The sequence below is a fragment of the Bos javanicus genome, chromosome 1 (genome assembly GCF_032452875.1).
Source record: "Bos javanicus breed banteng chromosome 1, ARS-OSU_banteng_1.0, whole genome shotgun sequence".
NCBI lineage: Eukaryota > Metazoa > Chordata > Mammalia > Artiodactyla > Bovidae > Bos > Bos javanicus.
In genome coordinates this window covers 117,162,920-117,235,008 of record NC_083868.1, presented here as the reverse complement: position 1 = coordinate 117,235,008, position 72,089 = coordinate 117,162,920, and the positions used below count along the sequence as shown (strand labels likewise).

At 42.8% G+C, this 72,089-nt stretch overlaps 1 protein-coding gene across 1 annotated transcript; it reads right to left on the bottom strand.

Annotated features, from left to right (window-relative positions):
- Positions 1-29,395: 29,395 nt before the first annotated feature.
- On the bottom strand, positions 29,396-71,874 carry MINDY4B (MINDY family member 4B). The gene is made up of 12 exons (XM_061418904.1): positions 71,642-71,874; positions 71,086-71,113; positions 69,257-69,424; positions 58,042-58,161; positions 57,146-57,237; positions 54,532-54,697; positions 53,411-53,476; positions 46,634-46,704; positions 44,776-44,848; positions 44,028-44,189; positions 32,191-32,371; positions 29,396-29,897 (listed from the first exon to the last, which is right to left on the bottom strand). The coding sequence occupies exons 1-12, from the start codon at positions 71,746-71,748 to the stop codon at positions 29,755-29,757; spliced, it is 1,377 nt and encodes a 458-aa protein (XP_061274888.1). The 5' UTR covers positions 71,749-71,874; the 3' UTR covers positions 29,396-29,754.
- Between the last annotated feature and the right edge of the window lie 215 nt (positions 71,875-72,089).

Here is a 72,089-nt window from a genome sequence, read left to right as displayed (position 1 = left end):
AATAAACCCATTATATTTCTTCATATCAGGGCTGGGACTCCAAGGAGAGAATGGAGAATCCTGGAAAGACATAGCAGATATCTTTTCTTGAGTGCCACTTGCAACACCCCAAGAATGAACATTTTCCCCTGAGCCCACACTTGTCTTAGTTATGTATGGTTATCTGTATAGAAAATTGAGGGCAGGAGGAGAAGGTGGCAACAGAGGATTAGATAGTTGGATGGCGTCATCAACCTGATGGACATGAGTTTGAGCAAACTCCGAGAGATGGTGATGACAGGGAAGCCTGGCGTGCTGCAGTCCATGGGGTCGCAAAGAGTCAGACAGGACTTAGGGACTGAACAACAACAGTCTTTGTGGTTGAATAGTATGGAGGCCCATTTTAAGCTGAGTTAGAGGAAAGGATTTTCAACATAGCAGTACTCAAGTAAACTGCTTGAATGGTTGTTTTTCTGGAGTGAACCACAACTCAGCCTCAAATTTGCCTGGAAAGAGGCACCTGAAGATGATATGTCAACATCTAGCACCCTGACTCATATTCTATTCCTGCAACTGTGTGCTCTATGGGAGCAGGGCGGTTAGGAGGGCCAATGACCACAGGTTCTCATCCTAGTTTATCACTACCAGATATGTGACTTTGACTGAGTTTCTGAATCTTTTATGCCAACATACCTAACCCAGAGTAGGTTTCCATTTCTTTCTTCAGTGGATCTTTCCCTGGGTCGGGAAGATCTCCTGGAGAAGGAAATGGCAACCAACTCCAGTATTCTTGCCTGGATTCCATGGATAGAGAAACCTGGAGGGCGGGTTGCAGTCCATGGGGTCGCAAAGAGTCAGACGTGACTAAGCACGAGCATGCACACACACCCCTAACCCAAATAAGCAAACACAATCTTTCTTGGTAGATTTTTGGCATTCTTCAGTATTTGCAATGGTGGGGGCCCATTACGTGAACTTTTGCAGCTCCACTATTGAGTTTCAAGGAAGAGAAGTCTCCGGCTGAGTCCTGCTACACATAGATGTCTATTAGCAAGTAGGTACAGGACATGTATCGTCCCTATTCAGTAAGTTTGGTGGAAGCTCGGCTATTGATTCCCTATAGCACCCCTTGCATAAAAGTCACCTCTGAGGCCAGTGCAGCTATATTTCAGTGGCAGGATTCTGTGAGCTGTTTTGTTGGAGTCAGGCAACCAACAAAACCCTGGAATCAGCAGGTACACTCAGGACCTTTTACAAATGCTGATCAGCCTTGGGGGTCATTGATAAGGGTTAAGTTTCTTATGTACCACTGATGCCAGTGGCTCTTGAAATTATATTTTTCATCTATGTATGTTGAACAAGCTATTAATTTGACCAATGAAAACTCATGTTTAATATCCATTAGGCTAATGAAAAAGCTTCAAGTGCTGGTGAGAGATAAAAACAGCTGAGGAGCTTATAGCAGCTCCCTCTGGAGTGGGGCCTTCTGATTAGATGCCAGCAAACCACCCATGGAGTGTATATTCCTGATTAGGGCATGACTGTCATGAGGGTGTAGGCCAAACGAACTAATATGCATATTTATAGCACATTGTTTATGTTGAAATATTTTAAAGCAAGCTACAGATGACATGAGACCTCTCACACCCTGGCTTCCTCTTCTGTAAAATGAGGGTAATGACACCTACCTCACACGGTTGTCACCAGACTAATAAACTAAGAGAAAGCTTAGTATGTGGTTTAGTCATTCAGTTGTGTCCAACTCTTGCAGCCCCATGGACTGTACCCCTCAAGGTTCCTGTGTCCATGGGATTTTCCAGGAAAGAATACTGAAGTGGGTAGCCATTTCCTTCTCCAGGGGATCTTCCTGACCCAGGGATCGAACCCCCATCTCCTGTGTTACAGACGATCTCCTGCATTGCAGGCAGATTTCTTTACCAACTGAGCCACCAGGGAAGCTCAAAGCTTAGTATATTGCCTGGTAAATACTAGCGGCTCAGAAGGTGTTAGCTGATATTGTTATTTCTTGCCTAGATACACTTAAGCAAACTTTTTTGAGAAATTATGTACCCTATTGAACACTTCAAAGTTGACATCTAAAACTTTTCATTACAGACATACGTAATAGAAAAGGATTTAATTTCTGACATGTAGCAATTATTACAATTTTAAATTAAAACTGATATATCAATCTTTTAAATATATACAATGAAATCTAAATACAATGCTTGGGTGCCGGGTATCCTGATTTTAAAAACACACAAGCAAACTTTTCTTTCCTGTGAAAACTCTTCTGTGATAAAGTAGGACATTTTATTTCTTTACTTTTTCTTCTTGAATTTGCATTTCCATTTCACTTACCCTACAAAATTTTCTTCTAATGTAATATATTGAAAGCCTCTTACTGATTGGGCTGTTGAGTTTTTTGCAACAAATGTATGTATGTAAATAAAAGTTTTATAATTCATTTTATTTCCTGTTACCTTAAGCCTCCAAATGTTAGAAATATTTAGTTTGGGTTACCATCACAGTTATTTTGTGTGTGTGTGTGAGGAGTTGATCAGAATGACATAAATGTATGATATATTTTGATAAACCTGTGCCAAAGAAAAAAATAAGCTTGTATTAGAAATAAACTTAATAAGATGATTTTTAAAAATTTATATATCTGGATGAATATTGTTTATTTCTAGAATGAGACAAGGTTTAGCATCAAATACCTTTCTATTTTTGTTTTTATTTATAATGAAGAATGAGAACATTTATTCACATATATAAAACGTTGGGAATGGAAAGACTCTTGCTCCAGCAATGACATTTAATTCTTTGAACTCTGTGTATTTTAAGGGGTATTATAGCAACCCCTGAGAATTAACTTGGAAGGTGTATTACAAAAGCAGTGACGTTGTTGTTTAGATTGGGTGGGCCTGGTAGAACTGATTTATTCGTCCCACCTGGGCAGGGCAGCACAATTAGCTGAAGTGTTTGCTGAGGGCAACTGCAAAAGAAAAGAACTAAAAACTCATGCTCAGTTGAAAAAATGTAACATGGGAATTTCTTTCTTATTTTGATACGTGTCAACTAAGTATTTTTGTTTTTCTTTCCTTATTATCCTTTTATCACATTTTATAAAATGTGTCAATAGTATTTAACTTTACATCTCAGTATGTGAGTTACAGGATAGCAAAGGGGAGTGTGAATCAGCTAGAAGAGTGAACATCACCCACAAACAAAGGACTTTGCGTCTTCTCTTGGAGAAAGGATCATTGGGGTTTTGGTTGTGTGTGGGATAGTTGTATGATGTCAGGCAAACATATGGCTTTGCTTTGGCCTTTAGAGATTGAGTTTGGTTTAAGGACACACGTGTGGGTGCAGAGTTGACGAGGCATAGATTGCACGGCTTTGAAGCATGTCAGTTTGGCCAGGCTGAAAAACATCACCTAGAATCCCCTTTTGTATATGTTTCCTCGTTAGGGTGCACTGCCCGGCGGGATCCTGGTAGTGGGCAGGGTGGTGGGGGGTGACTTGGAGGGTGAAGGTCAAGCAGCCGCCATATTGCAGCCCATGCAAGTGGTCATTATCTGCTGGTTCACCTCATTGGCAAGAGGCTGCAGCTGGGTCTGCTTTAGCTCTTCTGACTCCCAAGCAGGGAGATGGGTTCACCTCCATGGAGAACGGCCCTGGCTTCTGCAGGACACCACTATCAGAAGCAACAAGAGCTGATGTTTCAGTCTGCCTTTGTGGGTCCCAGCTTGTTCTTGGTCTCTCCAACTCTGTATCCAGCTTCCCTTCCTGATTTCCTGTCCAGCATCAGTTGGTAAGACGAACCCTTACTGTGATAGTTAATTTTCGGAGTCAGTTTAGCTCAGCTAAGTAAAGCCCAAGTAGCTGGGAAATTATGATTTCCCTGAAGTGGGGGTTGGGGGTGGGGAGTCTGTGATCTTTGGAAGAGATTAGAATTAGTGAACTGAGGAAAGCAGCCGGCCTTCCCCTCTGGGGACTGGTGTCACCCAATCCACTGAGGGCCTGAATAAAACACAAAAGTGGCAGGAGGGCGAATTCACTCTCTTTTCTCAGAGCTGAACCGTTCACCTTCCCCTGCCCTGGGAATTTGGTGCTCCTGGTTCTCAGGTTTTCGGATTTAGGTTAGGATTCATACCATTAGCCCTTGGTACTCAGGTCTTTGGACTCAGGCTAGATATCACCGCCAGACTTCCTGTTTCTCCAGTTTGTAAATGGAAGTTGTGGGTGATTTCTCAGGCTCCGGAACTGCACGAGCCAATTCTTACAATAAATCTCCTTTTATCTATAATATGTCTGCATCTATCCTATTAGTTCTGTTTCTTTGGAGACCTCGAATACATTTATAGAGACTACTTAACCAGCTCCCCAAATTGCATGGGGTCCAAGTCCTGTAACAAACCCCATTTTAGTGGTTCTGTTTCTTTGATAGAACCCTGACTGATGTTGCTGCTGCTGCTGCTAAGTCGCTTCAGTCGTGTCTGACTCTGTGCGACCCCATGGACTTCAGCGCACCAGGCTTCTCCGTCCATGGGATTCTCCAGGCAAGAACACTGGAGTGGGTTGCCATTTCCTTCTCCAATGCATGAAAGTGGAAAGTGAAAGTGAAGTCGCTCAGTCGTGTCTGACTCTTAGCAACCCCATGGACTGCAGCCTACCAGGCTCCTCCATCCATGGGGTTTTCTGGGCAACAGTACTGGAGTGGGGTGCCATTGCCTTCTCCCCTGACTGATGTAGTAGGTTATAAAAATGAATTAAAACCAATATGCCATTTTAAAAAATTTGCAATAAGGCAATGCAATTTGTGGCTCACATTGTAAGTTATTTTATTGTTGAAGCCAGTATGTAGTTGGATAAGGCAGTATTTCCCCTGAGCGTGGGAGCACAGAGAAACCCTGGTGTTCTGTCTTGGAGAATAATTATAGTGGAAGTTAGCATAAGAATCTGAAAAAACTTAATTTTTTTGACACCCTAAACAAACTTTTTCAATTTATTTTGTAAAAGAAGAAGGTAAATAACACTAAATACTAATTGGTCCAACAGCCAGTCATTTTATTTTTTTAAATAAGAGATTTATAATAGTAAACATTTTATAAAATGAAATAAATGAAATTTTACTCTAAAATAAATGTTTCATGATATGTAATAAAATATGTTTTAAGTAGACTGTTAACAATACACACTGAATCTCAGAAAATGTTACCTATATGTTCATTCCATTGTATCTTGAAAGTGAATGTCACTCAGTCGTGTCCGACTCTTTTCGACCCCATGGACTAGTTCATGGAATTCTCCAGGCCAGAATACTGGAGTGGGTAGCCTTTCCCTTCTCCAGGGGATCTTCCCAATCCAGGGATTGAACCCAGGCCTCCCTCATTGCAGGCAGATTCTTTACCAGCTGAGCCACCAGCAAATCTGAAAAATATTCTTATTACATTTAAAAGACTCAGCATCACTAATCTTTACTGTTTTGGCTGCTCAAAGTTGCTTTTCTTTCCAGCTAATGACAAGTTTTAGGCATGAGTATTGAGAACAGCAGGAAATACTTGCTTGTGTTTAAATAAATGAAAAGAAATTATTTTTTAGTACTAAGGGTTTCTGATGCTCTCTTTGCTGTCATGAAAATCTCCCTTGGATGATTCATCCTTTGAAAATGGGTTGAAAAATATGGACAAGCGATATAAACTAACAGTTCACAGAAGAATCGCAAATTGCTTCCATTCATAAGGAAAAATGTTTAGGTATAAGAGAAATGCAAAGTGCACCAAGAGAAACAGAACTCATGGAGATGTGAGGAGCAGAGACCTGGGAGTGTTGGGTGAATAGGTGATGGAGACTGATGGATGAGATTCTGAGTCGGAGATTCAGGGAAGAGGAAGGAACACTGACCCTCAAGTGACAGCAATATGTAAAGAGAACACCTCCTCTAGGTGTTAGCTATGTGGGGGAGAAAGCAGCTACATTTTGAGATGGCGGAAGATAAAACTCAGGACAGAAAAATAAAAATGAAAACCAAACTGCCAAGATGCAAAATTGACCAAAAAATTTTAAGAGTTTGACAATTCTGTTGATAAAACCATGGGAACAGAAATTCTTTTATATTGCTGGGGGGAATGTAAAATGGTACAACCCCTATGAAGGGAATTTGACAAAATCTGGCAATATTACATATACACTTACACTATCCCAGAAAACCATTTCAAAGATTGACTGGCAAAAATACAAAATGATAAACGTACAAAGACTCATCTCATTGTAGCACCAGACTCTGAGTGCAAATGGGAAGAATGAAAAAGCCAACAAATAAAGGGAAAGTTGAATAACTATGGTAGACACACAATGGAATACTAGATAGCGATAAAAAGGAAGGGAGTTCTATAGGACAAACAGCTCATTTCTTTCAATAAGTGTCAGGAATAAAAAAAGGAGAAATGGAAGCTGTTACAGGTTAAAATAGATTGGATGTGGTCTAATGTGATGAATTTTGTTTGAATCCTAATTTCAACAAATCAACTGGAAAAAAGTCATTTTTAAGATAATTAGGAAAATTTCAAACATGGCATAGGTATTAAAGGATCATTTTTGTTAGATGTGATGATGACATTGTGGTTATACTTAGGGAGAGGTATCAAAAGATGTATCTGCTGAGACATGTACAGAAATAGCTATCAGTAATGTGATCTGTATAGTGTTTGCTTTAAAATATTCCTTCCCCACTATTAATAAAATGTTTGTGTGTGTGTGTGTCTGTGTGTGTGTGTGTAGGGAAATACATGAAACAAGGGTGGAAAGATGCTGATTATTGTTGAAGCTGGATGATGGGTACTTGGCTTATCACACTATTCTATTTTTGTACATGTTTAGAAATTTCCATAGTAAGTTAACTATTTTCAAATTCAAGAAAAGAGAGTGTTGCTGCTGCTGCTGCTAAGTCACTTCAGTCCTGTCCGACTCTGTGCAACCCCATAGACGGCAGCCCACCAGGCTCCCCTGTCCCTGGGATTCTCCAGACAAGAACACTGGAGTGGGTTGCCATCTCCTTCTCCAATGCATGAAAGTGAAAAGTGAAAGTGAAGTCGCTCAGTCTTGTCCGACCCTTCGAAACCCTATGGACCGCAGCCCGTCCGGCTCCTCTGTCCATGGGATTTTCCAGGCAAGAGTACTGGAGTGGGTTGCCATTGTATGTATGTATCACATCTTCTTTATCCATTTCTCTGTCAAGGACATTTAGGTTGCTTCGATGTCTTGGCTATTGTAAACAGAATACACTCTTTTTATATCTTCAAAGATTTTTATACTCTGGGGAACAACACAACCATAAAATTTGGAGTAGATGATGGCTTAGTGTGGGAGAAAGGCTATTTTGATGCAGCCCTTCTAGGTGGGTGGGTTTTAGCAGAGTACATAAGCAAGCACAAGGTCTAGAAATCAGGTGCCTTAAAATAATCCCTGCACTATTTTCTCTGCGGAAGTCTTTGTTTATCCACAAAGGTCCACGCACTCATGTGAAGACTGCTCATCTCAGTTTGGCGTGGGTCCTCAGCATCCCCTGACATTCTGCTTCTCTGGCAGGTCTTGGCATAGGGTGGCAGTTTGTGCCCCGTCCAAAGGTGCCAGAGCGCTAGAGTAGGGAGGAAGTCCAGCTCCATACTTGCCAAGCCTGCAGTCTGGCAAGGAAGGGCCTTCATGTAACTCATCCTCTGGGGAGTTTTCTGTGTCTTGCACAGAGGTGACATCTGTGCTAATGGAGACCCAGACCCTGGGGGTTCATCCTTGACCTTATTCCAGTTCCATCACCTTCTCAGTATCAGATCTTTAGATTTCTGCTGGTAGGAATTCTGAATTATCTGTACTTTGAAGTTTCAGTGGCTTTGTGTTGACTGTAGAAGTAGGGATCTTTCTTGTATCATCCACTCAGTAGTGTTCAGAGGACAGCAAATCTTGGGAGTCTCAGGCAAACACAGACTCTAAAGTTATCTTCATCTTATCCTCCCTTTTCTCCTTTAAACTCTTATGCCCTCATTGCAAACTCAGATGCTTTCAGCATCTTGAAAATTATACAGAGATCCTTTTAACAATTTGGATATACAATGCTTGCTACAGAAATATCTTTAGAATAACATTTTCCTGATTATGAGAATTATACATGTTCATCATAAAAAAATTGGAGATTTTGTGAATAAGACAAAAAACTGTACCATGCAGAATGAGTATTAACATTTTGGTATTTTCTAAGTATCTACTCTTCACATGTAGATATCTATGTAAGTCTATTTGACGATGTTAACAGTATTAACAGTTTTACATCTCGCTTTTGTTATTGTCTTTAAACAATTTTTTAAATTTCATTTATTTTTTTAGCTGTGCCCACTCTTAGTTGCGGCATGCAGGACCTATTTCCCTGACCAGGGATTGAACCCAGACCCTCTGCATTGGGAGCATAGAGTCTTAACCACTGGACCACCAGGGAAGTCCCTAAACAATTAAAAAAATAATAATTAAAGGATGTACTAGAAAAGGCACTGTGCGAGGCTGTAGGGTATACAATGCATATGTGTGTGTATGAACTTATATATGCACGACTATGTTATTCAGATTGTTTCCAAAAGTAAAGAGGTAATAGATATTATCTCTGGTCTCCTAGACTTTCCAATCTAGTAGAAGAAATAATACATATACATAATCAGCTTCAATACAGTGGCAGCATATAATAAATCATGAATTCCTCAGAGATAACTTGGGGATGGGATTAATCTACATATTCATATTCTGGGCATTTTTCTGTTCTAGTGGCTGACACTGAGGAACTCTAACAATAATCCTAGCTTCTCCTCCCCTGTGAATGAACAGTTTTTGCTTTTCAAATGTAGAAATCATGGAAAAGTTTGGTGAACACATGACAAAGGGATGCTGAAATCAACAGAATTCATCTCCTTTTCATCGTTCCCCACCTCTGAAAGGTGATTCTGCCAAGGCTCTGTATTGTCAGAGGCAGTTAAAGTCCTGGGCGGCTCCGTCACCTGTCTCTGGAATGTTCTGAGGGTGAGGAGTGGATGCGACATTCAAAGAGTGAGAAGAGACTTTGCTTCTCCCTCCTTGGTGTGCCATGGGAAAACACTAATTTAGAATAATTAAGAGTAAGTAATGGAGAAGCCATAATGGGACGCTAGCCATGCATGGGACACAACAGGAGATTGCCCCTGCTAATGAGGAGGAAAGACCCAGTCTCAGGCAATTCAGAGACTGAGCAGTGAATTCTCACCTAAAAAGTGAGACTCACAGCTAGGAGGGGACTGGGAGAACAGATGTGAGCCTATCATGGGTGAATGTATCCTTTTCAGGGCCCAAGAGTGCCTAGCCTGTCTCCTGGTGTGTTTCATGTAATTTTCTTCTTTTGTGCCTCATCCCCATTGTTTATAAAAGATATGACCCAGAGACAAGGGGTCACGTATGCCTTTGTAGTGGAGGCTCTGCAGACCTAACTGGCTACCCTTCCAGAAAATGGAGGTGATATTCTAGTGCTTTTTATGGTCTTTCTGGGGAAGTTTATAAGATGTTGGTAAATTTGCTTACACTCACTACTCATGGGAAAATCCCATTAAATCTTGGTTCAGGGTTATTTTATTTGGGAAAGAGAGCCTTCCCCTCACCTTCCAACAAAGACTTGCATATGTTATTCCCCCTTAGTGCAGATATGCAGATATTTTATAAGAAACTGTGCAGACCTTATTTGGCATTATTTATGTAAGGAAAGGGCTTCCCTGGTGGCTCAGATGGTAAAGAATCTGCCTGCAGTGCAGGAGACCTGGGTTCAATCCCTGGGTCAGGAAGAGCCCCCAGAGAAGAGAATGGCAACCCACTCCAATATTCTTGCCTGGGGGATTCCATGAACAGAGGAGCCTGATGAACTACAGTCCATGGGGTTACAAAGAATTGGACACGACTGAGTGACTGACACACATTTCAGGAAAAGAACCACAATTTTGTTGGCATTCACCATTTCTCAATATTAATTTTTTTTTGGCTGCACCACACAGCATGTGGGATCTTAGTTCCCAGACCAGGGATCTAACTCACACCCGCTGCGTTGGAAGCACAGTCTTAACCACTGGACAGCCAAGGAAGTCAGCATTCACAATTTTTGCAGGGAGGAAAGTCATCCCATGGCAGGGGCTGGGCCATGCAGTATCAGGTGGAGAAATTTCAGAGAAAGCCCCCACCGGAGCACCCTGCAACCAGAGCCCTGTTGAGAGCTCAGATACACTTGGGTTTTCTAAAGATATGAACAACTGGGCCAAACCCTGAGTATTTTTCAGATATGCTTGCATGGAAAAATCAGACTAAGAAAGCAAGTCAGATTCTATCTTGAGAAGAGCTTTAGTGATTCACCCCCACCTATTAGGGAGCCCCCTATAATGACTTAAACCGGTTCAGGTGGAAAATTATATTCTTGGTCATCTGACCGTGGAGATTTTTCTTAGCAAGACAGGAAGTGGACTCAGGCTGTTAGTAATGTGGCAAAAGCACTGAAAGTTTTCCTTTCAGACAGAGACAAGGCAGTGAGGCTCTCTGCCTGAAGGTGTGGTGAATTGTCATTACCAGATTGGTCCTTTGTTTGTATTACTTGGTCCACTCACTTTCACCATCTACAATTCACACACACACAAATCTGCCCCAAGGTGCATTGTGTAGAGTAATGCTTTTCTTTGTGCAAAGTAGATGTTCATTGAGAAAGGAGGCCTGGCCCCTTGTGATCCCTGTGTCACTCTGCGGTCAGATTGAGCTCTTGGAAGACAGAAATCTTTCTGACCCTGTTAACTTCCTGCTTAAAATCCCTTAGGCTTCTGGAAGATACCCAAACTCTTTGATGATCTGGTCACAGACTATCCCTCTAGCCTCTACTCTGATGACTCCTCACTCCGCGGTTTGGGTGCCAGTCATACCTAACTATTTTTTTCTAAGGTAACATTCACTGAGCTTCTTCTGTACTACAGAGTCTAACAGGATTTTTACATGGGTTTTCTCATTAGTCCTGATGACAACTCTAGGAGGCAGACACACAGAGATTACAGTGACCTGAGATCCCGGAGCTCATAAGTGCTAAACCAGGGTTGGAACTCAAACTGACCACTGAACCCACATCCATCACTGCTGGGCTCCACCACCTTCTCACCTGAAGGCACCATGCTGTCTGTTGCGTCACTCTCTTTGTTGATGCTGTTCCGTTTGTTCTTCATTCCTCATAGCTGCCTTTCCTTGTTTGGAAATCATATGGCCATCACCTCCTTCAGGAAGTCCTCTCACACACACTCTCCTAGCACCTGTGCTTAATTGTCATGTACTTGTCACATGTGTGTGTGTGCCTGTGTATGATATTTTTTATAGTCTCCCTTGTCACTAGGCTAACAGCTTATTTTAGGTAAGAACATCTTTTATCTCCATAGCCCCACTCAGAGTTCCCAGAACTTAGAAAGTCCTAAGTATATAGTAAGACAGTTCTGCTTTTTGTTTTAGGCAATGAATGCATGATGTATACCTTTTTCTCACCTAACAGTCTGGATATAAGGATCCAGGGCTGAGCAGCAGCACCAGAGTGAAGGGCCCCAGTCTCTGTGTATCTTTTTGATCCACTCTCCTGCTCTCATCCACGTGGCCTACATGGACAGTCTCCACCATGTTCACCTGCATTCAAACCAGTGGGGAGGGAGAAGGGGGTAAAGGGAGCCCTCACTCTTTCCTTTTAAGGGCCCAAATTGGTATTTGCACTACTGACCTGGGCTCACATACCATTGACCGGAACTGAATGATGCGGCTGTAACTTGCTGCAGGGGAGCCTGGGAAATATATTCTGAGAGGTCATCTGCCTAGATGAAAACTATTAGCATGGGCCTTCCCTGGTGGGCCAGTGGCTGAGACCCCATGTTCCCAATGCAGGGGGCCCGGTTTTGATCCCATATACTGCAGCTAAAGGTCCCACATGCCACACTTGAGACCTGGCAGAGCCAAATAAGTAAATATTTGGAAAAAAAACTATTAGTATAACTATACTACTATGCTGCTGCTGCTGCTAAGTTGCTTCAGTCGTGTCCGACTCTGTGCGACCCCATGGACTGCAGTCTACCAGGCTTCTCTGTCCATGGGATTCTTCAGGCAAGAACACTGGAGTGGGTTGCCATTTCCTTCTCCAATGCATGAAAGTAGAAAGTGAAAGTGAAGTCGCTCAGTTGTGTCTGACTCTTAGCGACCCCATGGACTGCAGCCTACCAGGCTCCTCCATCCATGGGATTTTCCAGGCAACGGTACTGGAGTGGGGTGCCATTGCCTTCTCGCATACTACTATAGAGAGAGGGAAATGAATATTTGAAGATAATTATCATTTCTGCCACAGTGAACAAGAATTTTAAAATCACTGGAGAGTCTATTATTATGAACATGTTAAGTTAAAACAACACTTGGAGTATCAAACTTTTAGTTTACTGAATATACAGACTCTTATTGTTTGTTGTACAGTTACTAAGTCGTGTCCAACTCTTTGTGACCCTGTGGACTGCAGCACGCCAGGCTTCCCTGTTCATCACTATCTCCCAGAGTTTGCTCAAACTTATGTCCATTGAATCAGTGATGCCATCCAACCATCTCATCCTTTGTTGCCCCCTTCTCCTTCTGCCCTCAATCTTTCCCAGCATCAGGGTCTTTTTCAATGAGTCGACTTTTTGCATCAGGTGGCTAAAGTATTGGAGCTTGAATTTCAGCATCAGTCCTTCCAATGAGTATTCAGAACTGATTTCCTTTAGGATTGATTGGTTTGATCTCCTTGCAGTCCAAAGGATTCTCAGAGTCTTCTCCAACACCACAGTTCAAAAGCATCAATTCTTTGGTGCTCAGCCTTCTTTATTGTCCAACTCTCACATCACTGCATGACTGCTAGAAAAACCATATCTTTGACAATATGGACTTTAAGACCTTCAGTGATTCTCTGGTTGGAAGTGTTGGTCAGTGTATGTATGAATCAATTCAGTGGAACCATGGAGGAGTGGCCTGTTGGGGAAGGTTTCCTGGAGGAGGAGCATCTGACCTGATATTTGAAACACTTGTAGGAGTTAGCCAGGTGGTGAGCAAACCATGTCTGCAGGTCCAGCTGCTGCCATGGTGACCAGCTATGTCACCCTTCCCCTCCCACCCACAGCTTCATGCTTGCTCCTCAGACCTCTTGCCTCCCTGCTGACAAGGAGGCATGGGAAGTTATGAAGCCCCCACACATACACAACCAGAAATGCAGGGCAGATAATGCTCCCCACCAGAGTAGACCTTCAACCTGAGATGAGGGCTGCTGGACACATTTTTGTCCCTTTCTCGCCCAGGTGAACTGTCCTGAGGTGCACTGTAAATGGCTTCTCAGGAGCGGCAGGAGGGCAAGCATCTGGTGTCTCCCCATGTGTCGCACCCCTGTGCATCCCTCCTCCTTCCCGCCACCCCAGCCCGTGTCCCTCACTCCTGTTCCATGGAGTTGCCACTCCTAGATAAAGGGGACATTCAGAAGCCTTTGCCTGCCAGACTCTGCTTTCTGGAGAATACCTGGTTTCCTCTAATCCCATTTGCCATTCCATCCACAGCATAAATCCACTCTCTTCTGTGCTATCTCTGTGAAAGGCGCACAATAGCCATCCACATGAGTACCCCCCCACTGCTGCCACCTGTCTCCTTTCCCCAAAGGAGACTGCAACTTCTGCAAAGACTTAGAAGCATGGGACATTTTCAGAACGCCATTCAACCACACATTTCAATTTAGATCTCATTGATCCCATGTTAGCATGGAGAGAGAGAAAGTTATTAAAGTCTGCAGTTGAGTGGTTCCTGCCCTGGCCTCTGTCTCTCACAGAAGAGCTGTCGGCATGGCGATGGGGCGGGGAGCCAGCAGGCAGGGAGGTGGAGGGATCATCATGGCTTTCAGCAATAGGAGACATTTCTCTGGAGTCAAGTTAATGTGAGGATGAAAGTCCCTCCTCCTGACCCCATACCCACAAAAAATCTCCCGCAGAGACTCAGAAAAGTGCAAGAGTCTCATCTAGACTGTGGAGTTTCTATTTTTTTTTTTTTGCCACACCCCAGGGCTTGTGGGATCTTAGTTCCTGCACCAGGGTTCGAACCCATGCTCCCCCTGCAACGGAAAGATGGAGTCTTAACCACTAAACTGCCAGAGAAATCCCCCTACTTTTTAAAACAGTTTTTTAAATTTTTGTTTTTTTAATTGAAGCATTGTTGACTTACAGTGTTGTTAGAATTTCGGGTGTACAGCAAAGTGATTTGGTTATATATATATATATTCTTTTTCAGATTATTTTCCTTAGAGTCCCTACCTCTGTCCTGGCCTCTATTTCCTCCTAATACCCAGAGGAAATGTTATTAAGGTTAACTTGTTGACCAATCTTGATTTTGCCTTTTATTCGTTTAATTGTGAGAACTTGACATTAAAGAAATTGAAGTAGAAGATCAATGATCAGCCATGGTCCCACCCTCTGAATGCAGTGTCAGGGAGCATATAGGGTGGGTGACGTTCATGGTGTCACCTGCATGTAGGAGCCTGTGGATCTTGAATGTGATTTTGCTTCTCTTCTCTACCCTGTTGAGGCCGGGTGACAGCTCATCCCTTCCCAAGGCCCACAGTCTGCCCACAGAAGAGCCCCCGCATCCACCCACACACTGCCGTTCTCCCCTCTGCCTGCAGTGGAGCAGATCCTGGTAAGGTCTGAACTGGAGGGTCCAATCCAGGTAGTTCCCTCATTAGCCCTAAAAGGGCAACCCTCTGGTGTGGGAGCATTTTCTTGCTATTAGGAGGAACTTGAATGTTTATAATACAACAGCAACACACGTGAGTTTGCAGTTTACTTTTCTTATAGAATTGTAAAAAATAAAGTGTAAAGAAAGTCATCCACAATACCGTCATCTCCTGGGAATCGTTCTTACTACCTGAGTATATTTTCTTCTGTGCGTGCTGGTGTGTGTGCTCAGTTGCTTCAGTCACATACAACTCTTTACGACCCCACCAGGCTGCTCTGTCCATGGGATTCTCACCATTTTCAGCCTATCCAGGTGACGCCACTGGACTTGGCATTGGGAGCTGATGCACACAGTTGGCACACTCTGTCCTGGGAGTCTAGCCAGCTATGGGACGCCACAACCTCCAGAAGGATGCTGAGGGCACCTTTCATCTTTGCCTACAGAGAGCTGCTGGAAGCATTTTCTGAGTCAGTAAAGTATGTTGTTGTTGTTGTTATAAGTCGTTCAGTCATGTATGACTCTTCGTGACCCCATGAACTGAAGCACACCAGGCTTCCCTGTCCTTCTCTATCTAAAGTATACCACATTATATACTTTAAAACTGAGATCATAGCAAAAATATATTCTCTAAATGTTATTGAAATAAGGCTTTTGGTATCCAGGGTTTTTTTTTTTTTTTTTTTTTGTACTTATCAAATATCTCAGAGGAGGTTGATTATTTTGTGTTCAATTATTAGATGTAAGCCTATGGCTGATTCATGTTGATGTATGGCAGAGGCCATCACAATATTGTAAAGTGATTATCCTCCAATTAAAAGAAATTAATTAAAAAACTGCCCATCATTTGAAGCACCTCCTTTCCTCTCCTCTCCTCCCCGCCACCCCTGCTATACAGAGAGCACCCCCTTCTGGGGCAGCTCCCTCCATCACGTTTTCCTTCTGGAGATTTTGCTCGTGGCCTTGAAAAGACATGGTGGTAAGACGTAACTTAGTCAAAATAGAAAAAACTTATATAATCTGTGTATTGATTCAGCATATTTTTATTAAGAGTTTATGAAGTTCCAGGCACTATTGTAAGTGCTGAGATTTATCTCTGAACAAAACAGACAAGATTCCCGTCTCATAGCGTTAACATCCTAGAGAGAAGAGGCAGACAATGAATGAATGAGTGAGTGAGTGAGTGAGGTCTGTGCAAACAAGGCCCGATAGCCTGCTGGGGCAGCATTCACTTTTTGCTGGAGGAATCAGAGGAGTCCTGGTATCTTTCAGAAGAGTTCCAAACGCCAGTTATCGTGTTTATCCTGTCCTCTTGGAGGGCACTGTTTGAGGTCAGAGAGCTGGCAGAACAGCACTCAGCTTTGCAGTCCCCCTTTCTCCCTCAGCCATCAAGACTCAGACTCAGTGATTCGAGAGCAGTGCCAGGTACCCTCGTCTAAAGGTCCTTAGAGAAGATGGGTTAACCCCTCGTCCCCATGCCTTACCCTGTGAGTCATGTACCTTGAACTAATGTAACACATAGATTAGAGGGCAGAGGGAGGGCTAAAGGAAGGAGTCCTGGAGGGAACTGGAAACTCTTAAGTCCTGGCCTTGCAATTCATTAGATGTTAAGACTTCAGGCAGCTTGCTTACTTTTTCTGAATCTACTTCCTCAACTGGAAAATAGATTATTAAATCTAACTTCAAGATCATTGTGAAGCTTACAATAGCTGATACATGGGAAAGCATTTTGAAAACCTAACACAGTTTAAATGTCATCCATTTGATATCATTTTGATTATGAACTAAAAAATATAGCGCTGAGATTAGTTACTCTGGAAATTCACCATGTGCTTTCTTTGTGATTCCCTTGCCCTGTAAACAGCATTTCCAATACAACACTAAATTCTGAAGCTCTTTTCAAGTGGGGATTTGAAGCAGAGATTAAAGAAATGTATATGGTAGCCAGTGGGAGTGTGCGACTTCTGATTGAGTGTGAACCTCCAGTGTTGTAGCAGCGGACTCTTGGAATTCGACCTAGTAGGAAGGTTGCAGCTGTGCTTCCTTGTTCCTGGATGCTGCTGGAAGAAAGGGAGGTGTTCCCAGGGTGTGGGACTCTGGTGCAGGTGGGGTGTGTTTGCAGAAGATTCAGGTGCAGGAGTGTTGGAGGAAATATCCAGTCCATGTGGACAGTGGCCTTTTTATAAGTCTCAACCTTTCCACTGTCTTGCATCACATTCCATCCTGTGGAGTTTAAGGAAAAAGCCCTTTCCTCCGGTTGTAAATTGCACACACAAGGTGCCCCTTATTGTAACTTCATAACAAACTTAATTTTGGATCATTGTTTCCCTGTTAACACAATGCTACTATCATTTCATAGGCAGCTCGGAGTGTTTACTGATGCTCTAAAAACATCCAATTTATGTCAAGGCATTTGCATGAATAAAGTGGTTACTTTTAAAATTTGGTAGTTAAACACTCTTTATACCCGGCAAGGCAGGAGTGGGGAGAGAGAGAGCAACTGGCAGAGTGTGGACTTGAGTCAGTGTTAGGAAACATTATGTATAGTCTTCAATAATTTGTTGTTCAGTCACTGAGTCATGACCGACTGTTTTGTGACCCTGTGGACTGTAGTCCGCCAGGCTCCTCTGTCCATGGAATTCTCCAGGCAAGAACACTGGAGTGGGCTGCCATTTCCTTCTCCAGGGAATCTTCCTGACTCAGAAGTTGAACCCGCATCTCCTGCATTTGCTTGTTGTTCAGTTGCTGAGTTGTGTCAAACTCTTTGCACCTGACTGCTGCATGCGAGGCTTCCATGTCCTTCAAGTAAACTCCAGGAGTTTACTCAAATTCATGTCCATTGAGTCGGTGGTGCCATCCAACTGTCTCATGCTCTATTCCTCGCTTCTCCTCCTGCCCTCAATCTCTCCCAGCATCAGGGTATTTTCCAATGAGTTGGCTTTTTGAATCAGGTGGCCAAAAAGTATTGGATTCAGCTTCAGCAGCAGTCCTTCCAATGAATGTTAAGTGTTGATTTCCTTTAGGAATGACTGGTTTGATCTCCTTGCTTTCCAAGGGACTCTCAATAGTCTTCTCCAGCACCATCCTGCATTGGCAGATGGGTTCTTTACCACTGAGCCACCAGGGAAGCACTATGCTCTTTAATAACTTGTGTTTAAAGTACAGACACATTGTGTTTTAAAATGTATGCCAAGTTCTTAACTATTAAACTTCCACTAAAGCGTGAATCTTTTTTTTTTTTTTTCTTTCCTTGGGGGCTTCCCTTATGGCTCAGCTGGTAAAGAATCCGCCTGTAGTGCAAGAGACCTGGGTTTAATCCCTGGGTTGGGAAGATACCCTGGAGAAGGGAAAGGCTACCCACTCCAGTATTCTGGCCTGGAGAATTCCACAGACTATATAGTCCATGGGGTCACAAAAAGTTGGACACGACTGAGTGACTTTCATTTTGGTGGTTGTTTCACTATTGTCTGAAGGAACGTAAAGTAGTTATTGTAATTGCTGTCATCCTGTTGGTTTTGGATATAGAAGGTGGGTTGTAGTTATTTAAAAATGAGAAAACTGGAGCTCAAGGAGGGAATACTATTTTCTTCTGGTGTAAAATATCAAGGCAGACTAATTATAAGAAGTCAGCTTTTCTGACTATAGAGGTATCTGCTGCATCTTTTCTATAAGATATATGTGCAATTACTGCGCTGTGCTGTTTTCTTTCTTCTCAGTTTAGCTCTCTGGGCAGCTTGCCCCTTACCAGTCTGTCTTGAGATATCCTGGAGGTTCTTTCTGTCTGTTTATCTGTGTCTCTCTCTCTCTCACACACACCCATCAGCATCACCCCTGCTTTATTCCCTATTCTTTTCATCCAAAAAGTGAACTGTCTTGATTAGACCACTGAAAGATGCCTTTCTATCAACATGAAATGACTGATTGAATGTATCTGTCAGGGCAAAGATGACTCATAAGGCAGTGTGTGAAAAGAGAAGAATGGGAGGGGATAGATGGCTTTAAGAGTTCTTGGCTCATAGTAATAGAAAACAAGCTTACAGTTACCAGAGGGGATAGCAGGGGAAGTGGGGGAGGTAAATTAGGAGTTCAGGATTAACCCATACACACTGCTAAGTATAAAAGAGATAAGCAACAAGGACGTACTGGATAGCACAAGGAACTATATTCAATGTCTTACAATAACCTACAGTAGAAAAAAAATCAGAAAAATAATATATATTTTAATACAAAGTGGAAAAAAAAAAAACAGGGCAGTTATGGCCTGTATGTCGGATTGGCGGTTGTTCGCACAAATTTCTTTGATTGTTCCTGGGAAGGGGTAGCACACTGAGGGACAGAGCAAGGAGGCCCATCACACCCTATATCCTTGAATGTCTTAAATTCTTGGATCCCGATTTCATTCCTCCATTATGCTGGCAGCCGCAACCTGAGCACACAGGGCAAGGTGACCTAGATCATTACAGGGAGCAATGTATTTTCTGTGGTGCTCTGTTCCCTTTTTGAAATGGGAAATCTCATTCTATGGAAAAGACTCCAAATTGGCTTTTCATTTTACACACCAATAGCCGGGGCAGCTGCTAACGACTTTAAGTGGTAATTACAGCTATGGGCACGTAACAACTTTCTGCCTTTTTATTACCCTGGGAATTCAGGCTCCGGAGTAACTCTGATGTTCCTCTTGGCTGCATTCAGCATTCAGAAATGACTCATAGTGCGCGTGCTCACACCCTACCTCCCCAGTGACCTGGTGCTGGGTGCGCCCCGAGACTGTCCTGGGAGGCGCCTAATAGCCAGAGGCTATTATACTTTCTATGGTGACAGTTGAGTTCACTTAAGCCAGCTCGTTTGCGTGTCTGTGTCCTCCCTGGTGATTTAAAATTGCTTAGTTAGTGACTCTCTCTTACCTCTAAGCAGCAGTCAAGCAGGTTGCTCACCTGCTACTTTCGTTTTGCCCGTCAAGGCTGCCCTGTCTTTCTATCTGGTCAAGTCTGATTAGTTCTTGCACCCTGTGGCTTCTTGGGCTGCTGCTGAGGGGTAACCTGTGTGTTCCCTGCAGCACTTCTCTCGTGGATGGTGGTCAGCCATTCAAACACCCAGGGCAGGAAGGGGAGGGAGTGCAGTGAAGCTGGGGTCCTCTGGAAGAGGAAGGGACCATTTGCACTGTTGCCCTGTTCCTTGTGGGTTTATAATTTTAGGCAAAATAAAAGCTAATTAGAGGTGAAGCAGCTTCATCAAGTAGGGGAGGGTCTGATTTCAGGTGTGAAACAGACCAAATGCCAGTTTGTGTTTAGGGAACTGTGTGGTTATATTGGGTAGGGAGTGATGATGAAATTTTCACCCTCTTCCTCCCTAGACATAGTCATGCCTCTCAAAACATGTTGGTCAGAGGTAAAGGCTTTTTGTCTTTGCAGATCTGTCAGATCCTTATTCTTTTACTATGGCCCCTTTCAAATGAATGGTGTTATTAATAGTACCCTTTATAAATAGCTCTTTTTTTTTTTTTACAAACAGCTTTATTGAGATATAATTTACATTCCTTAAAGTTTACCTGTTTAGCTGTTCTTCAGTGTATATTCAGAGTATGTATTCAACACTGTGACCTAAGTTTAGAACATTTTCATCATCCTGAAATGAAACCTTGTGCCGGTTAGCAGTCACCCTCCCCTCATTCTAGTCTACCTTCTCCTTCTCCCAGCCCTAGTGTGTGGTCGTGTTGGTTGCTCAGTCATGTCCGACTCTTTGCGACCCCATGGATGGTAGCCTGCCAGGCTCCTCTGTCCATGGGGATTCTCCAGGAAAGAATACTAGAGTGGGTTGCTATTCCCTTCTCCAGGTGATCTTCCCAACCCAGGGATAAAACCCGGGTCTCCTTCATTGCAGGCTGGTTCTTTACCATCTGAGCCACCAGGAAGCCCCTCCCAGTCCTGGGAAACCACTAATCTACTTCCTGCCCCTATAGATTGGCCTATTCTGGCCATTTTATGTAAATGGAATCATACACTATGTGGTCTTCTGTGACTAACTTCTTTCACTGTTTGACATTCATCTGTGTGATAGTCAACTGTGATGTGGTTATCTGTGTATGCCATTGCTTTTTATGGCTGAATAAGACTCCACGGTATGATCTATGAACACAACGTATTATTTATGTGTTTGTCAGTTGATGGACCTTTGAGTTGTTTCTACATTTTGACTGTAATAAATAATGCTGATATAAACATTTGTGTGCAAGATTTTGTGTGGACATAGGCTTTTCTTTTTCTGGGGTACATATCTAGGGGTAAAATTTGAAATTGCTAACTAATACTGTAATGTGGGATCTTCCCAGGTGGCTCAGTGGCAAAGAATCCACCTGACAATGTAGGAGATGTAAGAGATGTGAGTTCAATCCCTGGGTCGAGAAGATCCCCTGGACTAGGAAATGGCAACCTACACTAGTATTCTTGCCTGGAAAACTCCATGAACAGAGGTGCCTGGTGGGCTGCAGTTCATGGGGTCTCAAAGAGTTGGACACGACTGAGCATAGACACATACACACAAACACACGGTAACTGCGTGCTTAACGTTTTGAGGAACTAGCAAACTACTTTCCAAAGTGGCTGCAGCATTCTACATTTCCACCAGCATGAAGCAATCAACACGCTCACCAACACTTGTCTTTTTGATTACAGCCATTCTAGTGGGTGTGAAGTAGTGTCTCTTGTGGTGTTGATTTGCATCTCCCTAAAGGATAACGATGTTGAAGATTTTTTTGTGTGTGCTTATTTATCCGTTTGTACATCTTCTTTGGATAAATCTCTATTCAAATCACTTCACATTTAAAATTGAATTGTCTTCTTATTATTGAGTTATACAGTACAAGTTCTTTATATATTCTGGGTACAAGTCTCTTATTAGATGCATCATTTGCAAATATTTTCTCCCAGTCTGTGGTTGTCTTTTCTTGATGGGGTTCTTTGAAGAACAAATATTTTTAATTTTGAGAGGCCCAATTTATCGATCTTTTCTCAATGAATATTCAAGACTGATTTCCTTTAGGATGGGCTGGTTGGATCTCCTTGCAGTCCAAAGGACTCTCAAGAGTCTTCTCCAACACCACAGTTCAAAAGCATTAGTTCTTCGGTGCTCAGCCTTCTTTATGGTCCAACTCTCACATCCATACATGACTACTGGAAAAACCATAGCTTTGATGAGACGGACCTTTGTTGGCAAAGTAATGTCTCTGCTTTTTAATATGCTGTCTAGGTGGGTCATAACTTTTCTTCCAAGGAGCAAGTGTCTTTTAATTTCACGGCTGCAATCACCATCTGCAGTGATTTTGAGCCCAAGAAAGTAAAGTCTGACACTGTTTGCATTGTTTCCCCATCTATTTGCCATGAAGTGATGGGACCAGATGCCATGATCTTTGTTTTTTGAATGTTGAGTTTTAAGCCAGTTTTTTCTGAGATACCATTGCATAGTATGAAATCACAGATTTATTCCTATGTTTTCCTCTAAGAGAATTATAGTTTTAGCTTTTGCGTTTAAATCAGTGACCTGCTTGGAGTTAAATTTTGTGTGAGATATGAGACAGGTGTTTAACTTCATCTATTCCATGTGAATATCTAGTTGTCCCACCACCATTTATTGAAAAGACTATTCTTTGTTCCATTTAATGGTTTTGTCCTCTTTGTCAAAAATCAATTGACAATGAAATTTAGGGTTTATTCCTTTCCATTGATATATTTGTCTATGCTCAAATGTCCTAGTCCAGAAAAAATATTTTTTATTAATGACAATATATATATATAGAAAAGAGCATAAATTTAAATGTATAGTTTTGATTAATTTTTGCAAGTGAACACAGTTGTGTAGCCAGTACCCAGACTTGGTAATTTAATATTGCTGCTGCTGCTGCTGCTGCTAAGTCGCTTCAGTCGTGTCCGACTCTGTGTGACCCCGTGGACTGCAGCCTACCAGCCTCCTCCCCAGGCAAGAGTACTGGAGTGGGGTGCCCTTAATATTGCTAGCACCCCACAACTCTCTGTACCTCTCCTGATTGCTTCTCCCAAAGGTAACCACCCTCCTGACCTTTATTACCACAGACTAATATTTTTTTGTCCATTTTTGAACTATATATAAGTGTAACCATATAGCATGTATTTCCTGTCTGGCTTCTTTCCTTCAGCATTATGTTTATGAGCTCTATCCATGTTATTTCATGTAGCAAAAGTTTATTAGTAACTAATATGAGTTTTTGATATGGCATTATAAAATATGACCACATTTAATGATCTTCATAATTCAACAAGCCAGTATTTTCCAAATGACTAATGCATGGGAAAGATGGATTAGGAGTGCAAGATACACCAATAGATTCTAATATAACAGAGTTTGAAAAGCACATTAGTGCAGTTTCCTTTTCCACATTGCAACGAACTTTTAAAGAAATAACTAACTGTAGAGTTTTGGTGTAGTATCAAAGAAGAATAACCACAAGGTTATTACATTTTCCATTGTTTTCCAGCTAAATATGTAAGACCAGATTTTCTTCATGTGTTTCAGCCTAAAAGCAAATCACAACAGATTGAAGTAAGAGGTAGATATGAGAATATATGGCCATCTCACATTAAGCTGGCCATTGACTAGATTTATGGAAATGTAAATAATGCCACTGTTTCCTTTGGAAAATATAGTTATTTTTCATAAGATGGCTTCCCTTTGGCTCAGCTGGTTAAAAATCTGCCTGCAATGAGGAAGACCTAGGTTTGATTCCTGGGTTGGGAAGATCCCCTGGAGAAGGGAAAGGCTACCCACTCCAGTATTCTGGCCTGGAGAACTCCATGGACTGTATAGTCCATGGGGTTGCAAAGAGTGGGACACGACTGAGCGACTTTCACTTCACTTTCATAACCTATTATTTTAGTTAACATATAATAGCTTTATTATTGTTATTTAAAATGAATGAATAGATTTTTAAACAAATGTTCAGCTTTAATTTCTAACAGGATAAATATTAATAGAATAACCCTGATAAACAGGGTTGTTGATAATTTTTCAGAACATAAAAGGGTCCTGAGAGTAAAAAATTTGAGAACCACTGTGCTAGGGGGTAGTCAGGCATTTTAACACATAATCATACAAATAAGTGTGTAATTATAACCCCCCACAGTGAGTGATAAAAAGTAGAACAAGGTGCTAAGAGAGGCAAATTGGGGGATATTAGATGGGAATCAGAGAAGGCAATGGCACCCCACTCGTGTCAGAGAAGGCCCGTCTGAGAAAGTGGATTTTAAGTAGACATCTGCAGAGTGAGATCAGGGTGAAGATCGTTGTTGGCACAGGGAAAAGCATATGCAGAGCCCCTCAACTGGGGGTGAGCTTGGCTTGGGTGAAAACATGGTGATGATCAGGAGTTGGGTATGAGATGAATCAGAAGCTAAATCCCACAGGCTCTTGGAGATCATGTTAAGACTTTTGGCCTTTTTGTCCAAGGTCAATAAAAATGGCTCTATCACATGATCAAAAGTCAAATTTTTAAAAGATAACTATTGTGTTGAAAAACAATTATTAATAGAAGGGGACAAAAAAGAAGGTGAGGGTAACACCTGGGCAGCTGTTTAATAGTCCAGTGGTGTCTGCACCAAGAAGGTGGTGATGCAAATGGGGGTATTTTAGAGCTAACATTTACAGTTCTTGCCGTGCCTTACCCATCCGCTTTCTGCCCCCGTTGGAGTGGAAGAGAAAGGAAGACACCTACAAGAGCAGTACTACCTACCATGCTTAGTGACAGCGCTTCTAAGTATCACAAAGATTAATACCCATTATATCGTTTATAATTATTTGCTTTTTTTTTTTACATGGTACCTGAATTGACCACATTTACTTTGATAATTATTTTTGATGAGGAGATTGAAAAAGTCACTCTCATAGCACCACCTTGTGGACAGTGGTGAGACGTTTTTAAAATTGGGTTTGATAACTTAAAAAAAAAAGGACGTACCAAGTTCTCCTGAAAGTTTCCTAGTTATCAGCCACCCTGTGTCCTTCTTGGAAAGGGATGGGATATGAATGCATTCAACAGAATTAATTTCAGCCTTAAACCTCATGTAAGAGTTCAATCATGTCTGACTGTCTGCCACCCCATGGACTGTAGCCCGCCAGGCTCCTTTGTCCATGGGATTCTCCAAATAAGAATACTGGAGTGGTAGCCATGGCTGCCGTCTATGGGGTCTCACAGAGTTGGACACGACTGAAGTGACTTAGCAGCAGCAGCAGCAGCAGCCATTTCCTTCTCCAGGGATCTTCCTGACCCCCTTCTTTCTGGTTGAGTTTTGACATAAAGAGTCACTGAAAAGACCTTTTATTTAGATATCAGTTGAGGGTCACCTCCTGTGTCTCGGGCTGTTTCCTCTCTGCTTCTTTTCCAGGCTCATTGGAACTTACTTGACCGCTAACAATGGGATTCCTCTGGGCTCAGATTCAGGCCAGCTCTCTAAATAGTCTCCTCAGGCAAATTCCCTCCCTACCACCATCTTCCTCACCATCAGTGCCTCCCGAATGTATTTTTGTGGTTCAAACCTCTCCTGTGAGATCCATAACCTTATTTCTAACCCGCTATTCTACCTCTCCACGTGAATCATGGTTTCACATCCAAGACTGAACTTGGGATTTCTTCCCCTCCTAACCTGCTATTCTCTTAGTGTGTCTTAAAATTCAACGAAGGCACAAACATCCATCCAACTTTCAAACCTGGAACTAAGAAACTATTCCTGATGCCTCCTTCTCCTTCATGTTCTGCCCCGACCCACCCCCAGTGTCAACCTCTTGGCCTTGTCTGCTTTACCCACCAAGTCGTTTCTCTTGAGTGGCCCACTTCAGTCTGCCTTAACTGCCACTACTCTGTTCTGGTCATCTCTTGTCTAGATCCCTGCTGTAGTCTTCTAACTAGTCTCTATGTCCACTGTGGGCTCTCTCCACTCTCCACAGAGACATCTTCTCAGAACGCACATCTTCCCAGGCCACTTAACCTTCCAAGGCTGCCCATGCCTCCTCATCTACAATGCCTAGGGTGTGTCCTTCCCTGCCCCTCCAGCTGCTTCTCAGCCATGCTGCACCTCGCGTTCTGCAAATGGCAGTCCCACTGGTTCTCTGATTCTTGAACTCGTTGGAGGCAGGGATTGGCACCTGCTCGTCCCTCTGTCCCTCTCCTGCTTCTCACCACTTAGCCTCCCTACCTCAGTTTAATTGTCTGTTTCTCAGAGATGTCTTTCCCTGAACTTCCAGGCCTTTGTTACAAGCTATTGCATGCCATGAATCCTCTCCCTCTGAACACTTATCTCAGTTTTCAAGTTTCTATTCATCACAGTGGTTTCTTGATGAGTGCCTTCACCTCAGAAGACCTCCAGAGAGAAGAGGGCCTGTGGCTGGTGTTGCTCACTGTATCTCTCTAGCACCCAGGCGAGTGCCTGGTACATGGGGGATATTTAAAAAGTTCCCTGAATGAGTAAACAGTTGTGTCTCTAAGGCCTTGACAAGGCGATTACAACAGTCCACAGCGTATATCCATTGTCTGTGCTATTTTTCAGTTGCTAAGTCTTGTCTGACTCTTTGAGAACTCGTGAACTGTAGCCCGTCAGGTTCCTCTGTCCTCCACTATCTCCTGGAGTTTGCCCAGAATCATGTCCATTGAGTCAGTGATGCCATCTAAACATTTTGTCTTCTGCCACCCCTTTCTCCTTTTGCCTTCAATCTTTCCCACATTGATTTTCAATCTTGCCATATCCTCCTTGACTATGTCCCATTTACCTTGATTCATGGGCCTAACATTCCAAGTTCCTACGCAATATTGTTCTTTACAGCATCAGACTTTACTTTCACCACCAAACACATCCACAGCTGAGCATCATTCCCACTTTGGCCGTCACTTCATTCTTTCTGGAGCTGTTAGTAATTGCCCTCCACTCTTTCCCAGTAGCATATTGGACAACTTCCGAACTGTGGGAACTCGTCTTCCAGTGTCACATCTTTCTGCCTTTTCATACTGTCTGTGAGGTTCTCCAGGTGAGAGTGGTGGATGGGTTGCCACTCCCTCCTCCAGTGGACTACAGTTTGTCAGAACTCTTCACTAGGACCCGTCTGTCCTGGGTGGCCCTGCAAAGCATGGGTCGTAGCTTTCATTGAGTTACACGGTCTCTTTGCCATGTCAAAGCTGTGATCAATGAAGCGGATAGTTTGTGTTACTCACTCATAGATAAAATTAGGCTCAGGTGTAACTAAGGTTGCACACAGCCTGGAGATGACCAGGGAATTTCAGGCCTGCCTGGGACCTGGCTTGGTCCCACCTGGTCTTGTGACATTGGCGAACTTACACTTAACAAAATGATACATACATCTTTGCTAAAAACAAACAGTAATTTTGAGGGACAAACCAAAAGGATTTGCCATCTCCACAGGGACATGGTCTCACTAAAGAGATACTCAGTTTAGTAATTATTCAGAAAAATTATCATCTGACAAAGCAAATAGCGTTTTCCTGCTTCATGTTTTAGAAGCTGACAAGACAATTAAAGTCATTTATCTCAAAACACAGAGAGTTCAAAGGTGAACTGATGGTCCTAGGAAATTTCTAGCTACTTAAAAAAAAACATGTTTCCACCTTACCAAAAAAATTAAAATATTATTTATAAGATGAAATAAACACTCATTTCACTGAACATTGACATACAAAGTAATTAATACCTTTCTGTGTCAAAATGATTATACTACTATATATAAAACATGTTCTTAATATTTATTATTTTGCTTATTAATAAGTTTGTTCCAGGAATAATAAGACAATATAACAGCTTGTAAAATATGGTAAAATACATAAATTATAAATGAATTTCCCAATGACTCAGTGGTAAAGATTCTGCCTGCCAGTACAGGAGACACAGGAGACACGAGTTTGATCCCTGGGTCAGGAGGATACTCTTGAGGAGGAAATGGCAATCTGCTCGACTATTCTTGCCTGAAAATCCCATGGACAGAGGAGCCTGGCAGGCTACAGCCCATGGAGTTCTAAAGAGTCGGATAAAACTGAGCATGCACACATAAATCAATTAAGAATCCAAAGAAAAATAGAGTAGAAATAGAAAGTAGATTCAGATATGAGGCCAATTGAAAAAGCACCTTTTGTAAGGACTAATACACTGCCAGGCAACACTGCCACATCACAGTCTACACCACACTCATCCTGCCCCTTTTCCTTCTGTAGAGTTCTGATTATGTCCTGGCTCTGAGACTTCTGTGCTTAGGCCTGGAGGAGAACCACAGTTGACCTAGGAGAGTCACGTGGATCCCTAACTGGCTCATTCTTGTTAGAGAGGAATGTCCTCACTGTGTGAGATACTTTTAGTGAGCTCTCTTACTTGTGGCTGGGAGCTTTCTGACCGATATACTTGCTATGGTTCTCATTAGGCTCTAAGTTTTCCAGTAGTCCACACTGAAAGGGAGATTTAATTAGAAATAAGTCAGTGTTCATAAAACCGAAACAGGCCTGCACCTCAAGAAAAGCACAATATTGCTAAGACCAAGAAATATGCTGAGAATCTATCAGGATCCACTCATTTGTCTGATGTATTTAAAATCCCAAATAGAAGCATCAATGATAAGGATACTGAAATCAGCAATCGAAGCCAAATTGGCTTTCTCTTTTGACATAATTTATGATTCACCTTGAAGTTTCATTTTCTACATGCTTCTTAAGTTAAAACATTGTTCTTGGGGCCAAAAGAAAATGCATTTAGCAAATTAATTTGGACAATGGGTGCAGAAAAGTTGTTCTTTGCAAACTAAAGTTTGGCTTGTGAATAAGAAACCCTATATCTGTGAGTCAGTAGACCAGTGGGGTGGCTAGGAGAAAGGTCTAAATGGTTCCCATGGGCTTCTTTTAGAAAGAATATGTATCTTGCTCTGTGTATTTCTTCAGAAAAAGTGTAGGCATTCAACAGAACAGGGAAAGGTCAAGTTCTAAAAAGAATTGTTTTCCCCTTTGAACATTGACAGAAGGAGAGATTTTACTTTTGTATATAATTTTATTTCATTTAGGAATCAGGCTTCTCCGTGTATGTTTGTCCATTTGTATATTTATATCCAGGGGCTTCCCAGATGACTCAGGGTAAAGAATCCATCTGCCAATGCAGGAGACATGGGTTTGATGCTTGGGTCAGGAAGATTCTCTGGAGAAGGAAATGGCAACCCAGTCCAGTAATCTTGCCTGGAAAATCCCATGGATAGAGGAGCCTGGCCGCCTACAGTCCATGGGGTCGCAAAGAGCTGGACCTGACTGAGCACACACCCATTATTTACATTCAGCTTATAAAGAAATTAAGCAATCATAGCACTGATGGAAAGAATGTCTCCTGTGTGCTCACAGGATGGTTTGCACCCACAGCCAACTACAATAGCCAGCCTACCAGGAATAGCCCCCGCTTCAATCCCATTTACTATTTTAATGACAAGAACTTGCTAATGTGGGCACTTTGAAATGTAACCTTGGAAAGGAATGCTCTTCATACCAGGAAATCTTTGAGAAGGCTTGAGTTCTTGCCATAACTAAAAATCTAATGATTTATTACTGATGACTTCATCCCCAAATGAAAGCTAGCTCCCTCCTTCTGTAATCCCCAGGGAGAATCACACTGAGGAGAGAGGAATTTGGAAATAACATGAAGGAAAGAGACTTCAGTTTTTCTTTTGAATAAAAATGAGGAACCCGTTTATATGAGCATAAAGGATACAACTTCCAGACCCTGAAGTAAGGGTTCTGTGTGTCTCCAAAAATACCAATAGCAACTGCAGAGAGTTCATAGAGACAAAAGAAAAAACATACTGCTTATGGGAGTGTTTTGGGTGGGGTTTCTGAATAAGGAACATAAAATGGTCTTCCCCAAGTTAGGCTTTTGTGTCCCCATAGTACTGATGCTTCAGACTTCATTGTACATCTTGGCTTCCTCTTTAGAAAAAGGGAATAGATCCATTCCAATTGATGGTGGCATCTCTCCACTTGGTTCTGATCACCATCTCCAGTGGGGAAAACCGTCTTCCTGGTCTGTGTTCATCTTCGTGTTGGACGCTTTCCCAGTGATGGGAGTGAGTGTCTGAGGAAGGAATAGCCAACATTTAGACCCCAGCATTTGATAGTATATTGAAAAGCAGAGACATTACTTTGCCAACAAAGGTCCATCTAGTCAAGGCTATGGTTTTTCCAGTGGTCATGTATGGATGCGAGAGTTGGACTGTGAAGAAAGCTGAGCACCGAAGAATTGATGCTTTTGAACTGTGGTGTTGGAGAAGACTCTTGAGAGTCCCTTGGACTGCAAGGAGATCTAACCAGTCCATTCTGAAGGAGATCAGCCCTGGGATTTCTTTGGAAGGAATGATGCTAAAGCTGAAACTCCAGTACTTTGGCCACCTCATGTGAAGAGTTGACTCATTGGAAAAGACTCTGATGCTGGGAGGGATTGGGGGCAGGAGGAGAAGGGGACGACAGAGGATGAGATGTCTGGATGGCATCACTGACTCGATGAACGTGAGTCTGAGTGAACTCCAGGAGTTGGTGATGGACAGGGAGGCCTGGCGTGCTGCGATTCATGGGGTTGCAAAGAGTCGGACACGACTGAGCGACTGAACTGAACTGAACTATGTATACCATTTCAGAAGAAGCCAGGAAGGAAGGAAAATAGGATGAGTGGGCAGGAGTTGGGCTCAGCAAGCTGTGTTCCTAGAAGTGAGTGAGCTGATGGGGATTCAAGTGGATGGTGTGTACATATGCCCCACACAAGACATGTCCATGATAGTCTGGGTTGTTGTAGATTTTGAAAACTCAGTATTGATGTCATGTAATGGTGTGGTCCCGCACCGTGATGGAACACATAGAGTTAGATGTATCAATAAATCACTGAATGTTGTCAGGAAAAAATAAGAAAGAGAGAGCTTCTCAATGCTAAGAGTACATTTGCATTTGGGGGTGAAGTGCGAGTATTCTCGTGAGGTGGTCTAGAACTGAGTTCAAGGCCCAAGTTTGTCGCAGATGACCTTTGGGAAGGTACTTAGTATCTCTCAACCTCATCCATTAGAAATCATTTTTTGGCCACTTCAGTTTCCTCTGTGTAAAATAAGCATCATAGTGTCTACTTTAGATGACTGTTAGGAGGATTTAATGGAATAATGTATGTAAGGCTTTCAACACAGTGCCTGGAACACAATGCTTGCTATGTGTGTGAGCTAAAAAAAAAAAAAAAAAAAAAAATCCCAGTGCTTTCCTCAAAGAAGAGAGTAAAGTAGAAGCAATAATAGTAGAAAAGTAGAAACAATAAATATCTTAAGAAATGTATTGGCAATATCCCACTAAATGAAATGGGTGTGTATATATATAATATACATTTTTCTGGGGTCATATATATATATACACACACACACACACACACACACACACACACGCACACATATATATATATGTATGTATTGGGCTTGCCTGGTGGCTCAGATGGTAAAGAATCCACCTGCAATGAGGGAGACCTGGGTTCGATCCCTGGGTTGGGAAGATGCCCTGAAGGAGGGCATGGCAACTCACTTCAGTATTCTTGCCTGGAGAATCCCATGGACAGAGGAGCCTGGCAGACTACAGTCTATGAGGTTGCAAAGAATTGGACATGACTGAGAGACTAAGCACATGTATGTGTATACACATACACACAAATATAAATTTCTCATAATTAAAGAAAAAGAATTAGGAGCTACATAGACAAAGCAGTCACTAAAATACTCTTCTAGATGCAGTCATAATAATGAAAAGTTGCCTAAAGCCAGACCTGTGATACTAAAGGCAAAGAGTCAGACACCAAATCAGCAAGGCTCCATGCATGGTGCCTTGGTAGCAAATACGGGCTCCTGGTTTCATCATGTTTATTCCCTTGTCCAAAAGGCTAGTGTTTTAAGACAGCTTAAGGTTAATCTTTTTTCTTCGTGTTTTGTTTTTTTTTTTAAACATGGTGGGAATTGGAATGAAATGGCTTATATGATCACACTGGAACCTCTGCCAAGACTGTGCCTTCTTGCTTTCCTAGTGTCTGGTATATGCCTGGTGCTTAGTAGGCCTCAAAAATGCTTTTTGAACTGATGTGAATACAAATGCACTCTCAGTTTAGTTACTGTGTTCTGGGATGATCAGTCATCTGATACTCTATCTTGGGATTAGAATTCATCAGTTGGAACCCCAAGATTACAATGCTTAGGTTAGACCCATGACGTTGAAGCCTAGGTTTCATTTTAGAGATCAGGCCTCCACATCTTCCTGCAGAGCTAGCCCAAGCATCCACACAGCTGTAAACCAGCACAGCCTCGGCTCTCTGAGCACATTAAGCTGAGAGCACTGGGGTCTGGAGTGCTTACCTATGGTAAGGTGCGCAGGCTTTTTCTGTGCAGGCTGGCCACTGTAGAAGTACAGATCAAAGAGGCGCTCCACTTTCCAGTCTGATAAGAGCTGCCTGTTTGTGCTAAACAGGACACTGTAATTTCCGTTGATGTTGCACAGCCAGACAGGTAACTTGGGAGTCTTCAGCATGCTGCCCACCTGCAAGAGGAGAGAGGAACGCAGATGAACATTAGATTTGGCTGCCTACGAGAGAACACATGTCACCAGGATCAAAAAGCAGCTCGGGGACTTCTCTGGTGGTCCGGTGGTTAAGACTTTGCCTTCCAATGCAGGGGGTGTGGGTTTGATCCCTGGTAAGGGGGAGCTAAGATCCCACATGCCTCATAGCCAAAAAACAAAAACATAAAAACCAGAAGTAGTATTGTGACAAATTCAATAAAGGCTTTAAAAAAATTTTTTTTTAAAGCAGCTCAGAGACTTGGCATTGCGCTTATAGCTGGGCAGGGCACTGTGCATGGAGGAAGATTTCAAACAAAGGCTTTCTTGTAAATGAATTTGCATTTATGAATGATGTGGTGGTGATGTTCCAGTTTTTCTCTTCATGGATTTTATTTTAAAACATTTTGAGGGTGGGCTTATGGAGCTGGTGGAACCATCTCAGTTTGGTTTGTTAGTGAGGTGGAGAATAAGTAGACCGAATTAGAAGTGTAGGAATGGAATATGAGAACTTGAACTGGTCTTTTTGTTGACTAGTGTACTTATTTCTGTTCCCAAGATAGGACAGTATTTCATTCAGCAGGTGGTCATTCTGGCAGCACTAACCATTTAGATCCTAGGAAAAAGAGCCTAGAATATGGAAAGAGAGGATATTTTGAATACAGAAAAAAGCTTCTGGGAAATGAGTGGAAAGCACACAAACACTCTCACAGATGTACACATAACTGCGTGTTAATATGTAGATCAATTGTGAAGATGTACTTACAGCTGAATGTACTAGTTCAGTATTACGCATAATATTAAGTTCACTGTTTTTAAAAATTATTTGTTTTTGGTTGTGCTGGATTTTTGTTGCTGCATGGGCTTCACCCCAGTTGCGGCAGGTGTGGGCTCCTGTCTAGTTGTGATGCATGTCTTCTCTTTGTGGTGGCTTCTCATGGAGCAGAGGCTATCGGGGACATGAGCTTCAGTGGTCGCAGCCCCTGGACTCTAGAGCACAGGCTCAATAGTTGTGGTGCACGGGCTTAGTTGTTCTGTGGCATGTGGGGTCTTTCTAGATCAAGGGTCAAACCTGTATCTCCTGCATAGGCAGGTGGATTCTTTCCAGTGAGTCACCAGGGAAGCCTAAGTTCAATGTCTTAATCAGCTTGTTTTCTGGTTTTTCCAGGCAATCCAGGCCTTGAATTCTCAGGCCAGTGAATTAGATTCACCAAAGCACCACTCAGGAAGGCTCACTAGTAAAGGATCCTGCATACTCCAGTAACCCCTGAGGTTCGTTGTTGCTGTTCAGTCACTAAGTCATGTCCAATTCTTTGCGACCCCATGGACTGCAGCACGCCAGACTTCCCTGTCCTTCACTATCTCCCAGTTTGCTCAAACTCATGTCCATCGAATCAGTGATACTACCTAAACATATCATGCTCTGTCATTGGCTTCTCCTCTTGCCCTCAATCTTTCCCAGCATCAGGGTCTTTTCCAATGAGTCAGCTCTTTGCATGGCCAAAGTATTGGAGCTTCAGGATCAGTTCTTCCAATGAATATTCAGGGTTGATTTCCTTTGGGATTGACTGGTTTGATCTCTTTGCAGTCCAAACACATGAGGGAATCAGGATTATAGTGTTTTTCTTGATGATATCTCCCATTTTGTTTAAAGAGGCAGGGAAGCACAAATTTTTTTAATGCCATTGAAACTCATTAATGTTTTTTAAAAAACATTAAAAAAAAACATGTAAAGAGATTAACGTGAGCTACATGGAAACCCCCATCATTTCCCAAGATGCTAGGGAGAGCTCTGGACCCTCAGCTGTGGCATATCTTCCCATAACAGAAGGATTCAATTCTGTTTCTTTTCTTCTTGGTCCTCAGAGTTGTACTGTGTGTTCAGGAACAAATTCTGTTGCGTGGAAAATCCAGTTTTGAAAAAAATGACTGCGTGTTTTGTCAACCCAAGTATTAAAGGCTAGTAACTTGACATTTTGATTTCTCAATCATTCTATTCAAATCCCTTCTTTCTCCTAGAGTTGAAATTCTTCAGTTGTGGGTGAATCAGAGGTGCTTTTGTGTTTAAACTTTACTCTTCAGCTACTGGAGAAAAATTATACTACTGTGTTTAAAAGAAATGACCTAGGTTTTAGCTGATAGTTGAAAAAAGGGGTGTAGGCCCAGCACCCCAGTCTGGACATGCTCATAGTGGGCATGCTCATCTGCTCACATCAACACCAGCCCTCCCTGGACTGAGTATAACATGAGTATAATACACCAAACTTGGGGCAAGTCACCCACTGGCTACATTGGAAATAAAACACAGAGGATGTGCCATTGAAGCAACCCCATGTATTTACATCCCAGAGTCCACCCCCTACATTCCAAAGAACATCGTCACCATTCACTAGTTATAAAATAAGCTCTTTCTTAGGCCTTCTTGTGATAGTACTAAGGTTATGTATAATCAAAATACGATCCTCAGGACTTGGAATTATTAAGTTTGAAAATATGGATAAACTAATTAGGAAACTGAGGGCTGTTTGTAATAAAGTGCCACTGCATTTTAACTCCAGATGCATATTCTGGCTGATTTTAAATCAGTGAAAGTTCCTGTAAATGATGTGTGGGTGGATGTAATTGACTGTAGACATACATGATATTGTTTCACAAAATCTTTGTGACGTTGGCAAAATTCAACTGGAGCTCAGATTCATACTCTGTAAGGTGTGGCCACTGCACTGTTGTGATTTTATGCAACAATGCAACAGTTTTCTCTCCTGAACTCAAAGCTACTCATGATCTTATTAAAGTAGGAGGAAAACGAAGGAGTCATAAATATAGCAATCTCCAGCACTCAAAGTGACCATTCAGAGACCCTACACTGAGTAGGCAGAGTCCCACTTGCCCTGAGAGATTCTGGTCAAGAGAAATATGTCTGTCACAGCACTTTAGGTTTTAACTCCAAGAGGTGAGCCTCAGGTTACAGCTTAGAACATGCTTGGTTTAAAGGGAGTTCTGCAGAACCAAAACTGAGTACCTCCCAACTGAACCCAGTCAAATATCAAAGCCCTTTCCTCAGTGCACCATGGAATCTGTTTGACTGGCATCTTCAGTTAAGAATTTGTATTGCTTTGGGATAGACACAATTTATCAGCTAACCTCCCCATGAAAGAGAATTCTAAGTATGTTTTACTGGTGAGATGTCATCAATGCAGAATTTGTGCATGTTGCCTCATGTTGCCATGGTAAAAAGGAAATTAAATTGTGATAGAGTGGTGCTATAAATAAAATACCTTTCTCCTTAAATTCACTCATTGTGTAATAAGCCCAGTCAGTTCAGCCTTCCATGCGGCAATCAAACCTTCCATAGCAGGTGTCATTGAAGGTAAAGTTACAAAGATAGGAAGAAGGGACAAATTCTAAGCACCAGAGAGTGAGGATCCATCTGTCCGTGTGGTGGCTTAAGTGGTAAAGAATCCGCCTGCCAATGCAGGAGACCTGATTCGATCCTTGAGTCAGGGAAGAGGAGCCTGGAAAATCCCATACACAGAGGAACCTGGCGAGCTACAGTCCATGGGGTTGCAAGAAGTCGGACCTGACAGTGACTGAGCACTGAGACTGAGCCATAGGCCGGCTCCAGAACAACGGCTCTTGGAATGCGCCTCTGCATAAGGAGCTTGATGTGGAAGTCCCAGGGCCCCCATCCGGCGATCTGATTGGGAGAAAGTTGTGGAAATGTGCTTTCTTCGCTGATTCCTGGTGACAACTCACATGCGTGGCTCTTCACAGTCTGGCTCTCATCTCTGCCACCCGGAGCACGAGTTGATGTAATTTCTCTTAGCCAGTTTGCAGGGGTGTTGTCATGTTTTCCAGGCGCTACCCCAGCGACTCAGGGGTAGATAACAGTGGGTGGAGCTTCATCTGGTACTTTGAGTGTTGGATTTCTTCCTGTCAGTCTCTTTAAAGGGAAAAATGTAAAGAGGGAAGAAGGTAGGACTCAGATGGTGATGTGCTCTGCCAGGGTTGTCGGGGGAATAATTCCAGCAAGACCTAAATGGCTTCCGTTCCTTCTAAAAATCAGAGTTGATTTTTCTTCTCGGTGGCAGGTGCGAAGATAATGTGAACCTCCTGAGGTTTTCCAGATGGTGTTAGACTCAAACTACTTTATGTTCTCACTTAGGTATTGGAACCACACACTCAAACCTGTATCTTCAAATAGAAAAGTGATGGGAGGCTTCAAAACAGTGCCTCTTCTTGCGGGGAGCTGGCTGTGTGCTGCAGGAACTGTCAGTCTGGTGGGTTCTGGGGGGCTTGCATGTCATCTAATGAGAGCTCCTTTTTTTGTTTTTTTTTTTTAATCTCACCTACTGGGCTGTGACATTGGGACTGAAAGATGTGCGTTTTTGCAATCTCTGCAATTTTATCACTGAGTTAGAAGAGATTCACTTAGGGAAGACAGATGCAGTGGCGGATGAGGGGGTTTCACAGCGACAGCAGGTTCTGCCAAGCAGCACATTGATTTTCTTTTGAACTCAGAAAACTTCTTATATTAGGTTTCTCTTACCAATGCTTACATATAATCTTCCAATTTAGAACGCCCACCCGAGGCAGGGACTCGAGGCAGGAGTCCCTAAATACCCCAAAAAATGCTTATGTGCGAGCTAAGTCACTTCAGTCATATCCGACTCTTTCTGACCATGTGGACTTTAGCCCACCATGCTCCTCTGTCCATGGGATTCTCCAGACAAGAATACTGGAGTGGGTTGCCATGCCCTTCTTCAGAGGATCTTCCCGACCCAGGGATTGAACCTGCGTCTCTTATGTCTCCTGCATTAGCAGGCGGGTTCTTACCACTTAGCACCAATACCTATATGCATTTGGCATATCCATGTGCAGAGTCACCATGCCTCAGAGCAGAAAGGGAAGGGAGTGACTGTGAGGTCCTCAATCCAGTGATGCTTAAAGCACTGCCCTCGAACCACATCTGGTTCTTTTTTGAGCAAACAGCTGTGCTGCAAGAAGTCTTATGATTGAAGGTTATGAAATATTAGATATCTGTATGCACTGCCATCAGATGAGTCTTCTGGTTAGCACATCTCTGAGCACCACTGAGCTTGTCCTCCTAGCATATAGTGACAGACACAGTCCGCCAAACACACAGATACTTGAAAGGGTGTGTGCCACCAGTACTTGCGGATCACAATCAACTCACACTCACCACTGCTTTAACCTAGTAGTCAGTGGATAAAGTTTTAGATATTGAGTACAACCACCATGCATTGTAAGACCGAGCCATGATTTTGCCATTATCTAACCATTTGCAGTTCAGCATTAGAGGATCTGTAATTTGTTGTTTGGTCACTTAGTCGTGTCCGACTCTTTGCGACCCCATGGACTGCAGCATGCCAGACTTCCCTGTCCTTCACGATCTCCCAGAGTTTTCTCAAACTCATGTCCATTGAGTCAATGATGCCATCCAACCATCTCATCCTCTGTCCCCCCCTTCTCCTCCTGTCCCTGGTCTTTACTTTGGCCACCTGATGCAGAGAGCTGACTCATTGGAAAAGACCCTGATGCTGAGGAGATTGAGGGCAGGATCTGTAATAGATCTTATATAATACAAATATACATGTCTATGTCAATATGTTGATGTGATTGATTACAGAAACACCTCTGAAAGATATCTTACCCAGAACAAATGTTTTGTATTTACCACTTTATCAGAAACAAGTAGAGATGATCATGACAGGCAGTGGGCTGAAAGTGCCTTGGAACACATATAGATCTGGGCTCAGAATCCTGGCCCTGACACCTCCTTAGTTGGTGGCCTTCTTACACTTTCTCAGTCTGGGATGTCTCATCTCTGAAACAAACAGCTAGTGGGAAGCTACTGTGTAGTTCAGGGAGCTCAGCCCTCTGCGATGACCTAGAGGGGTGGGATGGGGGCAGGGGAGGAAAGGTCAAGGGGGAGGGGAAATATGTACATATATGGCTGTTTCACTTCATTGTACAACACTGTAAAGCAACTATACTCCCAATAAAAAGAAATAGAATGAATGATCACACAACAGCCCCTGTACTTGAACTAACACTGATTGTAACTCTGAGTGGAAATGAGGGTTAAATGAAAGAAGATATCATTACCAGTGACTTGGAGAGAGCCCAGCACACAGTATGTGCTCTGCACAAGTGGCTGTTAGACTATAATGACTAAATGAGCTTTAAAAAATACCGTCTTCAGGAGTGATTGAGCTTTAAAAAATACTTTAATTGCCAGCTTCGGAAGTGATGGGAAAATATAAAATTCTTATAGATATAAAATCATTATCTACAAAAATTATTTTGATACTATTTGGTGAGTTATAGATTGCTTTTTTCCCAGAATATAATGAGCTGCTATAGAAAGAATAAAAAAGCATCTTCAGGTTAAATAAACTTTATATGTATGTATGTAGATGCCTAACAGAGTCATATATCTCAGCAGTTCAAGTAAAACTACCTGCCAGCCTGTATTTGCTCTTTAATACATTTGTTCTGAAACCAAACTTCAAGTGCATGTCAGAGACAACATAATAAACATCCTCTGGGTTTCAAGCCATTAGTGTACAATTTCAGGCAATTTTCACTGAGGGCAGGATTCATAGGCATCTCCCTGGGGAGAGAACACTGACTCTAAGAAGGGAAAATGAAAAGCCACATTAGTCACTTTTTGAAAAGATGGAAGCTTTGTAGATGTGATTTTTATGTAGATTTTAAAGCTAACCCAGTGTCTCACCATCCTTTGCCCTACTTCCAGTTTGTGAGCAGGCATCTGGATGGTGGTCCTGAGGTCGGCTACATTTTGCCCTCTTCCCAGCAAGAAAGCTTTTGCTTTTTTTTTTTTTTAAACCTTAGACCTTGGCCTCTTGATGGAATTTAAGGTCCCAACAAATATCCACTTTATTACTGGAGGATATTTTAGGCTCTGCAGGTAATTTTCTTTAGAGCATGACTTAGCAGTGCTGTTGGTCCGAGCTGACTTGTATTGAAAGGTATGTGATCCGCGGAAAATGGTAGCACTGGATTGCCATGAATTCTTGCTTCTCTGAAGCTCTCTCTCTTTTTCTCTCAATCTCACTTTCTTTGGGGCTGGGGTGCATAGCCTTTGATACAGTCCCTTTTCTCAGAGAAGCTTAGTCACAAGCTGCTGTTTAATTTTAAGGTTTAGCAAATGCATGTTTAACTTTAAAGTTTGAAACTTGCCCCTAACACCTTGGTAAAAAGGAATGGAAAGCTGTCAACATTTCTCATACTTGAAGGAAATATCAGTATTGAAAGAAGATACTCTTTGTTGTAATTTCACTTGAAATGATAGTTTTCTAATTCTGTATACCATGGATTTAATCAGTTAAGTCTAACGAGATTCTCCCCCACACACACCTTTTTTAGAGCAGTGATTCAGTTGGGACAGTTTTGTCCTCTGGGGAACATTTGGCAATATCTGGAGATATTTTTGGTTGTCACATGGGGTGGGGCAGTACTACTGGGATTTAGTGAGTAAAAGCCAGGATGGTGCTGAATATCCCATAATGCACAGGCCAGCCCCCACCGCAAAGAATTATCCATTCCAAAGTATTAGTAGTGCTGAGGTTAAGCAGCCTTTCTCTAGAACAGAGATTTCTAACTCTGGATGCACCTGAGGGGTTGCAAGGTAAAAAGCTTTGATTACCAGATGGTCTCCAGGCCAGATAAACCAGAGTCATTGGATAGGACCAGCTGTACAATTTGTGGGGTCCAGTACAAAATGAAAAACTGGAGGCCTTTGTTCAGAAAATGTTAAGAATTTTAAGGCAGTGACAGCCGAGCCTTCTAAGTGTGTGGCTGTGTGTTCACACAGGTCCTACACACATATAGCTGACACTGTTCTGGAGGATGACCTGAGCACTGGTAATTTTAGACGCTCCCTATGAGTAACAGATGAATCAACAAAGACAATAGACAGATGGCAAATAAGCATATGCTTATTATCAGGGCAATGCAAATAAACAATGTGGTACTTATTAGAGTGGCTGAAATCCAGAACACTGACGACACTAAATGCTGGCAAGGATGCAGAGCAACAGGAACGCTCACCCATTGTCGGTGGGAATGTAAAATGGTACAGCCACCTTGGGAGGTAGTTTGGCAGCTTCTTATGAAACTAAACATACTCTTACCATGTGATCCAGCAATTGCCCCCCTCTTGATATTTACCCAAAAGAGCTGAAAACTTATGTCCACACAGAAACCTGCACATGATGTTTATAGCAACATTATTCACGATTGCCAAAATGTGGTAGCAACCAAAGGATCTTTTATAAGTTAATGGCTAAATAAACCATGACATATCAGTGGAATAATATTTGTTCACAGAAATATTATTCACAGTATTCCAATGGAATATTATGCAGTGCTGTAAAGAAATGAGGTATCAAGCTATGAAAATATATGGAGAAAATATAAAGGCATATTATTAAGTGAAATAAGCCGATCCAAAAATGCTACATACTATAATTCCAACTATATATTAATAACACTCTGGAAAAGGCAGAACTATGGAGACAGGAAAAAGATCCATCATTGAGGGAGATGGAGGGTTGACTTGGCAGAGCGCAGAGGACTTTTAGGGCAGTGAAACCACTCTGTATGATGCTATAATGGTGAATACATGTCATTATACATTTGTCCAAACCCAAGAGCGAACCATAACATAAACTATGGACTTAGTTCATGTCAGTGTAGGTTCATCAGCTGTAACAAATGTACCACTCTGGTGGAGGATACTGATAATGTGGAAGCCATGCATGTGTAAGGACAGGGAATTTGTGAAAACCTTTGTGCTTTCCACCCAATTTTGCTGTAAACCTAAAACTGCTTTCAGCTCAGTTCAGTCGCTCAGTCATGTCCAACTCTTTGCGACCCCATGGACTGCAGCACACCAGGCCTCCCTGTCCATGACCAACTCCTGGAGTTTACTCAAACTCAGGCCCATTGAGTCGGTGATGCCATCCAACCATCTCATCCCCTGTCGTCCCCTTCAATCAGGCATCTCCTCCCACCTTCAATCTTTCCCAGCATCAGGGTCTTTTCAAATGAGTCATCTCTTCGCATCAGGTGGCCAAAGTATTGGAGCTTCAGCTTCACCATCAGTACTTCCAATGAATATTCAGGACTGATTTCCTTTAGGATGGACTGGTTGGATCTCCTTACAGTCTAAGGGACTCTGAAGAGTCTTCTCCAAAAACTGCTTTAACTGACCTAAAACTGGTTACCTATTTATTTAAAATGTGTTAGAAAGAAATAGTGTATCAAGTCCATTGCTTATATTACTGCTATAGGAAATGTATATTTGTATGTGAAAGTCGCTTTGTCCTGTCCCACTCTTTGCAGCCCCATGGACTCCAGGCCAGAATACTGGAGTGGGTAGCCTTTCCCTTCTCCAGGGAATCTTTCTAACCCAGGAATCTAACCCAGGTCTCTCTCATTGCAGGAAGATTCTTTACCAGCTGAGCTACCAGGGAAGCCTGCTATAGCAAAGGTTAGATTCAAATTTTAAAAGTGAGTTCATTTAAAGGAAAATATTAAGCAAATAATAACAGAGGTGGTGTGAAGATATGACAAAGCTTGTGAATTACCTACTCAGATGACAGAACTATGAGAAACACTGTTTTAAATCTTTGTAGTTTGTAGTGAGGATATGGTGAAATAATATTGTGAAAGAACTTTATAATAACAGAGAAAGCACTAAAGTTGTGGTTTTTGTACCTCACTCCTTGAAACTTGCCCCCAGTGTAGCCTACCAGACTGAGTCTTGTCCTATTCCTGGGTTCTAATAGATACAGAGTGCTTAACCAAGGACATGAAGTGACCTTGTGCAGTTGAAAGAAAACTATGGATAATGAAATCTATAAGTCCCCTATTTTTGGCTTAGTTTTCCTTGTTATTATATACATCAAATTCTAAGATGAATTCCCAAATTATCAGGGACAAGCAATTAGGAATTTTATAGTAGTAACAGAGCCATTCTCTGTTTAGGACATATTCAAAGTACAGTTTTTCAGTTTCATATAGTGGAAATGTTTGCATCCATTAAATATGACGAAGGACACATATCCATTGACATATAAGGACATTTGTATTACATGAGAAAGACAGGGTTCAGAAGAAGTAGAATAGGACATATTTATATGAGAAGGAGAAGGAAGCATTTCTGAGAGAACTGACCGTGGGTGACGGATTGGGTTGATTTGTTTTAGTTTACCTGTCACTTCTCATTTTTTCTTTTTTTCAAACTGAAGTGTAGTTGATTTACAATGTTATGTTAGTTTCTGTTGTCATTTTTCTATGATGGACTAGATTTCAAACTCAAGGAATACTTAGCAAACTTTGAAGACACACTTGTACAAAAAAGATGCAGTCATTCTGTGATAGTCAGATGCCACGTTCCCAACATCAGATATGATTTGTGTGTGTTGTGATGTGCTGATTTCATGAATAACACGTTGTAGCTGGACCCAACAGTAGAGGAAAGCCAGATGAAGCAATAGATATAAAAAGACCTTATAAAGTGTAAAGTCCTGTACATGTGAAAGAGACTTTGAGCCTGAACCAGCAGAGTGAAGGACAGGACAGGCTCTGAGCAGTGGGGCTATTTGGCGCTGACAGACCGTGAACCTGGGAGGGTTTGTCACCATCATATTGAATTCCATCCCAGTTAGTTTCAGGATTGCTCCAGAGAAGCATTGCTTCTCACAGAACCTCCTTGCCATCCCTAGGTTTTAGGATGAACTTTTTGGGAAAATATCACAGAAGCATCTTTGATTTGTGGTTTGGGTGGGTGTACTTGCTTCCTCACTCTCTTTACCAGTTGTTTTTGCAGAATCACATCTTACTCAATTCTCTGGTTGTGCTTTTCAACAGCACAGTCTACATTCTGGTTGTCAGAGGTTATAAATCCTCAGAGCTGGAAAGTGTTTTGAGAGGCATTTCATAAGTGAGATTCCCTTTTATTTGCAGTGATTTTTAAAGCTCTGAGTAATAGATACAATATATGCATTCATATTTGCATAAATAAAGGGTTGGGAAGATACTCATTGTCAGCTGACAGTATCGACTTCTGATGAGTGGAGATGCTAGGGGACTTTATTTGTATACTTCAAGTATTGTTTTAAAAAACAATTTGCATATTACTTGTATCACCTATACTCTATATACATAAAAATTGATAAGGCAAAATATAAAGCAAGACTTGTGTATTTCCATTTAGACCCTGAAAAATCTCTGTGTGTGTCTGTATGTGCATGTGAGAGGCATGCAGTAAAGTAGTAAAGGAAAAAGTAAGCTCAGGTTTGAATTAGGACTTCCCAGACGGAGCTAGTGGTAAAGAATCCAACTGCTAGTGCAGGAGACGTGGGTTTGATCCTTGGGTCGGGAAGATCCCCTGGAGGAGAAAATGGCAACCCACTCCAGTATTCCTGCCTGGAGAATCCCATGGACAGAGGAGCTTGACGGGTTACAGCCCACGGGGTTTCAAAGAACTGGACACAACTGAGTACAGACACATGCAATCTAGAGACTTAACAAAATGTCCAAATAGTGCCACTGGTGGTGTGGTTGAGAACTGGAACACACTTACCTGTGAAAGTCTGTCATCGTCTGAAGTGCCCTTCCCCCACTGCAAATAGCCGATGTCACTGCGGGTCGGGACCCCATGTAATATTTCTTGAGACTTTCCTTTCTGACAGCCGTTAAAGGTGTGTGGACTTGCTCTTCCAGTTAAAATCAGGTTCAAAACTGCCTAGATGACATATTTTACAAATATGTGTAAAGATAACCTTGACACAAGGACTTAATTTTTTTATTTTCATAATCGCAAAGATTACCATTTTTAGTGAAAAGAATGAAATCCCACAGTATATAATTCTGGAAAAACATATGTTATAAATATTTGGTAGAGTTAAAATAGGAGTTTATTAATTTTTTTCTTGAGCCATGCCCCATAACTCCCTACAGACCCTTAATATTTTCTTAAACTTTGGTTTCTATAATTGTGATTTAAGATGCATGAAACTAAGATATTTTTATAGTGCTTTCCTTTCAGTTATGAGGGATTCCTGGTGGGGAGGGGGGTTTTGTCAAGATATTTTCTAACATTTCTAGACTTTCAGGGATGGCAGACTCTCAGAGGTAAGCTAGAAAGGACAGTAATGGAAAGTGGAAAAGTGAAAAGGGTGGGGAGGCATCTTAGTATTTCAAAGATAATTTGATCACCCTTCACTTAAGGAGAGAATATACTTAATTGAAAAAATAAAAGCCTCATTCAGATTCTACAATAAAAAGTAGTCTTAAAAAAAAATTAATAAAAAGGTAGTCTTACAACCCACCTGCCTGCACAGGAAACCTCCAGCATTTGGTTGTAGTAGGTGAGTGGTGGAGACGTCCAGCTCCTCCTGAAGCCTGCGGAATGGGAGGAACCATCAGCACTCAGAGACCATGACTGCTCCAGGGACCCACAGCCTTTCCTGCCTTCACCCGCAACACGGAGCAGCACCAACGTGAGCTCGTCTGGTCACTGTCCTTCCCATGTGCCTGGTGTGTTTCCGTCTGTCCCCTGGAAAGCTTCTAGGACTGGCGCTGTAGAGATGATTGGGGAAATTCTGATGCCATTGGGGGAAGCCAGTGAGAAGCGATGAGGGAGAAAGAAGAAGTGACAGACCTCACATGTGACAATCCTTCGGTATGGGCTCTGTGGGGATGCTGGACTCAGCAGAGAAACTGTTTGCTCTGAGTCTCAGGGATGCTTGGCTTAAGGTGGTGACTTGTGACCACTCCAGAGAGTTCTGGCCCAAGGCAGAGCTGAACAGCCTGTTTAAGGGGAAAATGCCAGCTTGGCATTAAGCCCGTTTCTTGGTTGTAGTTTCCACTGTTTCATCAGGGACCAGGGATCAGGGTTCTACCCAGGGCAATGTAATATCAAGGTGGAAAGTGGCTTCAGCTGTAACCCAGAGGGAGCTGCTGAGTATGTGAGCTGTATGTGTTCTTGGATGAACCTAGTCACAGGGTTGGAAGGTCAGGCGCTTCTGTGAATCAAACCTAAAGACATGGGTGAAGCATCAGATATAATTCAGGGCAGTGTTTTCTAAAGTATGGCTTGATGTTAGTTGATATAGATATGAGCATTTTAAAAGTTCCACATTTATATGTTTAATACATTTTTTCTTTAGCACAGCAAATAAATGATTTAGATCATATATATTAACATATTAATATTTGAAGGGTATTAAATTTAAGAAGAGGATATTTAAATGTGTATTGATTTTGAATTTTTCTTCTTTTCTTTTTTTGTCTGCACCATGGAGCATGTGGGATCTTAGTTCTCTCATCACAGATAGAACACTTGCCCCCTGGAGTGGAATCACAGTCTTAACCACTGGACTGCCAGGGAAATCCCAAATGTGTGTTGATTTAAGGAAATTGTTAAGCAAATAATAATACATCATAAAAGTATGATATGCAAATGCATAAGTTTCAGGAACACTGCTTCAAGGTTTGAAATTTTTCCTTTCTGGAAGCCCTGTGTTTCTCTCTCTCTCTGACTTGCAAAAGCTTATCCTTTTTTCAAGGTCCAGAAGAAGGTCTCCTTCTTCCATGAAGCCTTCCTTGACTACCCTATCTGTTGGGGACCCTTTCTCCTCTGGCATCCCTTAAGAGTCATTGTCTTTGCACATCATCTGACATACCAAGTACCATCTGGGACTTCCCCAGTCTCTGTATGTGTTTACCTGGATTTTGCCAAACTAGAACCTGAGAGGCAATCAGGGCCATATCCTGTTTTATTTGTATATCCCACAGTCCCAAGAACAGTGCTTTGCATTTCATGGGGACAAAATAAATATTTGTGGGTATATATTTTATTGTATATAGAAATCATGAATTGTTTTCATTTATGAAAGTTGTACAAATAAGCCTGAGTGATATCTGCCAATATTTATAACCACAAGAAGGAACCTCCCACAGTGCTAGAAAAGTAGATTTGCACTTTTCTGATGATATCCACTCTCCCATGAATATGGCCAAACCGACTATAGAAAAGGATGCATCAACAGAAGAGTGTCTATTAGAAAAAAAAAATAGCTCTCATGTTTCCAATAAGGCATGAAAATACTTTCCAACACAGGAGAAGGTAGTTCATATGACCCCAAAGCTACAGGAAATACCTGTGCAAATATTTGTAGCATTTACCTTTCAAATGTTCTGGAGAAGATCAGGCTGTAAAGAAATAAGATGACGCCATGGCATCCTTCTCCTTTGAACTATTTGGAAAACAAAGGAAAAACACATTTGTCTAAATGCTGTGCATCTCTGTGTACCTGTGGGCCTGAATTCAAGGATTTACAGCCTGAGGGATTTTTTCTAGCTGATGAAAGGACAGTGGAAGCTGTCTCTGCTTCCCTAGGTCATCTCCTCTCAAATGCATCCTCTTGCCTTGCTTCAGGCCTGCCCGTGGCACCATCATTTTCTTGGTTTTCAATCTGTCTTTCTTTCTTCCACTTATATCACGTGACTCTCTTTGACTCATGGCTAAGACTTCGTGTATTTTCCCTCTCCGTTTTTCCAGCATCCATCCTAGCCCAGCCCTTCAGAGTTGCTCTGGATGGCCTTTATCTAGCCTCCCTCAGTCACTGCTTTCCTCCTCATTACCCTGTTAAACTCAAGGGGAGCAGAGTTTTCTAGAAATTGGAGTTACAGAAATCTGAATTCAAAACCAATTCTATTATACTAACTCCAACTCACTTTGAGTTTCAGTCTCATCTGTAATTGCAGATAAAAATACCTTTTCCCTAGGATTATTGCAGAAGTTGAAGGAAATAATGTACAGTGCCTACCTTAGTTTTGTTTTGTTTTTTTGTCATTGTTTAGTCACTCAATCATGTCCTACTCTTTGCGACCCCATGGACTGCAGCACGCCAGGATTCCTTATCCTTCACTATTTCCCAGAGTTTGCTCAAACTCATGTCCAATGAGTCAGTGATGCTATCCAATCATCTCATCCTCTGTCATCCCCTTCTCCTGCCTTCAATCTTTCCCAGCATCAGGGTCTTTTCAAATGAGTCAGCTCTTTGCATCAGGTGGCCAAAGGATTGGAGTTTCAGCTTCAGCATCAGTCCTTCCAATGAATATTCAGGACTGATTTCCTTTAGGATTGACTGGTTGGATCTCCTTGCAGTCCAAGGGACTCTCAAGAGTCTTCTCTAACACCACAGTTCAAAAGCATCAATTCTTCAGTGCTCAGCCTTCTTTATAGTCCACCTCTCACATCCATACATGACTACTGGAAAAACCATAGCCTTGACTAGATGGGCCTTTGTTGACCAAGTAATGTCTCTGCTTTTAATGTGCTATCTAGGTTGATCATAGCTTTTCTTCCAAGGATCAAGTGTCTTTTGATTTCATGGCTGCAGTCACCATCTGCAGTGATTTTGGAGCCCAAGAAAATAAAATCTCTCACTGTTTCCATTGTTTCCCTATTTATTTGCCCTGAAGTGATGGGACTGGATGCCATGATATTTGTTTTTTGAATGTTGAGTTTAAAGCCAGCTTTTTCACTCTCCTCTTTCACCTTCATCCAGAGTCTCTTTAGCTCTTTGTTGCTTTCTGCCATAAGGGTAGTGTCATCTGCATATCTGAGGTTGTTGATATTTCTCCCGATAATCTTGATTCCAGCTTGTGCTTCATCCAGCCTGGCATTTCTCATGATGTGCTCTGTATATAAGTTAAATTAGCAGGGTGACAGTATACAGCCTTGACATATTTCTTTCTCAATTTTGAACTAGTCCACTGTTTCATGTCCAGTTCTATCTGCTGCTTCTTGACCTGCATACAGATTTCTCAGGAGGCAGGTAAGGTGGCCTGGTATTCCCATCTCCCTAAGAATTTTCCATAGCTTGTTGCAATCCACACAGACAAAGGCTTTAGCATAGTCAATGAAGCAGAAGTAGATGTTTTTCTAGAGTTCTTATGGTTTTTCTATGATCCAACAGATGTTGGCAGTTTGACCTCTGGTTCCTCTGCCTTTTCTAAATCCAGCTTGAACATCTGGAAGTTCTCAGTTCATATACTGTTGAAGGCTAGCTTGGAGGATGTTGAGCATTGCCTTGTTAGCATGTGAGATGAGTGCAATTATGTGGCAGTTTGAACATTCTTTGGCATTGTCCTTCTTTGAGATTAGAATGAAAACTGACCTTCCCAGTCCTTTGGTCAGTGCCAAGTTTTCCAAATTTGCTGGCATATTGAGTTGCAGCACTTTCACAGCATCATCTTTTAGGATTTGAAATAGCTCAGCTGGAATTCAATCATCTCCACTAGCTTTGTTTGTAGTGTTGCTTCCTAAGGCCCAGTTGACTTTGCACTCAAGGATATCTGACTCTAAGTGAGTGGTCACACCATTGTGATTATCTGGGTCATTAAGATCGTTTTTATATAGTTTTTCTGTGTATTCTTGCCACCTCTTCTTAATATCTTTTGCTTTTGTTAGTTCCATACCATTTCTGTCCTTTATTGTGCCCCATCCTTGCATGAAATATTCCCTTGGTATCTCTAATTTTCTTGAACAGATCTCTAGTCTTTAGCATTCTGTTGTTTCCCTCTATTTTTTTTGCATTGCTCACCTTGGTTCTTAGAACATGCTATTAATAGAACCACAGAAAAATTACTATCTGCCCCTTTCTAAGGGACTTCTCCCTGTCTCTTTTCTTGGCCAGGTTACTTTTCTGCTCTGAACTTTCTGAAGGTGCCCTGTGAGCTCCAGGATATAATCCACCCACATTCAGGGCCTCCCACTGGTTGGCCTTATCCTGGCTTTGTGTCAGTACTCTACCTGCTGAGGAGAAGAAACTCCTTGGCTGGCTTTCAAAGTGCCCAGGGTTAAAGCCTTTTCTTTAAAGGAAGGTTTCTGTGAAAATGCATATGCTTTCCCTTTTGTGAGTTAATCTGTGCTTCACTATCTGTGTGCTAACAAGGGCTGGAATCTCATGCAGGAGAACAAATTTCAGTGCCACTAGAGCCAGATGGGAACCCAAATGGCTGTACTGCAGGACGTGAGAGAAAAGGGGAGAGGTGGAGCCTGAGGCACAGGACAGCACCCTTGGGTCAGTTTCCTGTTGCTGTCTTAACAGATGACCACAGACTCGATGGCTTAAAATAATGGGAATCCATCATCTCAGGGTTCTAGAGGCTAGCTGTCCAGCCTTGGTATCTGTGGACTCGATCCTAACTGCTGGTCAGTCCACGTTCCTTCTGGAGTCTTTATGGGAAATGGCGTCTCCTAGTGTTTTCCAGGTTCTGGTAACGGTCTTAATTCCTTGGCTCGTGACCCCACATTGCATAGCTTCTTCCCTTCTGCTTCTCTCATTGCATCCTTTTTTTCTGACTCTCCTGCCATCCTCTTTCTGTTTTAAAACCATTATGATTAATCAGACCCACCAGAAAAATTCAGAATAATCTTCCATCTGAGACGGTGAACTTAATCTCATCAGCAGTTCCTTTTGACCAGTTAGGTAACATCATTCAGTCTATCACGACTTGTTTAATGGGAGTCACTGCTCCCCGTATCAGCTAATGGAGGGCATGCTAGATAGAATATAGGTCTAGTGCAGCCAGATTTTCTGATTTGGCCAGAAGGCGCTAAACCTTTAGGTTTTGATATGGAATTTTCTGATTCTTTTTGAAGTTCACTGACTCAAACTTTTAAAAATACAACACCAGGTGAACTGACACTGCCCATCCTGTGTGGTAGATGTATGAGTTTCCTACAACTGCCTACAAGTGGCCAGAAATTCAACAGAAGTTTATTCTTTGAAAGGCTTGAAACAACAGAAGTTTATTCTTTCACAGTTCCGGAAGCTAGAAGTCTGAAATCAAGGTGTCAGAGGAGGGCCATGCTCTCTCTGAAGGCCCGAGAGAAGGAACCTTCCTGGTACCTTCCTAGCTTCCTGTGGCTGCTGGCAGTCCTTGGTGTCCTTGGTTTGGGAGATAACATCTCTCCAGTCTCCACTATTGCATGGCGTTTTCCCTGCATGTGTCAGTGTTTATGACCAAATTTCTCTTTTCTTATAAAGATAGAAGTCGTTGGATTGAGGCCCACCCTCAGCCAGCATGACCTGATGTTAACTTGATGACATCTGCAAAGACCCTCTGGCTGAATAAGAACACATTCGCAGCTGCTGGGGCACACACATTTGGGGGGGGGGGGCGGTGATGCAACTCAACCCATAATAACAATAGGCCTGCTCCCACATGTAGCCCTCAGTTCTTCAGCTTGTGATCCCTGCCTCAAGATAGGCACAGAGATGCTTTTTTTTTTTTAATGTTTTTTTAAATTAATTTTTATTTGGTGTATAGTTGCTTTACAAGGTTGTATTAAGTTTCTAGTGTACAGCAAAAGGAATCAGCCATATATATACATATATCCCCTCCCTTTTGGATTTCCTTGCCATCCAGGTCACCAAAGAGCATTGAGTAGAGTTCCCTGGGCTGTACAGTATGTCCATTTTGTACATAGCATCAGTGATGTATATGTGTCAGTCCCAATCTCCCACTCCTTGCCCCACCTCCAGAACTGTTGTTCTTTGATAGTAATGACATTGGGCGAAGGTCTGAATGGAGGCTGATCACACAGGCAGCCCCTGGTCTGGGAGTGCCCTTGAGAGGGGTATCTATGAAGCAAGATTCCCCCTCACTCAGGAAATGGTGCTGGCCCTTCCCCAGCATAGCTACGGTAATGGTCAGCTTGACACGGGTAGCTCTTGTGCCGAACCCACCTGCACTGTGCAGTCTGATTCCACTTCTGTTTATTACTTATTCCAGCTTAACCCTTAGCCTTTGAGGCGAATCCCTATATATAGCTCTAGCTCTGATTTTCCAATTGTCAGCTCTGGCTACACTTAAGAAACCGTTGCAGATGTGAAAGTCCTTCTTATTGAATCAGACTCTCCCAGGGCTGAGTTGAGGAGATGGAAGGTAGAGAGGGAAGGGTTTTCCTCTGTTGACTAGGAAAGTAATTTCTTAAATGGTTCCTCTCTGTGTAGCCCCCTTAAACATCTCTCTCTGCAACAGAGAGTCCCTAAGCAGGCTTCAATTGCACCCCACTCCAGTATTCTTGCCTGGAAAATCCCATGGATGGAGAAGTCTGGTGGGCTGCAGTCCATGGGGTCGCTAAGAGTCAGACACGACTGAGTGACTTCACTTTCACTTTTCACTTTCATGCATTGGAGAAGGAAATGGCAATCCACTCCAGTGTTCTTGCCTGGAGAATCCTAGGGATGGGGGAGCCTAGTGGGCTGCCTTATATGGGATCACACAGAGTCAGACATGACTGAAGTGACTTAGCAGCAGCAGCAGCAGCAGCCTAACATTTCATGTCAGATAATTTAAAATCTATCACACAGCTTTGATTGCTTTCATATTGCTATTGGAACAAATTACCATAAATTTGTAGCTTAAATAGTACAGATTTATTTTATTATCTTATAGTTCTGGAGGTCAGAAGTCTGAAATGGGACTTACTGGTCTAAAATTAAGATATCAGCAGCTCTAGTAGAAACTAACACAACATTATAAAGCAACTATGTGTGTGCGTGTGTGTGCTCTGTCATGTCCGACTCTTTGCAACCCCATGGACATGCCCTCCAGGCTGCATGTCCGTGGGATTTTCCAGGGAAGATACTGGAGTGGGTTGCCATTTCCTCCTCCAGTGAATCTTCTGACCCAAGGATAGCACCCGCATCTCCTGCATTGGCAGGAGGGTTCTTTACTACTGCATCACCTGGGAAGCCCAAAACAACTATACCCAAGTGAATAAAAAAAAAAACATTGTCATCAGCCCTGCATTCCTTCTGGAGGCTCTAGAGGAGAATCCGCTTCCTTGCCCTTTCCATCTTGCAGCAGCCTATCCACATTCCTTGGTTCATGGCCTCCAGTTTCAAAGCAGCAATAGGGGTGATGCTCTTTTCATATCACACCACTCTTCCCCTCCCTTCTGCCTTCCTCATCCACATATAAGGTCCCTTGTAATTACACTGGACCCACCCACGTAATCCAGGATAATCTCCCTATTTTAAAGTTAGCTGATTGGCAACCTTAATTCCCCTTCACCATGTAATGAAGCAGTCATGGGTTCCAGGTGGTAGAGTACAGACATCTTTCAGGAGACTGTTCTTCTGCCTACCACATAGACCCAAGAGCTGATGGAGGAGGTAGGTCTGGGGTAACTAGTTTATCCAAGAACCTATTGCTAGTGTGTGTTTGACAGCTCATGCTCAAGTTTTCCATTGCTGTGACCTTTGAAAGGCCTGGAGCTCTGAGTTTCATGAATCACATTCCCCTTTCCACACATACACATGGACTTATAGTTACCCTGCTACATTGTAAGGTTCTGATTCTTCGGAAAACCAACTTTCCTTTCTTTCTCCGCAGAGGCATCTTACAAAAGCACCTTGCGTTTTCAACCATCGCTGTCTCCTACTTTGTGTCACGCCTACCCAGGGGGTGAGGAAGACTCATTGCAGGGGAGAGCACTGTGCAGAAGGGGCTGCTAGAAGAGGTGGGGGGGCACCTTTTTCAGACAGAAAGTCATTTATTTGAGCCAATGTGAATGGTCATTTTGGCAATTTAGACTACAATTTTTATGTTTTATCCCTCAGAGGAGGCAAGAATGCTGTAAAATTTTCTCTTCCCATAAAAGCCATCTTGCTGTATATGCCCTCTATAGTATTATTCTTTGGGTTTGATTAGCCAAGGAGAAAGAGGCATTTGTGAGCAGGCCTGTGTATGATCTAGCCTCTCTCTAGATTGTGGGGAGGGACACACAGGCTTCTCTTTCTCTCATTCCGCCCTCTCTTAGTCCTCAAAATGACCTGGTTTTCTTAACAAGCATCATTAGAAATATACTTTATAAAAGGAAGAAAATTCCTGTAAGATCAGTTCAACATAAAGGAATTACCTCAATACTTAAACACTTACACATTGTAAATGATCATAGATGAATTTCTCAGTGGCTTCTTTGTCTGAAAGTTCAAACAGCTGGAGCTATAAGTCAGAAATAGAAGATAAAAATGAATAGGAAGATGAAAGTCACATCTAGAAGATGTCAACTCACTGTTATTACCTCAAGGGAGTTCTTTGTTTCATTGCAAAATCACAGTGCTAAAACTGACATATTATCTTACCCAAGGTCATGTAAAACATACATGGTAAAATTGGGAGGCCACCAGTCTCATGTTTGCATTCCTGTTTTAAACCAATATGGTATCTTGAGAAGGAAAACCATAAACACATTTTTTTCCGTAATAGGTAGAATTTAGCCAAGTTTAAAAGATTAGTTATGAAAGTGTAGTTTTATGATAATTTCAGGCATGAGATTTTCTTTTTAAAAATGTTTTTGTTGTAGTTAATATATGGTATTATATAAATTACAAGTGTAGTATCTAGTGATTCCCAATGTTTAATGGTAATATTTCATTTATAGTTATTATAAAATATTGACTATCTTCCTCGTGTTGTATAATATACTCTGTAGCTTATTTTATACGTAATAGTCTTCACCTCTTAACTCCCAAACCCTATGTTGCCCCCCGTCCTTCCCTTTCCACTGATAACCACTGCTTTGTTCTCTGTGTTCTGTGAATCTGCTTCTTTTCTCTTAGGTATGGAATATACTTGTTTGTTTGTTTGTTTTGATATGGACTGTTTTTAAAGTCTTTATTGAATTTGTTGTAATACTATTTATGTTTTGGTTCTTTGGCCATGAGGCATGTGGGTATCTTAGCTCCCGGAGTAAGGATTTAACCCACACCTCCTGCATTGGAAGATGAAGTCTTAACCACTGGACCACCAGGGAAGGCCCTGGAATATTCTTGATCATGGTAAATTTTGAAAGGAGAAATTCACAGCAGGCATCTCTGTCTTGGCTGCTTGGGTTCCTCATGGCCTTGATCCTTGCCTCTTTGGTCACATCAGATGCTTACATTGTAGAGGTCCACCCCAGAGCAGCAGTGGGCTTCTAACTCCCTTGCCATGGTGAGTCTAGTACTCACCCAGGCTCCAGCACCTTTATCGGGCAGGATGGGCAGGAGCGCACTCACCCGTTCAGAGAAACCGTCCCCAGAGTAGCCAGGAGTTGGGGCGACATAAGTGTCCTCAGTAATGAGGCAGATGGTGGCCTTCTGAGCTGCTCCTGCGGCCCACAGGATGCCTGCGAGCGCCGCCGCCAGCGTGTGGTCCTGATCGTGCTTGCTTATCCTGCACAAGCTTTAACGCAGAAGGAGGGGAGGAACACGTGGCAAAGAACATCACCTAGCCGAAGGCCCGGGCCTCCACTTTCAGGAGCCCTTCTGAGTACGGGATGGCTCTGTTGGGCTCCTTCATCAGCCTGCACTCCGAGAATGTCGTGGGGTCTTGTCCTCTCTGCCCCCACGGAACAGGCATCCTCATCCCAGCACACTGTTCCTCTTGGCTCTCCACCCTGTGCATTACGGTCGCCACTGAATCCCCACACTGTCCTCTCTCTTGAACTCTAGTCAGGCTCCATCCAAACTCTCTAACCCCATAACACAGGCCCTTCCAAAGTGCAACCCCGAACAGTCCTCCCAGGTTTATCTCCCAGACTTCATTTTGCAAACCCTCTGCCCCAGATGGACTGGTCCCCTGGATGTTGTTTCTGCGTTCCACCTCCATGGTTTTTCTCATGCGCTGCCTTTAATATGCATGTCCTGTCTGTGCTTCCTGCCTGATCACATCCTACGTGTCATTTGAGGCCGCCTTCAGGTTGCCCTTAGTGACTTGTAACTTACTCTCATCTGGCACTCACTGGGTCCAGCATTTTCCTAAGCACCTAACACATATCACCTCATTTAATCCTTTCAACAAGCTGTGAGGTGGACACTATTATTTCTCCTATTTTAGAGGTGAGGAAGGGAAGACAGGGAGGTTGAGTAGTCTGCCCCTAGTCTTCTGCCTTTACAGCAGTAGAGCAGTGACTTGAATGCAGGCAGTGTGGCTCCTGACTTAACCATTAGATTATCCTGAAGCATTAGCCCTGTCAAGTAATCCCAGCGGGTCCGACTTCCCTGGAAATGAGAGCCAGTCTTTACATCAGAGACCTGTGCTATGCTCATTTTCTAAATATTTAACATTGACAGCTGCGGTCCTAATGAAGAAACACCTGATAGAGGTTAGCGAATGAACTCAGCCATGGTTTATAAAATCCACCTAGATCTATGATGATACAGAAATGAGTAACAAGAGCCTCATACTCCAAAACCCCAGTGCAAGGTAGAATGAGAATAAAACAAAGTGCTGGGAAATTACAGAGGAAGGAGAAAGAACTTGTACCTGGGAACATTCAAGAAGGCTTCATGGAGATAGTGGATCGTAGCTGTTATTCATTACCATTGACTTAATACCAAGTACTGTGCTAAATGCTTTCTATTTGTATAGCAAATGTATGTGTTTCATCTAGACTTCTTGGGATCTCTTACTCAGTTGGTGGATACATCCTGCCATTGCTTTGGGTACTTTCGCTAGCGGCTCGTAGTTCTAAACTTTCTGAAGACCTGGAGCCATCTTCCCTGAAAGTGACTAGGAGTTGTGCCACCTTCCCATAGGAGGGTACATAGTAGATGCCTAAGCAGGAGTGAGAGGTGAAAAGGCCTCACCCCTTATCTGAAGGTGGAGCAGTGCCCCACTGCCGAGAGCTCCCATGGCTCAGGCGGAACCTAGCCATCACTGGCAACCACCTGCTTCCTCCACTTCTCTTCCTTCCTGAGCCTGTTTTACTCTGCTCTCTTATGGGTTTCTTCTGAGGACATTCATTCACTTAATAAATAACCTGCATAAAGAATTCCCGTCTTTGGCTCTGCTTCTAAGGAACCTGGCAATTCATGTTCTTAGGATAGATGAGTATTCAGTTCCTGTTTTGGGTGATAACTTATCCTGCTTGAGGATACGTAGGTGCCTTTTAATTATTTCTGTTTCTCCTAATAGCAATCATATAACCTTGCACATGATAGGGGCTTGTTGACATCTAAGAACAAAATAATTTGAACTGATTTTTAAAAAAATAGGCAGCCACCAAACACGGCATTGCCAGCCTGATTAAACGGGAGGGTGAATTCTCCAGTTATGAGGCTTTTCATCACCCCTTTTGTTCTCTCTCTGGAATTGTTAGGTTGGGGCTTCCCATCAAATGTTGTCAGTGGAGCCCACCTGGAGACCTGGTGCTTCATTTTACCTGCCAGGGTGGTCTGCGGTGGAGCATAAAACCTGTCAGCATTATTCCTGCAGCTGAACCTTGAGGGGGACTCTGGGCGAGCCCTCCCCAGTTGTGAAATCCAGCCCCTCTGGGAGAACCAGGACCATTTCTGTCTCTTTTTATTTTTTAAGATTCTTTTTAATATGGACTGTTTTTTGAAAGTCTTTACTGAAATTGTTACAATATTGCCTCTGTTTTATGTTCTGGTTTTCTGACTGTGAGGCATATGGGATCTTAGCTCTCTCTCCAGGGATCAAACCCGTTTCCCCTGCGTTGGAAGGCAAAGTCTTAACTACTGGACTGCCAGGTAAGTCCCCACTTTTTGCCTTCTGAGTCAAGTCTCCTTCTTGAGGCAACCCAGGGGATTTTCCCTGGTGATTATTTAGCCCATAAAATTTTTCATAACATGGTTAATTCTTTTCTCATCTTTCTCATAGGCCTCTTACCTGAGGAAGTTACAGTCTTTTCCCTTCCTTGTAAACAGCAGGTATTTAATGATGGGTCCTTGTACAGCCATCTGAATGCTTTGGACACCTCCCTGAAATGGGAGTGGATAAATAGTGAGGAGCAGGGCTTTACAATGAATGGTATTGGAACCCTTAGGGCCCACATTATAAAAATGAACTCTTGGAAATGGATGTCATCATTTATTCTTCTTGGCAGCCTTTTCCCTCCTGATGCACAGCATCCCTAGGCTTAGCAAAGGGACACTGCACTCTACAATGCCACACCTCTCCATGGACTATGGCCGGGTGCCATGGCCAGACTAGAACCTGCAGTGACTTGCTTCTCCGTGGAGCATTATAGCCAGCACCCCAGGCTGTCTGTCTTCCTCTGTCCTGCCTTCACTGTGCTCCTGTCTCATATTCAACTTTGAGATTTGCAGGAAGTAAGGAACTAGTCAGCTAGCTCTTGAAATTCTGTGTGGCTAATGACCAATGATATGAATTATTGAGGTTTTGGCAGATTCATTTCTATATTTGGCAAAACCAATACAATATTGTAAAGTTTACAAATAAAATAAAATTAAAAAAAAAATAAAACAAGTTAGAAATTCCTAGATCTCTCTCTACCTCTAAATTCTTAGTGATGCTTAGGACTTTGAAAGAAGAGCTAGGAAAACCAGAATTTGGAAGAGGATAGGGAAGAGTTTGAGACTTTATTACATTCTTGATAGTGTCTTAGAATTTTCAACACACTAATTCTGTTATCATTTAAGGTTACATTTTAAATTATAAACATGTTTCTACATTTGATTATAATGAAAACATGCATTTATATGGAGGAGGATGGAAGGAAACACAGGGAGCATAGGATTAAAAAAGAGATCACCTGCACTTACCTTTCCCACTTGCAACGCGAAAGCCAGGTCAGAAAAAGGCTCATGAAACTGGAAATAGGCCTTTGTCCAGTCAGAGCTGAAGACCTGGATGGTATTTCCAAAGAGGGTCTGGCGCAGTTTCTGAAAAAAAGGGAACAAATGGTTCAAAGGGTATTCTTCCTAGACACAGCCCTTAGCAAATAGCCCTAAGCCAGGTGGTGGAATCACGGAGGTGGGCCTGTCCCTTTCCTAGAGTCAGGTTAGCATGTTACTCTGTTCCTCTGAGCATGATTGTCCAGCCCTCTGCAAAAGGTTTGCATCAGGTTCACTTAGGACACTTTATCCTGAAGGCCCAGAGCATCGACTCTGCACCTGTTGCCCCCGTCTGAGTTTTGTCCCTGTGTCTGTCTCACCCTCCATTGCCAGCCATCTTCCCTGCTCGCTCTTACCATCCATGATGAGGCTGCAGTTCTGTTCTCATGCCTCTTGTCCCTCCATCCATGACTCTGGAACCTCTACCTCTCCTGCCTTTGGGTCTTTCTCTCTTGCTTAGAAAAAGGGAATAGGCAGGCCTCTATGATTGTAACCTGAGTGTGATAGTGGTGTCAATGGTATTCAACAAGCAGCCTCTGTTCTTGCCCTAGAATCTTTATGATTTTTTCTGGATACTCTGCAGCATGTTGAGATTAGAGAGGGTCTTTTAGAAAATCCCAGAAAGCTTGGTACAAGCCTTTGTAAACCAAACACATGACAAAAAGGGAATGCCTTTATAACCAGAGACACAAGAATCTTTGAGTATGTGTTAGGTCCTGTATGGGGTACAGATGCGTAAAGAGTCTAACCTTGCAACCATGTCCAATAAAGCATGTGTGACATTCCATTAGACAAAGTGCCAGGAGTGAAGACGACTTCTGACGGAAGCAGTCAGTGAAAGCTTCGTGGAAGAGGTGGCATTGAATGCTGGCAAATGGCATCTATTATTTATTGAGCATTTTCTGTGCACCCAGGACTGCGCTAAGTGCTTTGAGTTCATTATGTTAATTTAATTCTTTGAGAAGGGTCCCATTTTATAATTGACCATTTAAATTGACCATTATGAAATGACCATTTTATAATTATCCTCCTTTAACAGGAAAGTATTTGCAGAAGATCACCCAGCCAGAAGAAGCCAAGCTGGGATGCACACCCAGTCTAACAGCACTGAGCCGCCTCCCAGCTTCAACCCTGTATGTGCCTTCCTTAGGACTGCTGTCATTTTTATGTGCTGATCATTGTTGACTTAATAGCGCTCATTAGCTTGGGCCACTCTTTGGTAATGTAGAAAACATTTAAAATGTTTATTTAATTATTTAAAAGGACCCTTTACACCATGCCCTTAATGGGGAATCAAAGTCACTTGCCATAATAAAAAATAGAGAAAAGCAAACACCGTATGTTAATGCATATATATACACGAAACCTAGAAAAATGGTACTGATGAAGCTATTTGCAGGGCAGGAATAGAAGCGCAGACATAGAAAATGGACTTGTGGACACAGTAGCGGGAGAGGGAGGGACGAATTGAGAGAGTGGTGTTGACATTTATATGCTACCATGTGTGAAATAGCTAATGGGAAGCTGCCATATAGCACAGGGAACTCAGCCCAGTGTTCTGTGATGACCTCGAGGAGTGGGATGGGGGAGGCTGGGAGGAAGGCTCAAGAAAGAAGGATTTATATACACATATAGCTGACTCATGTTGTTGTACAGCAGAAACTAACACAACATTATAAAGCAATAAAAATTGCTCTATAACATTATAATAAAATTAAAAATTAAAAAAAACTGTACAGAATAGTGACCAAAAGTAAATACATAAATATATAATAGAAATAAAATGATCTTATTGAATCATGCTAGAAACCATTTTCTATGAAGTCTCTGACTGAGCCCTGCACTCTTTTTAATTAAAAAGGGAGATGGTGGTGATGGTTTAGTAGCTAAGTCATGTCTGACTCTTGTGACCTCATGGACTGTAGTCCGCCAGGCTCTTCTGTCCATGGAATTTCACAGGCAAGAATACTGGAATGTGTTGCCACTTCCTTCTCCAAGGGATCTTCCTGATCCAGGAATCAAACCCAGTCTCCTCCATTGCAGATGGACTCCCCCATTGCAGGTGGATTCTTTACTGACTGAGCTACAAAGGAAGATGTGAATATGTCCTTAAGTGGTCTTCTCCCTGGACTGCCAGAGTGAAGAGGGGCCTGAATTTCCATGATGCAACTCCATGTTATTCAATGTCACTTACTGCCGCAGCCCCAAACACCCCATACTCCAGCTCAGGGACACATCCCACACTCTGCAACAGACCACACAATGGCCTGTCACTTGTAAAGGAGGGGAGGCGGGGCAGAGAGGAAGACCTACAAATGCACATACATGGTACCAGGGTATCTGGGGACAGTGAGCAGTTCAGTGAGGCTAGAACATTGCCTGTGTGTGTGTTCCAGGGTCATGGGGCAGAAAGTCAGTGGAAGCTCAGACTGGAAAGTACCTCGAATCTGATTCTGGAGTGTTTTGAACAGCACGCTCAGGCATTTGGAGCTAGTTGAAGAGTGTGGACAAATGGAACATGGAGCACAACTGATCCAGAGCCAGAGTACCTCTTCTCAGCAGTGCGCAGAGCAAACCCTGATGGTTTCCAAGAAGGACACATGCAGGAGAAGCATGCATCTGGAACAGTCTTATCAATGTCCGACCAGGGTCTGCTTCCATGTGTCCGTGCATGATAAGTCGCTTCATTTGTGTCCCACTCTTTGTGATCCCATGGATTGTAGCCCGCCAGGTTCCTCTGTCCAAGGGATTCTCCAGGCAGGAATACTGGAGTGGATTGCCATTTCCTTCTTCAGGGGATCTTCCAGATGCAAGGATCGAACCCATGTCTCTTGCATCTCCTGCATTGGCAGGCAGATTCTTTACAACGAGTGCCACCTGTGGCTGGAGTTTATTTCTTGGCCACCCGGCTCCTACCTTTGAAAGAAAAGATTGTCTCGACAGAGAAAAAGGAGTACAGCAAGGCCGTCAAAGGCTGTATATACCAAGAGAGTCCCTTGGACAGAAAGGAGATCAAACCAGTCAATCCCAAAGGAAATCAACCCTGAATATTCATTTAAAGGACTGATGCTGAAGCTGAAGCTCCAATACTTTGGCCACCTGATATGAAGAGCTAACTCACTGGAAAAGACCCTGATGCTGGGAAAGATTGAAGGCAGGAGAAGAAGGGGACCACAGAGAATGAGATGGTTGGATGGCATCACCAATACAATGGGCATAAACTTGGGCAAACTCATCACCTCCAGGAGATGGTGACAGATAAGGAAGCCTGGCATGCTGCAGTCAATGGTGTCTCAAAGGGTCAGACATGACTTAGCGACTGAACAACAACAGAGAAAAAGAGGCAGATACATTTCAGAGTGAGAAAGAGCCCCAAACTGCACTCAAGGGAAAATGATGTGTCCCGTGTCTGTCAAGGGGAGGGAGCAGAAGACACAAAGGCTGCTCTTGGAAGACAGAATCGGTGTGCACTCTAGCCAAAAAGGGTCACCAACTCCTGGGCAGAGGACTGCATATGGATGGAAAGTGTTTCTTTGACATCAAGACTGCATAGCGAAGAAGGAAAATGGCTCACTCCTGACTCCAGGGTTGAGAAGCCCCTGCTCTGCTCCTTGCTGACAGATTTCCAAACCTAAGACTTTCTTTGCTTCTTCTGAAACTGGGATAACCCCTGGCTCAGCCCCTATCCCTAAAATGGAAAGCTATCCCACTGCAAGAGAAGATGTATGGAAAGGACTCTGGGAACCATAAGTGCTGTTATTACCTCTGTGAAAACACAGTGTGTCTATGCTGGAACGTCTTATGCTGCATGGAAGAAAGTTCCAGCCCAGATGGAAAAAGACCAGAGACTGGCAGGAGTAAGGGAGGAGAAACCGTGGCTAATGTGACAGACTAAGACCGTCAGAACTAAGAAAGCTTAGAATTCAAATTCAATTGAAAAATTCAGTAAGCCAAATCAAACTCCTGTTTATGTTACCAGCTGCCCCTTCCAACTTAGGGAGCATTGCCATCCAAATGCATCTTGGGGAGGCCTAGAGCAGAGGGGCTACAGGCTGCTCGGGGTAGCCCCCACCGGCCAGCATGGCAATGAAGATGACCCACCTTACTTATGTAACCCTAAGTTTAAAAAAAATTTTTTATTGGGGTATAGTTGATTTACAATGTTGTGTTAGTTTCGGGTGTACAAGAAAGTGAATCAGTTATCCATATGCATATATCTACTCTTTTTTTAGATTCTTTTCCCATATAAGTCATTACAGAGTATTGAGAAGAGTTCCCTGTGCTATACAATAGGCCCCTGTGTGTGTGTCTGTATGTGTGTGTGTTAGTCATTCAGCCATGTCTGACTCTCTGCGACACTGTGGACTGTAGCCTGCCAGGCTTCTCTGTCCTTGGGAGTTCCCAGGCAAGATTACTGGAAGGGGTTGCCATTCCCTTCTCCAGGGGATCCTCCCAACCCAGGGATCGAACCCGGGCCTCTTGCATTGCAGACAAATTCTTTTTTTTTTTTTTTTTATTTTATTTTTAAACTTTACATAATTGTATTAGTTTTGCCAAATATCATAATGAATCCGCCACAGGCATACACGTGTTCCCCATCCTGAACCCTCCTCCCTCCTCCCTCCCCATACCATCCCTCTGGGTCGTCCCAGTGCACTAGTCCCAAGCATCCAGTATCGTGCATCGAACCTGGACTGGCAACTCGTTTCATACATGATATTTTACATGTGCAGACAAATTCTTTTACCATCTGAGCCACCAGGGAAAACCACAATAGACCCTTATTAGACATCTATTTTATATACGAGTGATACTCGCTCAGTTGTGTCCAACTCTTTGCAACCCCATGGACTGGAGACTGCCAGGATCCTCTGTCTGTGGAATTCTCAAGGCAAAAATACTGGAAATATTTCTCCAAAAATACTTCCCCACCCAGAGTATCTTTATATTATATATATTTTATATATAGTAGTGTGTTTATGTCATTCTCCCAGTTTATCCCCCTCAACACTGACTTTTACATCAATATAATTTATAACAAGATTAACCTGACATGCAGTAAATGATACATATATTTTATGCTGCCTGGTAACTAGACACAAATGGTTGCTGCTGCTGCTAAGTCGCTTCAGTCGTGTCCAACTCTGTGCGACCCCATGGACTGCAGCCTACCAGGCTTCTCCGTCCATGGGATTCTCCAGGCAAGAATACTGGAGTGGGTTGCCATTTCCTTCTCCAATGCATGAAAGTGGAAAGTCAAAGTGAAGTCGCTCAGTCGTGTCCAACCCTCAGCGACCCCATGGACTGCAGCCTACCAGGCTCCTCCATCCATGGGATTTTCCAGGCAAGAGTACTGGAGTGGGGTGCCATTGCCTTCTCCCAGACACAAATGGTAAATGGTCCTAATAAATGACTGTAATGAGTGTTATTGTTTAACACAGTCAAGTGGGGTTTGTAGTTTTTCTCGCTTTACTTTGTTAGTTTTCCAGGAATACTTACCTCTCTTTCCTGATTGCTGTGATGATAATAAGGATGATGACCATTATTTCTCTCTCTCTCTCTCTCTCTCTCTCACACACACACACACACACACACACAGAGACATGCACGCATCCACAGATCATTCTTCCCAACAGATTCATTTCCTTACCCTGACTGCCTTGTCTCTTGTCCCTGGGCTTAGAGTTTCCCTGTGACCACCTGTCTCTATTCATTGCTCAGCCACATCACCATACTTCACAACTTGAAGTGGAATAATTCTCTTTGAAGCTCCTTCCCTGAATCCTTTCCTGCTTTAGAAATTGCTGGACCATTGTAGAATCAGAGAATGTAGACCTAGTGAGTCCGAAGACATTTCTAAATCAGCCCACCAAGTAGAGTGGCAATCTCTAGACCTGGTCATGTTCACTGTCAGTTTCTCAACATCTGGGGCAGTACCTGGTACACAGTAGGCTCACAAGAAGTATTTGTTGAATAAAAATCTAATTTGGCCCTTTCATTTTACAGTTAAAGCACTTGGGGCCCAGAGCAGTGAAGTGGTATGCCCAAGGTCACATAGCTAGTAAATGGTACTGCCAGATCTCAAATACAAACCTTTCAGCTGGCACCAGTCAGGGTCCTAGCAGGAAACAGATGGCACTCAAGTCAGGATAATTGACTTGAGGAAAGTTTAATTCAGGGACTGTTTACAAAGATGATGGCTGCATGTGGGGAAACCACAAGAGCTAATGTAGACTGCCAGAGCTACCAAGAATGAGAAGTTGTTATGTCTCCTAGACCTGGAGGTGGGAAAGGAAGAAAAGAGTCCTAGGGGAGCACTGCCTTCAAAGGAGAGGGATTCTGCCAGCTTGCTCAACCTGACTTAATTCCCATCCCTCCCTCCAGGGCTCCCATTGTTCAAACTCAACAGGAAGTCAGAGGAGGGAGCCCTATTGATGAAGTGAGTACAGCTCAGTCTCCAGGGCAGTAAGCAGAGTGGCAAGGGGTAGAACAAGTGTCTGAAGGGGCACACGGATGATATCCACTCTCCTGTACCGAGAAGCTTCTTTTGGAGATTGTCCAGAGGCAGTGAATTAATTAATTAATTAATTAAATAAACATCTACTTAAGACCATCTATTAGACCTGTGCTGACAAAGGTCAGCCAGACCTCTGTCGATAAAGGTCTGTATAGTCAAGGCTATGGTCTTCCCAGTGGCCACATACAGTTGTGAGAGCTGGACCGTGAAGAAGGCAGAGCAATAAAGAATTGATGCCCTCGAACTGTGGTCCTGGAGAAGACTCTTGAAAGTCACTTGGACAGAAAAGAGATCAAACCAGTCAATCTTAAGGGAAATAAGCCCTGAATACTCATTGGAAGGATTGATGCTGAAGCTGAAGCTCCAGTATTTTGGTCATCTGATATGAACAGACACATTGGAAAAGTCCCTGATGCTGGAAAGGATTGAGAGTAGAGGAAGAGGGCATCAGAGGATGAGATGGCTGGATGGCGTCACCAGTGCAATGGACCTGACCTTGGGCAAACTTTGGGAGATGGTGAGGAACAGGGAGGCCTGGTGTACTGCGATCCATGGGCTCACAAAGAGTCTGACATGACTGGGCGACTGAACAATAACAACATGCTGAATTTGGACGAATTCCAATCATCAGGACTAATTATCAGTTACCAGGCTCTGGTAACTCAAAGCCAACCCATTGCCTGTTATCCTCTGTTAGAGCGTCATTCTTCTGGGTCTCCCCCAGAATATTTTGATCTCCCATATTACATTTTTTAGATGATCCTGCTGGGTGGCATTCCAAATAACCACTAGGCAAACCCCTAGTTTTGTTTACTGGCTGCTGATAAAAGAGGCAAGAAGAATATGTTCCAGGCTGGGTCCTGCAGAAGGGTTGGCTCTGGAGGAGGATGGAAGCTGCTGCTGGTGGGAAGATCAGCAGCTGTGGAGGGGAGGAGGAGGGGAGGGGGTGAGATAGGGGGAGGGGATGGGCCCTGAGGAGGACTCTCTCCTTATCCGAGGACCTCACCTGGGTCAGCAGCCTGGCTGGCCATTCATTACACCACACCACCACACACACTGTAAGATGTGAGGCTGGGGAAGGGAGAAGGCTGTGGAACTGGATATAGGGCAGCAAAAAGCAAGAAACAGGAGAATTAGAGACAGCGAAGGGGCCTTGTGTGCATTGCCCACCCCTTACTTTCTCAACAGATTCCCAGCAAAAAGCATGTGCCAATGTCCGGAAGTCCCATGCATCCCAATTCCAAGTGGAGGGGGACAGCGAGAGTAGCAGGATGATGACAAAAGGCGCTCTCATGTGAGAATGAGGATCCAATCACTCTGAAAATTTGCCAGGCAGCTACACTGCCGAAATGTCCTTTAGAACTGGTCTGATCAAGCTTCTACACTGACTCCTGGACATGCGTATTCAGAGTCCCAAGGCTCATCATCTTGAAATCCCAGGGTGTGTTTAATTAATGCTGCTGTTGTTTAAAGGACACACTATCATCTGGTCCTGATAATTGGAATTTGTCCAAATTCAGCTTTTTTGAAGAAAAATCAATTCTCTCTTCTTCTGGGACTTCCTTAACACTCCATCAAGTCTGATTCTTTTGTCTCCAAGCCTCTTCCAAAGGGAGAGAATTATCTTGGAAAAGTTACCGAGGAGGTCTCCAATTGCATCATGTCTGTATTTGTAGACGAGTGGGAGAATTCAGACCCAGGCTCACTGGCCTCCACAGTATAGAGAGAAACTAGAAGACTTTGGAAACATCGGTGACTGCCTCTTTCCCCCACCACGCCCCACCCCGCCCCGTTTTTAAAATGCATAAAGGCATTTTAAAAAATGCAGTTTTGGGGTTTTTTGGGTGGGGGGTGGGTGTGCTGTGCCACACAGCATGTGGGATCTCAGTTCCCTGACCAGGGATCGAACACACGTGCCCCACCTTAGAAGCGCAGAGTCCTAATCCCTGGACCTCCAGAGAAGTCCTATAATGGTGTTTTAAAAAATAGATTGTCCATGCACATGGTTCAAAATCCGGAGAGCACAAAAAGCTATGCTAAGAAGATTTCTCCCTGCCCTAAGTCTTTTGTCCCTCCCCCCCTTCCCCCCGCCACTACTGTCACATTTTAGGAAATCGTCTGGAAAATTCCGTGTGCATTTGCAGGCAAATACAGTACTAGTATAGAATCATAGTTTTCTCTGTTTTGCATATAAAAGGTAGTCTATTTCCTGTTTCCTGATATGTGTAAATTTTAAAATGACCTTCTCCATAGAAATTCATTGGTGGCCAGTAATACTTCTTTATTAAAGATTGAAAATAAAAGATGCTTATTCCTTGGAAGAAAAGCTATGACAAACCTAGACAGAAAAAAAAAAAAAGCAGAGATGTTACTTTGCTAACAAAGGTCCATCTAGTCAAAGCTATGGTTTTTCTAGTAGTCATGTACGCTTGTGAGAGTTGGACCATCCGTACAGAAGGAGGCTGAGCGCCAAAGAATTTATGCTTTTGAACTGTGATGTTGGAGAAGAATCTTGAGAATCCCTTGGACAGCAAGATCAAATCAGTCAATCCTACAGGAAATCAACCCTGAATATTCATTGGAAGGACTAATGCAAATGCTGAAGCTCCAATACTTCGGCCACCTGATGCGAAGAACTGACTCATTGGAAAAGACCCTGATGCTGGGAAAAATTGAAGACAGGAGGAGGAGGGGACGACAGACAACAAGATGATTGATGGCATCACCGACTCAATGGACCTGAGTTTGGGCAAAGTCCGGGAGATGGTGAAGGACAGGGAAGCCTGGTGTGCTGCAGTTCATGGGGTCACAAAGAGCTGGACATGACTGAGTGATTGAACAACAATAAACTGTTCATTAAAGACCTTGTACAGTAAAATACAGATACACTCAGCCCTCTGTCCCTGAGGATATTGGGGGACCGATGGTACTAGGCAATTTTATATAAGGGACTTGAGTGTGGTGGGCGTTGGTTTTCTCTGGGGGTGCCTGACACCCATCCCCCAGGATACTGAGGGATGACTTCAGTTGCCCTAACTACTGTTCCTATAGCGCATCATAGGCAGAATAACCATGGAGGCTGGAGACTCTAACAGGATGACACTTTACCTGTCTTGATTATTCAAAAGGAGAGTGGTAAACTAGATGCCTGAGATACAAGTTAAAGCACCATCCAGGGGCTGGGCCACCAATGAGCCAAGTACTGCATCTCTGAGAGCCCTGCCAGCCTGTCTGCCTGGGACATCCGGCATTCGAGCATAAGGGGGAAGGTGGGTTGAGGCAGAAAGATCTGTGATGATGAGACAGAGCATGTGTGCCTCCCAGCACGTTTGTACCATAACTCCAGCAGTGGAGAGAGTTGCTCCATGGAGCCTGTGAGGATGTGCGTGAAGATGAAGAACATGGGGGCTGTAGGCTGTGTGTGATGATGTCCCATCTGGGAGCCTGAGGAACAGTTATGGGTTATGTTGAGGTTGGAAATACTGCAGTAAGGGCCAGCCTGGCCTCTGGGCTCACAAGGCAGGTGGAGACTGTGAGGTTCCCCCATAAAGGGGTCCGGCCCCCATCCCCACTCCCAGCAGGAATCCTGCCTATGGGGCACAGACTGCAGAACTTTCTGTCCATGGTGGCCTGACTGCAGCCTTGCTGGTCTTTGCCTGGATGGTCAGGCTGGTCCTGGGTGTGTTCTGAGAGTATACCCAGGTGTAGGGCAGCATGTCCTCAGGAAGAAAGTACCTCTTCCTACTTTTGTTCTTAGGGCCTCAAGGAGAGGCCTCTGCCTATGTCTCTATAATATAGTCTGAGGGGATGGGCTGAATATGGAGAAATTATCCCTGATGTTCACTGTGATTGAAAGGGCGATATTGGAGGACAATCCTGTTGGAAAGATCGCTCAGCCTCACTGGTGCTTTTTTTCCTTTCCTTGATCCCTGGCTTTGCTTCCCCAGGTCCCAACAACACCTCATTGACCATGACAGCTGGTCCTTTGGCCACTTGTCAAGACATTGCCCCCAGCCCACACAAGGAGATGTGGCTGGGTCTCTGCCTCAGCCCCTCGCCCCCACCTTGGTCAAGGTTTGAATGGAGCAAATGGTCCCTGGAAACAGCAGCTTCCAGATCCACTTGGATTCTCAAACTTTTAGGTTCTCTTCAAATCTGACTATTAGTTGCCACCCCAGAAAGTGTTTCCTCCTTGGGATCATGTGTTTGCTGCGGGACTGAGCCAGGGAAGGTTCCCCATCTTCCTCCTGTCCACATGGCACAGGGGTCCTTTCTCCCACATCTACCTCGTTTTTCCACCTTTGCCATCTTTATCATCTACCCCATCCTACCTCATATGGTCAATTATTTGAATTTAACACCCTCATGCCTTCACTTTTATCGGTCAAATTGAGGAAGTCAATAAAGAGAGACTCTTTATTGGGAAGGAAAGACTGTAACATCACCAGTGTCCTTGAAAAATACCACGCATAAGTCATTTTCATTATATTCTCCTTTAGCAATAACAACTGTCTGTAGTCTTATCTTCCATAATACTCTCATATGACAGCTGATTAGATTCCCCCAGCCTTGTTGTTTGGGGAAGATTACGTTTCGTTTCATGTTTAATTGACAAGCTATACTTACCGTGGCCATTGCTAGGGAGACAGGAAAGCCGCCTGATTTTGAAGAGATGATAGAGGGTTTGGGAACAGAACAAAGGCGACTTGATGGCAAATGTCCTTGTCCTTTTGGCTGAGACCTTCCTGTCCCATCTTCAGTTTCACCAGCAGATATACGGTCACCTTCATGATTCTGTGTAAAATGCCACCACCACCAAAAAACAAAGCAAACAGCTGGTGATGACCTTTTCCTTTGCTTTCCTTCTTTTCTTTTGCTCCCTGAAATATCAGTGTTCATAAAATGTTGTCTCCCTTTTAGAGATGTCTGAAAATGATCATAAATAGATAAAAAAGAGGCAGAAAAACCCCAGTGTCTGTGTCAAAGGGGTTCTCCCAAGTTTTATGTGACTTGATGAGGTTAAGTGTAACTATGGAAACATAATTAATGCTATCAAGACCTTGACTTGAAGCTGTGTTTATAGACAGTTGTAAATGTTACTGTCTCTTGTTTTGAGGAGACAACATTTTATAAACAATGAGTGAATCTTTTTAGTCTATACGAAGTATTTCCCATTATATTGTTAACTGGCCAATAAACAAAGTCAGGTTACCTTCTTTTAATACTCTCAGATTCCTGATCCCTAGCAAGTGAGTGCAATGATTTTCTTCCTTAAAAAAAACCACTCCCATCTTTAAGAAAAAAAAATCCATTTTTACTTTTCTTAACTGATTCTTATAGCATTTAAATATAAGATAGCATCAGTTCTTCTTCCACTTGGTTTAGACTTCTATCCTAATGTCATGAAACATGTCTGACAAATTGGTAGCTGAAACATGAAGGAAACTGCCTTCCTTGTTTTCTGGATTCCTAGAGGCTAAGATACTTTATCTCAGAAACATAGCATCCCAGTCATAGACTACTAATGGGATAAGATGCATTTTGTAAATTACGTGGAAAATCTTTACATTTGTAGCAGGGGGTTTCCCTCACCTTGTGGAAAGCTTAACTCAACATTTGTTTATTTTTTTCCTTGCAAAGATTGTTTTATCTTTTGACTGTTCTATTCCCCCAAACGATAGCTAGCTCCATTTAATACTTCTAGGACTGAAATAGAAGTATTCTCTCTCTGACTGTAATGTAGACTGGCTAAGAGAGTTTCAGCAGAAATAATAAGGTTTTTGATCTTATGTTACTTGGAGCAAGGTGCTTTAGTGCTATAGTTAAAATATTAATAATTCAGTTGTTTGACTGTATTATACATTAGTGCCAGGAAAATCACCTTAATATTTTGTGCAGAGTTTGTTCAGTGATTGAATTAATATCTGAAATACAAAGCCCGTTACCTTCTAACCTTTTCAGGTGACAGGAGAGGAAAACATCTTTCATCTTATATTGTATAACAGATTTTAAAATACCTTTTAACATCTGAATTCAGTCATCTTTTCCTTGTTTGAAGATAGTGAAGGAAAACAATTTTTCAGGAGCTGAATCAATATAACTATTTTCAGAACTACTTTTCTTCAGGATCACTGAAGCACTTGGATGTCAGAGTCTAGTGCTGTTGCACAAGTGTAGGAACTCTAGATTCTCATATGATTTTTTTTTTTTAATAATAACCATATGGTGCTTTTAATGATGCAAAGTAGCTCGTAAAAGTAAGAAGAGATTTTTATGAAAAAAGAAAGCACAAGAAAAGATCTCCAACAGGGTTTCCAGTTTTGTGTTTTCACACATTAAATGCCAAGTGCCCGAGTGACATTACATGCACAGAATAAATGGAGATTATGCTGTTAATGTGATTGTTTGAAGAAGCAACTAGAGGAAAAAACTCTGGCTTTGAGAAAAGTAATTACCTGAGAAGTTGTATTATTGGTTCCCAACCTATAAATGAAAGAGAAAACATCAAGAAAATTACTCACTCTATTCAACCCTTATTCCCTCAAACCTCCTCAACCTCCACTTTGCTTGGGATGCTTTTTCTGCAAACAGTTATACCTGAAGCATTTTAAATGTAAATCTGTAATGGAGACTTCTCACATAGCAAGCGTAAAAGCTGGTTGTTTAGCCACATAAAATCCCCCTGGTTCTAGGGAGGCTTCCCTGGTGGCTCATTGGTAAAGAATCCACCTGCCAATGCATGAGACAGGGGTTCCATCCCTGATCCAGGAAGATCCCACATGCCTTGGAGCTGTGCGCCAAAACTGTTGAGCCTCTGCTCTGAAGCCCAGGAGCCATACAGCCCATGCTTTGCAACAACTGAAGTCACTGCAATCAGAAGCCTGCGTACCACAGTGAGAGAGTAACCAGTGTAGCAAGGAAGACCCCCCAAAAGACCAAAAATAAATATATAAAATTTAAAAAAAGAAATCCCTCTGGTTCTAGAGGATTGAGAAAATGAGAACATCTTACCGGTGATAACTAAAGATTTCCCTCCATTTGTCAAGAAATAAAAGCTTTCTAGTTATCTCCTCTAAATCCAGCTCTTGGGAGTTTTGTGCCTCTTCTGAGGGCTCCATAATTATTAGATAATGTAAAGAATTGGAAGAAGGAAGTTGTTCAAATGGGAGAGAGAGAGGGCTGGCAGTGAAATGAGTTGGCTGGCAAAGATGCCCAGGTGACGGGTGTGCAGTCCCTACCTTTTGACCAATGAGGAGATCATGCCACACAGTTGCAGCTCTGGGCTTTTTTGTAAGACCTTGCTATCAGATCACGATTAAACTTTCATTAGGGGTGGAACACTTCTCTGTTTTTCTTCACTGTATGGATACCATGAATGTTTAATCCAAGACACAGATTTATAAACAAAAGGACTGCAATTACTTATCTGTATCAAAGCAACTGGGATAATTTAATTGAT

Coding starts and splice junctions, on each gene's coding strand:
- MINDY4B (XM_061418904.1), bottom strand. CDS start 71,748: ATGGAGCCCTCAGAAGAGGCACAAAACTCCCAAGAGCTGGATTTAGAG. Junction 69,425..71,085: donor CCAATAATACAACTTCTCAG/GTAATTACTTTT, acceptor CATTTTACACAG/AATCATGAAGGTGACCGTAT. Junction 32,372..44,027: donor ACGATGACAGACTTTCACAG/GTAAGTGTGTTC, acceptor CTCCTCTTGCAG/GTGGGCAGCATGCTGAAGAC.